General features: G+C 43.8%; 1 long non-coding RNA gene across 1 annotated transcript; it reads right to left on the bottom strand.

Moving 5' to 3' along the window:
- Positions 1 to 26,004: 26,004 nt before the first annotated feature.
- On the bottom strand, positions 26,005 to 71,368 carry LOC128830414 (uncharacterized). Its single transcript, XR_008443578.1, has 3 exons — positions 71,290 to 71,368; positions 31,801 to 32,008; positions 26,005 to 26,420 (listed from the first exon to the last, which is right to left on the bottom strand). It is a non-coding gene; the product is annotated as an uncharacterized LOC128830414 (long non-coding RNA).
- Between the last annotated feature and the right edge of the window lie 721 nt (positions 71,369 to 72,089).

The following is a 72,089-nucleotide window of genomic DNA, read 5'->3' as shown; positions in this document are numbered from 1 at the left end:
AAGTTGCATAACTTAGATCGATCCTCCCCACTCCCAGTGTAGACCAGGCCTTAGATGAAACATGTCTTTTGGCTAGATCATCTGGTTTTTGCTACATAATGCTTTTTATACATATCCATTCAATCCAGTTCACCTAGTTACTATGGCAAACATGAGACTCTACACTCTGCAAATGTCACATTACTCACCAGTTTTAAAATACACAGTCTTTTCTCAGAGTGGTTTTCAGTATATTTGAATGAAAATATTTATCAATGTTAGGAATGCACATTCAAAATTAATCTTTTTTTTTTACCAGCCCAGAAATGCGGGCTGGTAAAAAAAAAAAACAACAACCTATTTTCCACCAAAATTTTCAAAGACACAAAGGGTTTGTATTGCAAAGCACAGCCCAGAATGCACAACCCAGCAAACTATAGACTAGGGTGCCTAGAAGCTATCTTTGCATTCTTCCACTCTTAGGTTGCCCCTGGGACTAGAGCAGATCTCAGTGACGTATTGATAATTGAGGCAAAGGGGCAGAGCCGGCTCTACCATTTTTGCCGCCCCAAGCAAAAAAAAAAAAAAAAAGCCGCCCAGACTGTGCCGCCCCAAGAATGGGCGGAATGCCGCCCCTTAACATGTGCCACCCCAGGCACTTGTTTCCTCCGCTGGTGTCTGGAGCCAGCCCTGGAAAGGGGCTATCTAAGGGCATGTCTACACTAGAAACTTAAGTCTACCTGTGTTAGACTTCATGTCCACACTACCCACCTTCTGTTGGTGGTGCACATCTTCACCAGGAGTGCTGCCACCAATTTAAGAGGGACAATGTGAAGGGCTGAGTGACCCGTCTCTCAGCTCCGCACGCAGCTCCTCACTGGAAGCCTGGCTGCTGCCCCCTGGGCTCTTGGTTCCCCGCCACTGAAAGCCCAGCTCCCCTCCCCCTCGGGCTCTCGGCTCCTCACTGCCAGGAGCCTGGCTCACACCCCGCCCTCCGAGCTCTCTACTCTCTGCCACTGAGAGCCCCACCAGCCCTGGGCTCTTGGCTCCATGCACCCAGGTGCCCAACTGTCCACACCCAGAGTCCAGGAAGGCAGCCCAGGAGCTTCCGGGCAGCAGCCAGACTCCCGGTGGAGAGTTGGGAGCCTCTGTGCAGCAGCCAAGCTCCCTGAGGGGAGCCAGGAGCCCAGGCATCAGCCCAACTGGGAGTGGAGAGTAGGGTAAGCTCAGCCCAGTGGGGAGCTCAGGCAGTAACTGGGCTGGGAGTGTAGAGCCAGGACCTGGGGGCTGGGAGTGGGACAGGCACAGCCCAGCTGGGAGTGGGAAGCTGGACTCTAGCTGGAGCCCCCTACCACTCATCTTTCTTGTCAATTTTAGGCTCCAGCATGGGCAGGCCCACTGACAGCAATCCAGACCCCAGGGCAGAACAGTCAATGGACCCCCCTAGAAAGAGATGGCTGAGGTTTTTGGGCAGTGCTGGGCCTGCACTGGATGGTGCCCAGTGAGCTGCTGCCAGTTGTGCTGCTGGTGCCTAGCGAGCTGCCAGCTGCGCTGCTGGCTGCACTCTTCCAGCATGGCCAGGGTTTCCTCATGCCCGCCCATTTGCCTTCGTCGCCGCCGGTACCACCCCATGCACGCCTAGGAGTCCTGTGGCCTCCCCGGGCAATTTAAAAGGGCCCGGGGCCATGGGCAGTGGGTATCAAAGGCAGGGGGAGGCTGTGCCTCCCCAAACATCCTTGCCTGGCCTCGCCCACGCTCCACAACAAGGCCCCTTCCTGCTTCCCGGGCTGTGCTGCAGGGGGCTCTTCGCCCCCCTCCCGCACCCCCGGCTGGGGCGCCAGGTTGGGGCTGGGGAGCTAATGGGAGCTGGCCTGCACTCCAGGGCTGGGGGAGGGAGGCTATGCCGCACTGCCCATCCTGCTCACCCACCTGGCGCTCTGGGGCTGGCAGCACTTGGGCAGGCTGAGCGCTTGTGAGAGGTGGGGGGCTGGCAGCCGCGCTGGGAGAGGGGGACTCCAGTGAGAGAGGTGGGGCCTCGGGCAGAAGGGATGGTCCGGGCCAGGGGCTAGCCTCCCCAAACCCAGGGTTTACCTGCTGCCCATGCCCGGCCCCTGTACAATTGCCCCACTACTCACCCCACCTATCGGCGGGCCTGAGCATGGAGCCATGAAATTGACAAGAATGACATCCCATAGCTGAGGTAAGTAACCCACAGTGTCCACACACAGACACTGCGTTGCCCTAACTACACTGACATAAGCCCTATGCTTCTCGGGGAGGTGGAGTTATGATGTCGGTGTAGTAGGGCACTTACATGGGTGGATGCAAGGCTGTAGTGTGCACAGTGACATAATTAGAATGAGGTAATGTGCCTTATGTTACAACACCTTCTCTTGGGCAGACCTCTAAGCTGCAAAGCTGCCCAGCATCCCTGCAGAACAGCCCCACCACTCCTACCTCCAGCTCTGCTCCAGTATTTCCCTTACAACAGAGTTTTCCTTTCTTTAAAAATTTGTAATTAATTTTTTTGTTTCGCTAAACAAAAAAAAAAACATTTTGTTTCACTTAAAAATGAAATAAAACCTTCTTTAATTTCATTTTTGAGAAACTGAAAACATTAATGTTCCATTGAAAACTGAAAATTTTTGACCCCCAAAATGAAATCTGATCTGAACCTGGCCCGTGTCAGGAGACTCTGTTGTCAGGAAAGATGGAGTTTTGTTCCTTCACCTGCATGGATATTTTATTATATATTTACTTAATCACATTCTCATTGGTTTCTGGTAAATATTTTTATTATCCTTTGTTAAGGAACCCAGGGACTTTGAGAATAAGGTCTCCATATATGTATATATTATTAATAAATATTTTAATGACACAAACCAGATAGTGCAAAGGGACTGGTCATTTCACAATTATATTTTCTAAATCAGATCTACTACACTATTTTAGCTTTTGACACCTTAAAACAGTTTCTAAGAGGGAAATCCATTCTGATTTGGAAACACTAAAAGGTAAATCCATCTGTCCTTCAGTTTGCTTAATGCTGTAAAACTAAACAGCTCTGCTCACTCCTGCCTGGTTTTAAAATCATTAGGGAGTAAGTAAGAAAAAATGTAAGAACATTTAAGTAAAAATTGGCATTAATGAGGTTCTTGTGTTCCCCGGTGCCGCTCTGGCACAGAGCAAACAAAGACATAACAGAGCAGCAAAGAAAGACTGCAGAGAAGACAAGGAGGTTACATATAGCAGGATGTGTGTGTACTGGCTTCTGCTCAGAAACTTTATAGGTACTGTGCAAGTTCATAAGTAGAAGGAACAGTTGGGGCACTGTTGACTCATATTTAGCTTGTGGTCCACTATGATCCCCCAATCCCTTTCCATAGTACTCCTTCCTAGGAAGTCATTTCCTATTTTGTATGTGTGCACCTGATTGTTCCTTCCTAAATGGAGTACTTTGCATCTATCCTTATTGAATTTCATCCTATTGACTTCAGGCCATTTATTTAGTTTATCCAGATCATTTTGAATTTTAATTCTATCCTCCAGAGCACTTGCAACCCCTCCCGGCTTGGTATCATCCGTAAAGGTTATAAGTGTACTCTCTATGCCATTACCTAAATCACTGATGAAGATATTGAACAGAACCGGACCAGAACTGGACCGGCATGGACAAGTGGAAGAAACCTGATGAAAAACAGCATTAGAGAATGCATCCTCTACTGACATTAACAAATCAAACATGGTAGCGAGAAGGTTTGCCAGCCACACTTAGGTCCCACTGTCCCAAACACAGTGAATTCACGCTTGAGGCAGCGTGGCCATTGGAAATATTGTGAAAACCCATATATCTGATTTGTAGATTATGCAACAGAAGCGGAAGTTTACCCACTAATATGTTATGTTGGAGCATGTAGTGAATGAAAATGAGTTTTCCCCAAAAGATGAATTTATTGCAATCTTCTTTTGCATGCATGGCTATGATTGGATACTAAAATTGTACCAGCAGAACAGTACTAAGTTATTTAATGGTCACCAAGTTTTGATCTCCCAGATGTACAAATGCTATGTTCTAGATTTGCCAGCTGCATTTGTGTTGCTTTTGCCATGTATGTATTCTCAAATACCCTCGCTAGCTCCTCATCTCTTTCCACATCAAATGTAGACTTCTCATCCACACTTTCAGGATGTTGCACAACTTTGCCCCAGCTGCATCTCAGTCCTTGTTTCTACTAACTCCCCTCCACATCCCCCATGTGCTGCCCACTCTCCTATCCTTGATGCTTTTTGTCTCCTTCACCCTTTGCAGGGAGAAATTCACCTTGTGCAGAGACCCAGCACAGGGCCTATGCAACCACTTAAGTCCAATTTAAGCTCATAATTACATAGGGGCTGAAGTGAAATGGAAATGGTGCCTAGGTCTTCTCCTGGTGCTCTGCACATGAGAAGATTTCACCCCCAAACACTCACCAAAAGATCCTCTTCCCCATCCTCTTCAGATTGCTTCTTAAAGCCTACAACTCCAGCTAGCTTTCCACTGTTGATATTGGCTCCGCTGCTATGTATTCCCACTTATTCACCTTGCATGTTTGTTATTTTGGGGGCCTTTACACATCCGTATCATCATTTCTTGTGTCTTTCTTATTTAGATTGCAAGCTGGCTCTTCTGTACAGCGAACATGCATTTTTGTTTTGTGTGAAGCACCATAACAATGCATGATGTAACATATACTAATATTATAAATAATAACAATAGCCATGTACATGTGATGTTAAGTTCCAAGGAATAGCTATTTATGCATTTATTTGTACTGAACCCAGAGCTGTGCTATGTAGACATGGTCTCCTCTGTGATTTATCTGCTTCTACAGCCCAGAATCATACTGAGGACTTTTTGGGATAGCTGACATAATTTATGAATTCATATCTAATATACTACTGTCTTCCTTGGGTTTTTATCAGCATTACTGATTGCCATGTACCTTGTTCCTAATGAATAGCTGCATTTCGGGTTGCTTTTTCCTAGTTTACATTTTTTCCAGTATGAACCTTGTTTTCTTACCTGCCCACCTTGCTAACCTTTTTAGGTCCCTTTTTATTATTTTGCCATCCACACTAGGTTTTGCAACACCTGACAGTTTAGTATAATCTGTGAATTTAATTAATGTACTGTGTGCCAAAGAGCATACGTAGCTAAGTCAATTACACAGCAAAAAGGGAAGAGATGACCTTTACTTAGCTATCAAGGGTCAACTAAAAAAATTCTGTTTCACAAAGAAAAAGTACAGAACTCCCAGCCTTTGTAGATACAATAGCATAGTACAGGGCTACCTTGCTAATTTCACTTGAGTCATTTTCAGAAGTATATTATTTGCCAAACTAAATAACCCACAAATGAAAACCAAGCAACTTATGTCTTATCCAAGTAAATGAGAAGCATTGGAAAAAGATTAGATAAGCACACACAGTACTTTTTTGCTATGACATCTCTATTATATGTACCATGATGTTACTTAACTAGAATTGCCTCAGACATTAAAGGCAATTGCAGGCAGCCAGTTAACAACAGACTTTATTTAGAACGCATGCTTTTTTGATATTTTTATCATCTATTACATAAAAAGTGCAATTTTCTGAAGCTCAAGACCAGTCTAATAACATTTGAGCAAAAGCTAGAATTCTCTGACATTATCATCTCTGGGCTATTATTGTGGCAATAGGAATTAGAGCAGAAAAAACTCTACCATTCTATTAGGAATAATTGCAATTACTAGTTTGGTCTCCCACTGAGGTTAGAACCCAATGTATCAACATAGACAATAAGACAATATTCTTATTACTGTTTCTCAAGATCATCTTCGCTTGAAACTCCATTGGTACACAGAAGGATTGCTTTGGGGGGGCTATCCAGGGTAGCTGCTAATGGCTTAAACTGCAGAGAAATTATAAGGTTTACTCTCGCTTTAATTAGGCCATTTATTTTTAAGGAGGCCTATGCAGGTAGAGCAAAGATCACCAGTGATACTGTAATAGAGCTACACTTTTCCAAAGTGATTTGCAATTTTGAGAGTGTCAGTTTTTCCCTGTTCAATCTGAGACACTTTAAAAGAGCCTGATATTCAGGAAGAGCCGATCTCCCACGCGAAAAGAAAAGTTTTGCATCCTATATTGTTTGTATTTTCATTTCAGAGACAATTAAAAAAAACCAATTCTTACCAAAAAAAAAGCAGAACTCCATAAAGTTATCATCTTTATAAAAAAAAAAGACAATAAGATCTGATTTTTTGTTTGTTTGTTCATAAAAGTTCATAGAGGGATATGGCTATTAAGGCCCTGATTCAACAAAGCACTTAAGCATGTGCCTAAGTCATATTGACGTCATTGGGGCTTAGACATACCCTTGAAGTATGCTTTGTTGAATAAAAATGGACTTCAAGACATGCTTACAGTTAAGCACATCCTTAAGTGTTTTGTTGAATATGGGGCCTAACAGTTTTGCTTGGATCCCATTTAGGATAGCTTGAATGAGCTTGCTTACTTTGAGGAAGTCCCACCTGTCTACACTATTATTTACTATGTTTAAACTATAATTATGAGCTGGGTTAAACTTTCTTATGAGTTGAGTTAAAGCTCAATGAAACTGATATGTGAATGCATCATTCACTTCAGATTGTGCAAGAGAAGTTAAGGGGCCAAACCTAAAACAAGGCATAAAGGGTATGTCTACACTGCAAGGAAAAACCCCTGGCACCGAGTCTCAGAGCCTGGGTCAGCTGACAGAGTCATGAGGCTTGAGCGATGGGGCTAAATATACCAGTGTAGATGTTCCCACTCAGAGTGCAGCCCGAGTTTTGAGACCCTCTCCCCTTGCTGGATTTCAGAGCCCAGGCTCCAGCCCAAGCCCCATGTGTCACAACTGAGTTGTGGGTGGTCAGACCTAGTGATCAGAGTGGGAGTTGGGCCAACTCAGGTACCAGAGAGTCAGAGTGCAGGCCAGGCCAGAAGGCAAACCAGGAGCCAGGCGTCAGGAGGCAGGCAGGGTCCGGTTACTGGGAGGTCCGAGTCCAAGGTAGGCCAGAGGATAAACTATAAGGCATCAGGAGTCAGGCAGGGTCAGAAGCCAGAGTCTGGGATCTCTCATGCACAGGGTCTGAAGCAAGACAGGTGAGCAGTGTCGATTGTTGCTCAGACAACTCCCTGTCGTGGCTTCCTGTCTTAAATACTGGTGCCAGCCCATCAGTGGGCTGTGAGGAGTTGCCACTCAGGTCATGCTGGGTGATACTTCCCACAGGAGCCTAATTTAAGCCTCTGGTGGTGATATCAGCAGCCCATAGCCCCCAGGGTTCCAGCTTCAAACCCTGCAGGTTCTTCCACCATGAGTCTGAGTCAGTTGGCCCAGGCTCTGAGACTTGGCACAACAGAGGCTTTTTTTGCAGTCTAGACATACCCTTAGAGTATGCCCAGAAACGAACACCATGTGGGAAGAGTGTTCAATTGGGCATTTTCATGGCAAAGATACGAAACAGGGAGACTGAGAGCAGAGAAAGAAAACCAAGCAGCAGCCTGTAAGCATGATTTGACCTGGGAGAAGCTTAGAGAAAGGTCAGGGGTACTGGCTGAAAGGGGCCCGCAAGCTAAGACATTGCCCCTTTGCTTTTGGTTCCTCCTGTGTTCGCAGAAGCTGGACTTTGTTCATCCCTTGTAAATAAACAAGAATGCGGCAGATCAAATACCATACTCCATCATGCATTTCTACCCCCAACTGGAGCATGCCCAGGCCCTGAACTTTGACTAGCCAGTCAGCTATGTCAAGCTGATAAAAGTTTAATAAATTGTTCTTCTATTTTTTAGAGTATTTTTCCTAAACTTATTTTGATTGAAAATACATTCCAAATGTCATTACCCTACAAGTGGGGTATTGTGAATGTATGTGCTGTGGGTGAAATTCAGCTACGTGGTGTGGCCAGGACAGAGTCACTGCACACTTCAGTTCCAGGGTGCATAGACTTTGTCCTTCTGCCAAGTGGAGTATTTCAGGCTACAGTGTACAAATGGATGGTTGGAAGTAAAGGGAGTGTCACATGTCACATGAATAATTATGCCTCCTACATTTGTAGTAAGGTCTTAGATCTGCCCTATGCCTCTGATGTCACTATCACTGTAATGATTCAAAGCAGCCACATACACTAAGAAGTGTTTTAGTCTATTTTTTAGAGAGAAATGGCTGGACGCAATCATAGAATTAGTAAATTATCCCAGTCAACTTCTATTTAGAATTTTTATAGCTCCTGCTGTTGCAGTTTTAAACACCACTCAGTTAGCAAACACCATAAGGGTTTTCACGCATGTGGTTTCTCAAAAGAAACTTCTATGGTCTGTTCAGTTTCCAGCCCACCAAGTTTTCCTGTCCTCCTCACTGCATAATCTGCTAAAAGTGATTTGTGTGAGATGCTTCTCAAGAAAAACAGGCTTGATTCGGCCCTGATCCAATCTGTAATATAAAGAAATAAACTGGTATATACTGCCCTGTCAAGCTGGCTAATTTGGAATTACACTCCAAAACTATTCAGGGGGAATTATGTCAGATGCTAACTTATGGCAAAATGTAGATATATCATCCTATCACAGAAAGTGATGCAGATCTTGGGTTCTGGAGGAGGTGTGGTAATTGTATAAATAAGAGGGAGATCATCTGGAAAACACTGAAATCACATGCAACCCCAATAAACTACCTTGGAACAAGTAAAAAGTGTGTGTGTGAGAGAGAGAAAGAGAGAGAGCGCCTGTGCGAGAAGGAAAAACTTATGTGACTGACGCTAGTTTCATCACTTACTGTGCTACCAGAAGGTGCTCAGATACCAGGGTGGTAGGCATGGCATGAGAACTTGAATAGACACAGGGTGGCCACTCATGCATCCCCAGAATACTGGACTGCCTGCTACTTCTGGAAATGGTGTGGCCCCACCTCCAGCAGTGTGACCTTGCACGCACAGTACATGTGAAGTGATGCCACAGAGGGGACACCATTTTGAAGAACGCGCCACCCCGCCCCCACCAGTGTGACTTCTAATGCACTAGTGTCACACCAATGGCGGGGAAGCAGTGCACTCTTCAAAATGGCATCTCCCGTCCAATACCACATCTAGTTTTGTCTCAGCACTGGTTGGGGGACAAACCTGAGAAAACAACATTGTCCAGCTGAAAGGCCTGCCTAGACAAGAGACAGATGTAAGTTGTAAAACAGCTCTCCAGCAACTTTAATTTGCCTTATGAGGGCCTAGAGCCCAAGCAAACTGCTATACACTCTGATGCTGAAACAAGACTCAGGTGGATGGAGATGACCAGAGGCAAGTGATCAAGAGATGTCACAGCACGAACACAGAGGAGCACAAATTAATACACTGATTCTTTCAATAGACAGACACAAAGAAAGGTGAAGGACAACAGAAAAATGAATGAGTTAGTATAATCTTCTGATTAAGCATGCTAGTTATCTCTTGAATGCCTGGTCTGTGTTAGGAAAATTAACTGTTGCTGACAATGGGTTGAACAATGATTAGGGCCCTACCAAATTCATGGCCCATTTTGGTCAATTTCATTGTCAGAGGATTTTTAAAATACTAAATGTCATGATTTCAGCAATTTAAATCTGAAATTTCACAGTGTTATAATTGTAGGTGTCCTGACCCAAAAAGGAGTTTGGGGAAGTCACAAGGTTATTGGAGGGGGGCTTGCGATGCTGCTACCCTTACTTCTGCACTACGGCTGGCGGCGGCAATGCCTTCAGAGCTGGGCAGCTGGAGAGCAGTGGCTGTTGGTCGGGAGCCCAGCTCTGAAGACAGAGCCACCGCCAGCAGCAGCACAGAAGTAAGGATGGCATGGATGATATTGCCACACTTACTTCTGCGCTGCTGCTGCAGGGCACTCACTTCAGAGCTGGGCACCCAGCCAATAGCTGCTGCTCTCCGGCCACCCAACTCTGAAGGTAGAGTAGACGTAAGGGTGACAATACCGCGACCACCGCACAACTCCCTTTTGGGTCATAAGAACATAAGAATGGCCATACTGGGTCAGACCAAAGTTCCATCCAGCCCAGTATCCTGTCTGCTGACAGTGGCCAATACCAGGTGCCCCAGAGGGAGTGAACCTAACAGGTAATGATCAAGTGTTCATCTCCATCCTCTGACAAACAGAGGCTAGGGACATCATTCCTTACCCATCCTGTCTAATAGCCATTAATGAACTTAACCTCCATGAATTTATCCAGTTCTCTTTTAAACGCTGTAATAGTCCTAGCCTTCACAACCTCCTCAGGCAAGGAGTTCCACAGGTTGACTGTGCGCTGTGTGAAGAAGAACTTCCTTTTATTTGTTTTAAACCTGCTGCCCATTAATTTCATTTGGTGGCCCCTAGTTCTTATATTATGGGAACAAATAAATAACTTTTCCTTATTCACTTTCTCCACATCACTCGTGATTTTATATACCTCTGTCACAGTGGTTCCCAAACTTTTGGAATGGGTCCCATGTGAGGAGAGATTAAAGAAGCTAGGACTTTTCAGCTTGTGCAGGGAAAGCCCCTGGCGGCCCGGGCCAGTTTGTTTACCAGATGCGTCCCATATGAGGAGAGATTAAAGAAGCTAGGACTTTTCAGCTTGTGCAGGGAAAGCCCCTGGCGGCCCGGGCCAGTTTGTTTACCAGATGCATCCCATATGAGGAGAGATTAAAGAAGCTAGGACTTTTCAGCTTGGAAAAGAGGAGACTAATGGGGGATATAAAAGAGCAGTGGTTCCCAAACTTGTTCCGCCACTTGTACAGGGAAAGCATCTGCAGGTTCGGCTGATCGCGGCTCCCACTGGCTGCGGTTCGCTGCTCCAGGCCAATGTGAGCTGCTGGAAGCGGCGCGGGCTGAGGGACGTACTGGCCGCCGCTTCCAGCAGCTCTCATTGGCCTGAAGCAGCGAACCGCGGCCACTGGGAGCTGCAATCAGCTGAACCTGCGGACGCTTTCCCTGTACAAGCAGCGGAACAAGTTTGGGAACCACTGCTCTATCATATCCTCCCTTAGTCTCCTCTTTTCCAAGCTGAAAAGTCCTAGCTTCTTTAATCTCTCCTCATATGGGACCCATTCCAAACCCCTAATCATTTTAGTTGCCCTTCTCTGAACCTTTTCTAAAGTCAGTATATCTTTTTTGAGATGAGGAGACCACATCTGTACGCAGTATTCAAGATGTGGGCGTACCATCGATTTATATAAGGGCAATAAGATATTCTCCGTCTTATTCTCTATCCCTTTTTGAATGATTCCTAACATCCTGTTTGTTTTTTTGACTGCCGCTGCACACTGTGTGGACGTCTTCAGAGAACTATCCACGATGACTCCAAGATCTCTTTCCTTATTAGTTGTAGTTAAATTAGCCCCCATCATATTTTATGTATAGTTGGGGTTATTTTTTCCAATGTGCATTACTTTACATTTATCCACATTAAATGTCATTTGCCATTTTGTTGCCCAATCACTTAGTTTTGTGAGATCTTTTTGAAGTTCTTCACAGTCTACTTTGGTCTTAACTATCTTGAGCAGTTTAGTATCGTCTGCAAACTTTGCCACCTCACTGTTTACCTCTTTCTCCAGATCATTTATGAATAAGTTGAATAGGATTGGTCCTAGGACTAACCCTTGGGGAACACCACTTGTTACCCCATTTATTCCTACCCTTTGTTCCCTGTCTTTTAACCAGTTCTCAGTCCATGAAAGGATCTTCCCATTTATGCCATGACAACTTAATTTACATAAGAGCCTTTGAGAAGGACCTTGTCAAAGGCTTTCTGGAAATCTAAGTACACTATGTTCACTGGATCCCCCTTGTCCACGTTTGTTGACCCCTTCAAATAACTCTAATAGATTAGTAAGACATGATTTCCCTTTACAGAAACCATGTTGACTTTTGCCCAACAATTTATGTTCTTCTATGTGTCTGACAATTTTATTCTTTACTATTGTTTCAACTAATTTGCCCGGTACTGACGTTAGATTTACCAGTCTGTAATTGCCAGGATCACCTCTAGAGCCCTTTTTAAATACTGGCGTTACATTAGCTGTCTTCCAGTCACTGGGTACAGAAGCTGATTTAAAGGACAAGTTACAAACCATAGTTAATAGATCCACAATTTCACATTTGAATTCTTTCAGAACTCTTGGATGAATGCCATCTGGTCCCGGTGACTTGTTCCCTGTTAAATTTACCAATTAATTCCAAAACTTCCTCTAATTACACTTCAATCTGTGACAATTCCTCAGATTTGTCTCCTACAAAGGATGGCTCAGGTTTGGGAATCTCCCTAACATCCTCAGCCGTGAAGACTGAAGCAAAGAATTCATTTTGGTTCTCCACAATGACTTTTCGTCTTTAAGTGCTCCTTTTGTATCTCGATCGTCCAGGGGCCCCACTGGTTGTTTAGCAGGCTTCTTGCTTCTGATGTACTTAAAAAACATTTTGTTATTAACTTTTGAGTTTTTGGCTAGCTGTTCTTCAAGATCCTTTTTGGCTTTTCTTATTACATTTTTACACTTAATTTGGCAGTGTTTATGCTCCTTTCTATTTACCTCACTAGGATTTGACTTCCACTTCTTAAAAGATGCCTTTTTATAGCTCACTGCTTCTTTTACATGGTTGTTAAGCCACGATGGCTCTTTTTTAGTTCATTTACTGTGTTTTTTAATTTGGGGTATACATTTAATTTGGGCCTCTATTATGGTGTCTTTGAAAAGCGTCCATGCAGCTTGCAGGGATTTTACTCTAGCCACTGTACCTTTCAATTTCTGTTTAACTAACCCCCTCATTTTTGCATAGTTCCCCTTTCTGAAATTAAATGCCACAGTGTTGGGCTGTTGAGGTGCTCTTTCCACCACAGGAATGTTAAATGTTATTATATTGTGGTCACTATTTCCAAGTGGTCCCATTATAGTTACCTCTTGGACCAGATCCTGCGCTCCACTCAGGACTAAATCAAGAATTGCCTTTCCCCCTTGTCAGGACCCCCAATTTGAGAAATGCTGGTCTCCCCTTTGAAATCTGCATAGTATAGGATAAAAGCACACAAAAGACCAGATTTCATGGGGGGGAGAACAGATTTCATGGTCCGTGACACATTTTTCATGGCCATGAATTTGGTAGGGCCCTAACAATGATGCAGCTGAATCATTGCTAAACACAGTTTAACTGCCAGCATAGACAAGAACAAGCTGTTAAACTATGGTTTCAAAAACAGCACTTAATTTTATTAATTTAGGCAAGCCTTTTGAATGATACATGGTGCACAGAGTCAGCATAAGATCAAACAAGGCCTGAAAGTTAAGTGACTTGCCCCAGGTCAACCAGAGAATCAGATCCTGAGTCAGGAAAAGAATCCAGGAGCCAGAGCTTATGTACTCAACTAGAGTAAATCAATGCAGCTCCATTGAAGATAATGTATATCAATGAGAATCTGGTCTAAACTCTTAGTCCACTGCTCTTTCTAACCACTATGGTTTAGTCAACTTTCATCCAAATTCCTTGCCCGGCTGATGATAAAAGACTTACAACTATGTTAAAAAAAACTATGTTGCATGCCCTTTATATATTATATGAGTTGTTTTAGTTTTTGCGATTAGAAATAATTATTACTCAGTTGGGCCTGATCGCCAATGTACTTAACAAAACAAAACAAAGGATTTTTGTATTTTTTCCAGCTGATCTCCAAATAATTATTATTAAAATCTGTTACATAGTCCTTTTAAGATCAACTCATTTTTTAATTTTCTATCTTTATTCATGCTTCGCTACGGTGTTTACTCAGAGAGAAAGCGAGAGAGAGAAAGCAGGTACCTGTATAGTAGCTGCTTTTAATATTTCTTATTCCTCTTCTTTCTTTGCATAATAACTTTCCAGACTTGTAGTGAACATAACATGAAAAGGAGACACCGATAGCTGATAACAAAACATGAGCTTCATTCAAATGTGCAAATGATGTTTGTTTATTTCTAAATGAAAAACTACGCAAAAAATCTGCTGCATACTCACATGTTAAACTTTCCCAGAGGCTCGTCTAACTGGCATCAGCAGCAGGAAGCTGTTCCTAGAAGGCTTTGTAGGACGTTCCCTTACATAGCGAACAGCGTACCAATTTGCTAGGGGCTGTGCAAACACGGAAGAGGAGACAGTCCCTGCCCTGAAGAGCTTACAGTGCTATTCTTTTGTTAAAATGCTATTTGAATGTGGGTGTAGCTCTTTTGGTATAGACAAAGAGGGGAGGAAAATGGTAAGGCTTCTCTATTGTTATTTATTGGTAAGGCTTCTCTATTGTTAGTTTGTTAAAGGGAGTAGGACATGCACATCCAAATAAATGTGTTTTTTTTAATATACTGTGGACAAATAGATAAAACAATACATGGCATATGGGTCTCAATTAATTGTATGCACTTCAATGTGCATCATTCACTAGGAAATATCAAAGTAAGAGGGTGAAGACAATTGGAAAATATGTTGATTGGGAGTTTAAAGGCCAAGTTATGCCCCAGCCCTGCATGGATGTGCTAGAAAGTGGAGAGGGTGCTGAGAGACCCTGCCATGTCCTCTGCACATATGCATACAGGGCAGAAGCCATGTGGGAGAGACAATCCCCCACCCTTAATAGCACATCTGCAAACAGCTGCATGATAGCATGAGATTGAGCATCGGCTACACACCCTTTCTGAGAGGTGTAGCAGAAAGAACTGTACTCTGCACACACCAGCCACCCTGGAGGCACTCTGAGCCAGATTTGAAAAGTTATTTAGGTGTCTAAAAATACAGCTAAGCACCTGGTTCAATTTTAAAAAGCACTTTGGTGCCTAACTCCTATTGAAACCAGTGGGGGTTAGGAACCTGGGCACTTCTGAAAAATCCCACTAGGTGTCTATGTGCATCTTTAAGCACCGAAATACCTTTACAAATCTGGCCCTATGATAGCAGAAACCTCAATGCTTCCTTCTGCTCTGCTCTGGAGTGCAGGCAAGCCTCTCTTTCAGTGCTCTAAGCAGCCATCATTTAGCCCTAAATGTTTAAAAGAAGAGTTCCCGATACCTGAGCACATAGCTTATGTGAGTGGCAACTGTATCTGTTTGCATACAGGTGGGAGTCTTGCCTGGGTAACGATTTCATGACTGGGCCCCACATTAACACTATGTAACTTCACCTATATGCATAATGTTCATCTGGTTCCCTTACTTTTCCAGGAAACAGAAACTGAGATACTATTCTGATGGAGCCTTGTGAGAATGTTGTCTCCCCCAAAATGTCGTCCCGTGCATTGACACATCAAAAACAACGGTCTCATCTTTTTTATGAAAAGCAGCAGTCTACCTTTCGATGATGCTGTTGCTTTTCTCTATCTTTTGGGCCCACTTTTGCTGCCACTGAAATCAGTGGCATCACTTTTTATGGGGTACCCGCACAAGCAGTAATTAAATTACAGGAGCTGCTGCCACAATGGTTTACACCAGGGGTCGGCAACCTTTCAGAAGTGGTGTGCCGAGTCTTCATTTATTCACTCTAATTTAAGGTTTCGTGTGCCAGTAATACATTTTAATGTTTTTAGAAGGTCTCTTTCTATAAGTCTATAATATATAATTAAACTATTGTTGTGTGAAAAGTAAATAAGTTTTTTTCAATGTTTAAGAAGCTTCATTTAAAATTAGATTAAAATGTAGAGCCCCCCGGACCGGTGGCCAGGACTCAGGCAGTGTGAGTGTCACTGAAAATCAGCTCCTGTGCCACCTTTGGCACGCGTGCCATAGGCTGCCTACCTCTGGTTTACACCAATGTAACTCTTACTGATGTAATTGGACTTGCACTTGGTTTATACTAGCATAGGTGAGATCAGAATCAAGACCATAGTCTTCAAAATAAACTCTTGCTTATAAGGATACTTTTTAGAAAATGAGCAGGACCCTGAGTTTGCCAAGATCATACTGCAAGGCTGTTTTAGTTAGCCGGGTTTTTGGTTTATTATTATCTTGACTTTGGAGACAATTTTTTTGAGATAGTTGGTTGATGTCTTCCCCCCCACCCACCCCCTTTTTTTTTGTGGTCTGTTTAATTTGGCATTATAGGCAAGGAGAGACTCTATAAAGAGCAGAATATGTTCTAAGCTGCTTTGCATTCTGTGTTTTTTAGTATTGATTCTACACAGTACCTAGCCATTTATGATAGAAAGTAACCTTCACAACAGAGTTTAAAATATGGGCATTTAATGATCCCAAATGAATAATTTTATTAGAAATTCTCAAGTGTTCACTACTAGCACAACTCACTGAGGTAGCAGCCAAGAACTCACTACCTGAATGCTAATTTTCTTAATTAGGAAAAAAAATCCTCTACCTTTGTCATAACTATAAAGGGAAGGGTAACAGCTGTCCTGTGTACAGTACTATAAAATCCCTCCTGGCCAGAGACTCCAAAATCCTTTTCCCTGTAAAGGGTTAAGAAGCTCAGGTAACCTGGCTGGCATCTGACCTAAAGGACCAATAAGGGAACAAGATACTTTCAAATCTTGGGGGGGGGAAGGTTGTTGTTTGTGTTCTTTGTTTGGGAGTGTGTTCGTTCTCGGGACTGAGAGGGACCAGACATCAATCCAGGTTCTCCACATCTTTCTAAACAAGTCTCTCCTATTTCAAACTTGTAAGTAAATAGCCAGGCAAGGCGTATTAGTTTTCCTTTGTCTTCTCAACTTGTAAATGTACCTTTTACTAGAGTGTTTATCTTTGTTTGCTGTACTTTGAACCTGAGACTAGAGGGGAGTCCTCTGAGCTCTTTAAGTTTGATTACCCTGTAAGGTTAATTTCCATACTGATTTTACAGAGATGATTTTTATCTTTTTCTTTAATTAAAAGATTTATTTTTAGAACCTGATTGATTTTTCCTTGTTTTAAGATCCAACGGATTTGGATCTTGATTCACCAGGAGTTGGTGGGAGGAAGGAGGGGGGTGGTTAATTTCTCCCTGTTGTAGATCCCAGGGGGGTTGGAACTGTATTCACCAGGGAGGGAAAAATTGAATGGTGGCAGTGGAACCAGAGCTAAGCTGGTAGTTAAGCTTAGAAGTTTTCATGCAGGCCCCTACATTTGTACCCTAAAGTTCAAAGTGGGGATACAGCCTTGACATGGTGGTAGAGCGGTGGGATCATTTTAAACCCAAAAGCCAGTGAGATTTTTTTTTCCTTCTAGCTGCTTGGAAAGCCGAGCTGGAGGTAGATAGATGCATATCTTATCTCTCCTTGCCTGAAGGCAGAGGTGTTAAGTTTTTTTAACAAGTCCTTTGTTAAGAGAAGTGTTCAAATGGGCAAACAAAGGTAAAGGGAATTTACAAGCTGAATTGGTTTTTTTTTTCTTTTTACATCCTCGGGAGTAGCTAGTTAGAAAGTCTCTGTTAAAGTATCGGGTAAAGCTCTTGAGCTTAGCCCATGATCATCCCAGTGGCCATTCTGGGGTGAACAGAACCAAGGACCAGTTGGGGAAGTCCTTCCACTGGGAGGGAATGGGCAAGGACGTTGCTAATTATGTCCGGTCTTGTGAGGTGCGCCAACGAGTGGGAAAGCCCCAAGACCAGGTTAAAGCCCCTCTCCAGCCACTACCCATAATTGAGCTCCCATTTCAGCGCGTAGCTGTGGATATTCTGGGTCCTTTCCCAAAGAAGACACCCAGAGGAAAGCAGTACGTACTGACTTTCATGGATTTTGCTACCCGATGGCCGGAAGCAGTACCCTTAAGCAACACCAGGGCTAAAAGTGTGTGCCAGGCATTAACAGACATTTTTGCCAGGGTAGGTTGGCCCTCCGACATCCTTACAGATTCGGGAACTAATTTCCTGGCAGGGACCATGGAAAACCTGTGGGAAGCTCATGGGGTAAATCACTTGGTTGCCACCCCTTACCACCATGAAACCAATGGCCTGGTGGAGAGATTTAATGGAACTTTGGGGGCCATGATACGTAAATTTGTAAATGAACACTCCAATGATTGGGACCTAGTGTTGCAGCAGTTGCTTTTTGCCTACAGGGCTGTACCACATCCCAGTTTAGGGTTTTCACCATTTGAACTTGTGTATGGCCATGAGGTTAAGGGGCCATTACAGTTGGTGAAGCAGCAATGGGAGGGGTTTACGCCTTCTCCAGGAACTAACATTCTAGACTTTGTAAGCAACCTACAAAGCACCCTCCGACACTCTTTAGCCCTTGCTAAAGAAAACCTAAAGAATGCTCAGGAAGAGCAAAAGGCCTGGTATGATAAACATTCCAGAGAACGGTCCTTCAAAGTAGGAGACCAAGTCATGGTCTTAAAGGCGCTCCAGGCCCATAAAATGGAAGCGTTGTGGGAAGGACCATTCACGGTCCAGGAGCGCCTAGGAGCTGTTAACTATCTCATAGCCTCCCCCACCTCCAACATAAAGCCTAAGGTATACCATGTTACTTCTCTTAAGCCCTTTTATTCCAGAGAATTAAACGTTTGCCAGTTTACAGCCCAGGAAACAGATGACGCGGAGTGGCCTGAAGGTGTCTACTACGAAGGAAAAAAGCATGGTGGCGTGGAAGAGGTGAACCTCTCCACGATCCTTGGAAGTCTGCAGCGACAGCAGATCAAGGAGCTGTGCACAAGCTTTGCACCAATTTTCTCAGCCACTCCAGGATGGACCGAACGGGCATACCACTCCATTGACACAGGTAATGCTCACCCTATTAGAACCCCACCCTACCGGGAGTCACCTCCTGCCAAAACTGCTATACAAAGGGAGATCCAGGACATGCTACAGATGGGTATAATCTGCCCCTCTAAGAGTGCATGGGCATCTCCAGTGGTTCTAGTTCCCAAACCAGATGGGGAAATACGCTTTTGCGTGGACTACCGTAAGCTAAATGCTATAACTCGTCCTGACAACTATCCAATGCCACGCACAGATGAGCTATTGGAGAAATTGGGACATGCCCAATTCATCTCTACTTTGGACTTAACCAAGGGGTACTGGCAAGTACCACTAGATGAACACGCTAAGGAAAGGTCAGCCTTCGTCACCCAGGCAGGGGTGTATGAATTCAATGTACTCCCTTTCGGGTTGCGAAATGCACCCGCCACCTTCCAAAGACTTGTAGATGGTCTCCTAGCGGGATTGGGAGAATCTGCAGTTGCCTACCTCGATGATGTGGCCATTTTTTCTGATTCATGGGCAGAGCACATGGAGCACCTGGAAAAAGTTTTCGAGCGCATCCAGCAGGCAGGACTAACTGTTAAGGCTAAAAAGTGTCAAATAGGCCAAAACAGAGTGACTTACCTGGGGCACCAGGTGGGTCAAGGAACTATAAATCCCCTACAGGCCAAAGTGGATGCTATCCAAAAGTGGCCGGTTCCAAAGTCTAAGAAACAGGTCCAATCCTTCTTAGCCTTGGCTGGATATTATAGGCGATTTGTACCCTACTACAGCCAAATCGCCGCCCCGCTGACAGACCTAACCAGAAAGAAACAGCCAAATGCAGTTCAGTGGACTGATGAGTGCCAAAAGGCCTTTAACCAGCTTAAGGCAACACTCATGTCTGACCCTGTGCTAAGGGCCCCAGACTTTGACAAACCGTTCCTAGTAACCACAGATGCGTCCAGCGAGGCGTGGGAGCAGTTTTAATGCAGGAAGGACCGGATCAAGAATTCCATCCTGTCGTGTTTCTCAGTAAGAAACTGTCTGAGAGGGAAAGCCATTGGTCAATCAGCGAAAAGGAATGCTATGCCATTGTGTACGCGCTGGAAAAGCTACGCCCATATGTTTGGGGACGGCGTTTCCAACTACAAACAGACCATGCTGCGCTACAGTGGCTTCATACCGCCAAGGGAAATAACAAAAAACTTCTTCGGTGGAGTTTAGCTCTCCAAGATTTTGATTTTGAAATACAACACATTTCGGGAGCTTCTAACAAAGTGGCTGATGCACTCTCCCGGGAAAGTTTCCCAGAGTTAACTGGTTAACAATTGTTCTTGGAATGAAACATATTGTTAGTTTTTATATAATCAGTAGTATGTCTAAAGGTACATGTGTCTTATTAACTCTGTTTTCTCCTAGAACTCCAGGAAGAAATCACAGCCAGTGTGGAACCGAACATCCAACACTATCTGTGATTTGGGGGGCGTGTCATAACTATAAAGGGAAGGGTAACAGCTCTCTTGATTCACCAGGAGTTGGTGGGAGGAAGGAGGGGGGATGGTTAATTTCTCCCTGTTGTAGATCCCAAGGGGATTAGATCTGTGTTCACCAGGAGTTGGTGGGAGGAAGGAGGGGGGATGGTTAATTTCTCCTTGTTTTAAGATCCAAGGGGTTTGGATCTGTACTCTCCAGGGAATTGGTGAAGGTTTTTCAAGGCTTCCCAGGGAGGGAAAAATTGAATGGTGGCAGCGGAACCAGAGCTAAGCTGGTAGTTAAGCTTAGAAGTTTTCATGCAGGCCCCTACATTTGTACCCTAAAGTTCAAAGTGGGAATACAGCCTTGACAACCTTCAAATATTTTTCTCTTTCCTTATGGCATTTTTTAATTTTATTCCTTTAATTACATCCGTATTAGCATTATAGTTCCTCATAAAACAAACAATATCTTTTGATTATTTTATTTTACTTTAAATAATGTAATTTGTTCCAATACACTGGAAGATGACCAGGGAGAGCAACTGTCAATGTCAAGAATAGGGGAGCGCTGGGTGCAAGACACAGCTGGAGCGTACCTGGTTGTGGTCAGACAGTGCTTGTTTGTGCCTTCATTTTTTACCCCTTTGGGATCTGAGCAGAATCATGGCTGTTGTTGCTTTATGGAATGCAGATCTATAATTTCGACTCTAAACACAGCAGCAAATTAGGTCACCTTAACAGAAACTTGAGAAAGAGTCACCAGCAGGTTCAGTTCCAGGCGGTTCTAAGGCAGTGGTGGGCAACCCATGCTGCTTCCCACAGCTCCCATTGGCCGCGAACAGTGAACCGCAGCCACTGGAAGCTGCTACAACATTGCCATGCAAACGCCTGTTCTTACTTTCAGGTGACATTGTAAACAAGAAGCAGACAGCATTATCTCCTGCAAGTGTAAACAAACTTGTTTAAGAGATTGGCTGAACAAGAAGTACGACTGAGTGGACTTGTAGGCTCTAAAGTTTTACATTGTTTTATTTTTGAATGCAGTTATTTTTTGTACATAATTCTACTTTTGTAAGTTCAACTTTCATGATAAAGAGATTGTCGTGCAATCTCCCAGCCACTGGGAGCTGCGGGAGGCCATGCCTGCAGATGGTCAATGTAAACAAACTGTCTCATGGCCCACCAGTGGATTACCCTGAAGGGCTGCGTGTGGCCCACAGGTTGCCCACCACTGTTCTAAGGCCTAGAAAAAGAGAGGCATCTTAGAGTGCATTCTAAGGCCATGACCCTAAAGTATGGATCATCTGAGCTGACCCAACTGCCCACAGAGAGCTATCCTGACTTGTGTGAGTGAAGGGGACCCCTACACAGAGCAGCTTGCAGGATTGGGGACTAAGAGTGCTCAGGCTCTGATATATGTCTGACAGGAATTAATTAGAGGTCACAGCCTGTTACTGGGACTTAACTTTTACCTCAGGACAGACACCCAAAGCATTCCTGCCATAAACACATGACATGGCCTGGCATAGGTAAAGAGGCAGTCTTTGAGGTAACTAGGACCTTAACCAGCACCTTGAGAAGTGTATAGGCAGCCATTCAATGGTAAAGAGTACTGATGTATATGTTCTCAGCAGTCTGCCCTACTCAAAAGGTGGATAAACATTATTTTTTATTACAAATATTTGCACTGTAAAAAAAATAAACAAAAGAAATGGTACATTTTAATTCACCTCATACAAATACGGTAGTGCAATCTCTTTATCATGAAAGTGCAACCTACAGATGTAGAATTATTTATTTATTTATTTATGTACATAACTGCACTCAAAAACAAAACTAGTAAAACTTTAGAGTCTACAAGTTGATGCATGAAGGGGCATCTGAACATTTAGCATATCTGGCACATAAATACCTTGCAACACTGGATACAACAGTGCCATGCGAACACCTGTTCTCACTTTCAGGTGATATTGTAAATAAGAAGCGGGCAGTATTATCTCCCGTAAATGTAACAAACTTGTTTGTCTTAGCGATTAGCTGAACAAGAAGTATGACTGAATGGACTTTTATGAGGTGAATTGAAAAATACTATTTCTTTTGTTTTTCTTTTTTTACAGTGCAAATATTTTTAAACAAAAAGAATAATATAAAGTGAGCACTGTATACTTTGTATTCTGTGTTGTAATTGAAATCAATATATTTGAAAATGTAGAAAAGCATGCAAAAATGTATAATAAATTTAAATTGGTATTCTATTGTTGTTTAGTAGTGCGATTAAAACTGCGATTAATTGTGACTTTTTGAATCTAGTTAATTTGTTCTGAGTTAATCGCTTGAGTTAACTGTGATTAATTCACAGCCCTACTTCTAACTATCTTGGATGTGTTATAGCACCCATCATTATGGTATTTTTACCAGATGAAGATCTAAGGTTAGTTCTGGCCATTGGCACTAGCTGTGAGTTCAGGAGCAGAGAGGAGGATTGATACTTTTCATGTTAAAAGAAAACACAAGTGATATGGTCTCCTGGATACCAAACTGAGCGTATGTTGACACTGCAATTGAACACCTGTAACTGGCCCAAGTCAGCTGATTCAGGGTTGTGTGGCTCAGGCTACGAGGCTGTAAAATTGCAATGTGGAGCCTGAGCGGTGGGATCCTGCGTGGGCAGAGGGTCCAAGAACCCCAGCTCCACCCTGGGCCCACGTGTCTACAGTGCAATTTTACAGCTCTGCAGACCAAGCCCGAATCAGCTGACATGGGCCAGGCATGGGTATTTAATTGCAGCATAGAGATACCCTGTGAGATAGAACACCTGAGTTCTGCTCCTGCCTCTGCAAACCTCTACTTCTGTGACTTTAGCCAAACCACTTAACACATCTGTGCCTCAATTTCCATCTGCCTCTAAAATAGAATAGTAATGTTTACTTAAGATGACCATATTTTCAAAATCAAGAGTTGGGACACTTTTGTGGAGGCAATTCTTAGGGTGATGAAAAAGTCATATAAAAAGCACAATGTTTCTTACAAGGTGTGCAGGTGTCATGAGTGCCAGCATCTGACTCAGTAGTGACACACGGATATTTCTCATAATGGAGGATTTGTTTCCATTAACTTTGTGTTCTGAATAACTTGTCATGAAACCCTGAACAAGCGTTGTTAAAACTCATACTGAGCAAAAGAACACCTCGGATATTGTTTACGCTTATTCAACTTTTCACACCCACCCCGTTCATCAGAGTGAACATTCATTGTTTTTTTCAAGCTATTTTATTATGTTGGGTAGAATTTGTTCTGTGCTCACCACGAACATTCTGTAGTTATTAAAAAACCCTAAAGATGTTGATTAAATAAATAAATAAATAAATAAACAAACAAACAAACCATCTCAGGTGCCCTAAAAGAAGCTCCTGGGAATATCATACAAGACAGATCTATGGTCACTTTCTGCTTACTCATCTTTGTAAACCATGTTGCGATAGATCGCCCAGCTGAGAATCTGCCCCGTTTGACATTATGAATGAGACTGGCTAAGTATTCATCTCCTTATTTTTATTAGAGACTTGGGGGCTTGCATACAGTGTGCATGTCTGACCATGAGGAACTGCGATTTGAGTGCTTCTGGTTTTCATCAGAATAAGAGAAAATAAAAATGTTTTGACTTTGCAAGATACAGGAATAAAAGCAGCTGCGACGCTGCTGAAAGAAAAGTTCTAAATAAAACCTACTCAAAAATAAAGAGGAAGAGTCGTGACAAGCGATGACTTTTGTTTTCTAATATCAAATGTCAGCTGGATTAACATATCAGGTCTCCCGGGCCCGGGGCCCTCACTCAAGTCTTTCATTTCCTAAAGTTCAATGGGAAGCAAGTGCCTCCATCTCAATATCTTTGCTGTCTTGAGTGTTAATCCTTGTGGCATGCAGTAAAATAATCTTTTTGCAAATTAACTTCAGATTCTTTACCCACCAAAATATGCAAACTTCAGTTTTGATAGTCTACAAACCGTTGTCAGGGTAGGTTTGAGAATTGTGTGGCAAATTTATCTTCCAAAAACATCTGTGCTTAAATTGCCCACTAAGGTATCATATACTGCTTCTGATCTAACAACTTTGCAAATTGCTTTCCTGTTTAAAAAAAAAAAGACACTGATTATTCTAACTTCAAAAGGCAAGGTAAAAATACATTCTGCAAAATGACAGCAATTATGCAGGGGGGCGTTATTTATAGATGTGCAATAAACATCAGTTAATCATCACCATTGAGGCTGATTTCTAGTGTCAGTTTAGGTGAGATTTTAGATGCCTAACTCATTATCAGCTTCAAATGATGCCTGTTCCTCACCACTAGCGGTTTCACTTTCAACAGTCTTAGACAACATAGAATGCATACAATGTAGCTGTAATTAAGTCATTCTCCGGGGAAGAGATAATAATGAGTTAAAAGATACCTTGAGAGTGATAATTTCTCCACATGGGGTTCTTTTCTATTAGAGTTTAAATACTTTTAAGACTTAGTAAAAAAGTCTTAATTTGAAAGAACTGCAAAAGATCAAAGTAAACAAAGGAACAATGTCATTATGCAGCATTAGTCTTATAGGTCATACACATCTCTAACAGTATTTCAGCTCTTGTGCTTTAATCTTTTTTGGCTAAAACCAGAGATTTGCATCCAGAAACCACTATATTGTCCCCCCAAAACTGCAAGTAGTCACCTAATTATATTTAATTAATTATGGATGATTAGTTACTACTCACAGCAGAATCTTGGCCAGAGCCATGAACACTGCAAATTAAAGGAGAAAAGAATTCATTGTATATCTAAACTAGGGAATATATAGAACAGGGGTAGGCAACCTATGGCACACGTGCCAAAGGCAGCATGCGAGCTGATTTTCAGTGGCACTCACACTGCCCGGGCCCTAGCCACTGGTCCGGGGGGCTCTGCATTTTAATTTAATTTTAAACGAAGCTTCTTAAACATTTTAAAAACCTTATTTACTTTACATTCAACAATGGTTTAGTTATATATTATAGACTTATAGAAAGAGACATTCTAAAAATGTTAAAATGTATTGCTGACACGCGAAAACTTAAATTAGAGTGAATAAATGAAGACTGGGCACACCACTTCTGTAAGGTTGCCAACCCTGATATAGAATTTTAGTAACTGGAAGCAGAGACCAACACGATCATCTAGTTTGTCCTCTTGCCAGCCTATGATAGTTCCAGTACTATGAAGAGGTAGTAGATTTCCAAAAATTAAAGTTGCCACCAGCTTCCATTTTCAAGCCCTATTTTCACTCCCTTATAACTTAAGTTCAGACATTTCTATATTTACTCTGCAATAAAAGGAGACTGAGAAATTTTCTTCAACCTTTGCAGAACCAGTTTCTGAATCACATAAAATCACCCTAATATGAGAAGGCTGCTATGACTGTGGTCGCTGGAGGGGCCTCACTGAGAGTGCTCAGTCAGGGCAAACTACAAAGAATGGGGGCAGATAATCTTCAAAACTGGTGGTTTATTCTAATAATTAGATTCATCGAGCCAGCAACAAAACAGCTTCTGCAACACTTTTCTAGTTACCCAGAAACCAAAAAATACAGTTCCCTTAAAGCAGCCCAGCCCTGGGTTCCCACCCAGACAGCCAAGTCAAATATGATGAGGATTACTGAAAATCTTATTAATCATATATAAAGTTTTACCAACCCCAAGAGATCAGACACAGTACTCTCTGGGTTTCAGATTTTACTCAAATACACGCTTACAGCCAATTCTTATTAACTAATCTGTTTTATTAAAAAGAAAAGAAAGAGTTCTTATGGTTAAAAGGTCATTATACGCACAGATATGAAGAAAGTCCTTGGTCGGTTTCGTAGCACAGATGTTGAGCTGCTGTGTTGCAAAAAATCCTTTCAGAATCAATTCATTAAGTCATAGTGCAATAGGCAGGACATGTGTTTAAATTCTTCCATGAGAAATTGCAGGGCAATCCAAAATAGAGTTGGAGAGCTCAGTCTTGCAACTTAAACGTCTCCTGACAAAGCTTAAGCAGATCTGAGATGACAGGATCAGGCCCTAGAGTTCTCTGGCAGGCTACAATAGCCTCTTGACAGCAGATAATACCGCAGGCATTCCTTGGATGAAGAACAGGTAATATACATTGTTGCTTTGAAGTAAACCTTCTATTTCCTATTTATACACAGGTAGTTAATTGCATTGATTAGCATAAGGCAACTCACCATTCAAAGGGTCACAGGTAGTTTACTACAAATTTAAAAGAGAAATAAAGACAATGATATTACACCACATGTTTCATTTAATTGAAAATATTCCATTTTGATCTGTAAATCAACAGAATATAATGAAGAAATATTACAGACAGGAACCGAAATTTTGCATCTACAGGCTAATTAGACCACATTGTTAATCTCCTAATAGATATAGGTAAACACAGACAAACACAATTAGTATTTACTTCTAATTCTGTCACAATATAGGTTTACATTTCAAAGGTTTTATTCCATCTAAGATGGCTTTGATAGCTATCTACAAAAAAATGGCCCTGTTTACCATTTCAATACTTCCCTAATATGTTCTTAAAGGTTGATCTTTAGGTCACTTAGCCTGCTGGTTGTTTAACCCTTGCTGGCTCAGTGTCACAGCTTCTCTAAGGTTACTAATTCCATGCTACATCTGACACAATTAAGCAAAGTTCTCAATTATGTTTGTTATGGATAGTTTGGGGCCAAATACTCTGGTTTCAGTGGGAATTATGGGCCCAGTCCTGTGTCAGTTGTTAACTGATTGATTGATTGATTGATTTGGCATTTACTTTAGTGGGAGCAGGACTGGGCACTATGGCCAGAGCTCACTGAAGTCAATAGGAGTCTTTTCTTTGGACTTTGGATTAGTCTCTATATGTGTAAGTGAATGTGTGTTGCTCTGTTAGCTGCATGTCGTTCAGAAAGAATATTAGGGGTATTTCTACAGCTAATTGGTATCTACAGCAAGATTGGTTACCTACCTCAAATGGACTAAAGGCCAGCGTTTCTAGAGCTGAAAGAATAGGGTTCAATTCTCAGCTTTGCAGGTGTGTGTAGCTGATTATTATGGAGGGGAAGGTAGCTCATTAAGATCATGGTTCCATTTTTAAGCTGATCCTATCCTCCCTAGTAAACTCAAGAGGAAGAAGAGAATCCTCATGCTTTCAAATGTTTACAGTTACCTCTCATTAGAATATTTGCTATTTTATTTTATTTGTTTTGAAAAATGTCTGTTTCTTTGTGACTCTTTACCTGTCCAAGAAAGTTACATTACCCCACAACACATGAATCCTAGACTGATTTTGACATATAGTCATGCAAGAAGCAGTTTTCAAGGAAAGGAATATAGTAAACTATTTAACAAATTGCCATTATGTGAAAACTAGATCAGATACTAACAATGTTATTTATATAGCACCCAAAAATGTGCTAGGTTCATAAACTTAAGCAACACCAACATAAGTTATTTAATACAAAGTATATAACATGACAAAGAGTGAGAGACAGAGAATACGTATGGATGTGGTGTGTCATAAATTTTCTATCAGCTCGAGTTTGGAGTGTTCACATTACTCATGAGTGATGAGACTACCTGTGAGTTCTACAGGTCATCCCAAATGAGTGTAAATCAAATCTTTATACCACACCAGCATGTGTTCTATTTACCACATTGCACACATGTAGTGCTGAGAGATACCATGGTGATAAACACTAATAAGATGTATAGTGAAAAATAACGGATCCAGTTGAGAAATCTCTATATTTATCTAAAATTGATTTTCTCTACATAATGTCATAATTTTAAGGCCCTCTCAGAACCTACTAGGGTCAAGAGCAAGTGTTGGGTCCCATTGGAAATCTGGAATGGTATGTCCAACGGTATGTAGCACCAATTCTTAGCAATAAAATGGTGTGAGATATCTGCTCTTAAGACTGTCATTTGTATAGGACAGAATACTGCCTGTCTTGCACCTCAGACCAGTGAACTGGGAGATGAGGCTGAAGGGAGGAAGGAAAAAAAATGTATTCGATAGGGGTTTTTCATTGGAAACTGCTTGCATTAGCTCGGAGATCTGGGGTAAAATCCTGGCCCTGATGAAATCTAAGGGAGTGTTACCATTGACTGCAATGGGGCCAGGATTTCATCCTTAGAAATTTTGAAATACTCCAGCAGAGGTAGATTTAGATGACAGAGTGCAAGTGAAATGGTCAAAGACAAATGATAAAAGCTGTTTAGCACGTGGATATCCCCACCACAGATATGGTGTATGTATGCACATTGTTCAATTAAACAGGCATGAACAGGAAGCATATTTCAGATTACTCATTTTCCAGCCTTTTGAATTAATATATTTCAGTGAGATTTCTTTGCACATAATTTAAATTAGTAGGGTTCCATAAAAAACTTTCAAGCAACTCAGAACTATGCCATTTCATTGTGGAAAACTAACCGCCTAATGCATTTTCATAATAGATACCAGTGAAGAGGGATTTATAATGAAAGTGAATATACCATAGACCAAACAAAGAAGAAAATGGGGAACTCAAGTAATATAAATTCATTCCAGGCTGCCTTGAAAATCTGAAAGAAATACAGAGCACCTTCTTCTGAGGCTCTTCTTGGGAGACAAGCATTTTGTAAATTAACTGCTCTGATGATACAAAAGTACCGGTATTTCATGTAGCAGTAACTAGCAGCAGTGGTAGAGCTGGCTTATTAATACTGCATGGTGAAAAGATAAACTAAGAGACAAGTGCATTGTTGTCTGGGTTTAATTCCATGTCATTTACTAGTGTCTGTGACTTTTGAAATGCTAGCATTGCAACATGTGATGATACCCTTACAGTTGCCATATACTGTGCACTAAACTAGTTATGCATTTGAGGAATGGCTATTGGGAACTTGATTCTATCTTCAGATCAACATGTTAAAGTAATAATAAAAGTATAGTTTTTGCATTTGTGGGAACCTCAGAGTTACCAACACCTCGGGAATGGAGGTTGTTTGTAACTCTGAAATGTTTGTAACTCTAAACCAGGGATCGGCAACTTTTGGCACGCGGCTCGCCAGGGTAAGCACCCTGGCGGGCCGGGCCAGTTTGTTTACCTGCCGCATCTGCGGGTTCGGCCAATCGCAGCTCCGGCTGGCCGCGGTTTGCCGCTCCAGACCAATGGGGGTGGCGGGAAGCGGCGGCCAGCACATCCCTTGTCCCATGTCGCTTCCCGCAGCCCCCATTGGCCTGGAGCAGCAAACCGCGGCCAGGGGGAGCCACAATCGGCCAAACCTGTAGACGCGGCAGGTAAACAAACCGGCCCGGCTCGCCAGGGTGCTTACCCTGGTGAGGCGCGTGCCGAAGGTTGCCGATCCCTGCTCTAAACAAAACGTTATGGTTGTTCTTTCAACAATATTGACTTAATACAGTGTTGAAACTTTACTATGCACAAAAAAATGCTGCTTGCCCTTTATTTTTTTTTTAGTAATTTTCATTTAACACACTGTACTGTATTTGTTGCTTTTTTTTTGGTCTCTGCTGCTGCCTGTACTTCCGATTCCAAATGATGTGTGTGGCTGACTGGTCAGTTTGTAACTCTGGTGTTCATAACTCTACAGTGGAACCTCAGTTATTCAAATGCTCTTATCTATGTCCCATATGAGACAACCTTCATGAACATTGGCTGTTTTGAAACCTGGATGGAATATGCAACCCACATGAGTCTCCTCATAGACAGTTGTCTGCATACATGCAATTTTACATTGAACAAAAGCATAGCTACTCAGGGATTCACGTGGAATTGAGATATTTCCTGAGCGACTTTTGAGCCAAAACTCAAAGAATACACTCTTCCATATTCAACAGTAGTTTACTAATTTGTGCCTGATATAATAGAGATCACTATTTAATCCATACAAAAATAATTAAATAATGAATGTTCTGCATTAAATTTCAGTTTCAGCACACAGTCAATGAGAGAACACAAGTAAAGGGAAATTGCTCATAAAAATGTTAGAAGGGATTGCAGATATTTTACCATGTCATAGTATCATATGACTGGAAGGGACCTCAAGAGGTCATCTAGTCCAGTCCCCTACACTCATGGCAGGACTAAGTGTTATCTAGACCATCCCTGACAGCTATTTGTCTAACCTGCTCTTAAAAATCTCCAATGATGGAGAATCCACAACCTCCCTAGGCAATTTATTCCAGTGCTTTACTACCTGACAGGAAGTTTTTACTAATGTCCAACCTAAACCACCCTTGCTACAACCTAAACCTGCCCATTGCTTCTTGTCCTATCCTCAGAGATTAAGGAGAACATTTTTTCTCCCTTCTCTTTGTAACAACCTGTTATATACTTGAAAACTGTTATCACGTCCCCTCTCAGTTGTCTCTTCTCCAAACTAAACAAATGCAATTTTTCAGTCTTCCCTCATAGGTCATGTTTTCTAAGCCTTTAATCATATTTGTTTCTCTTCTCTGGATTTTCTCTAATTTGTCCATATCTTTCCTGAAATGTAGTGCTCTGAACTGGACACAATATTCCAGTTGAGGCCTAATCAGAGAGGAGGAGAGCAGAAGAATTATTTCTCATGTCTGGTTTACAACACTCCTGCTAAAACATCCTAGAAGGATGTTTGTTTGTTTTTTGCAATAGTGTTACACTGTTCTCTCATATTTAGCTTGTGATCCACTATAACTCCCAGATCCTTTTCTGCAGTACACCATCCTGGGCAGTCATTTCAATGTTTTGTGTGAACAACTATCATCACTCTTTTCATTCCACTAATATCGCTGGAGGACGTTAAACAGAAGCTACACAAGTCACACATTTTTAAATCAGCAGGTCCAGATAACTTGCATCAAAGAGTTTTAAAAGAGCTGGCTGAGGAGCTCGCTGGACTCTTAAGGTTGACTTTCAATAAATCTTGGAGCATTGCAGAAGTTCCAGAAGACTGGAAGACAGCCAATGTTGTGCCAATTTTTTAAATGGGATAACCCGATAATCCTTGGCAAGATAATGGACGACTGATACGGGGCTCGATGAATAAAGAATTAAAGGAGAGTAATGAAATGTATGCAAATCAACATGGGTTTATAGAAAATAGATCTTGTCAAACTAACCTGATCTCTTTTTTTTCCATGAGATTGCAAGTTTGGTTCATAAAGCTAATAATGTTAATGTAATATATGAAGACTTCTGTAAGGTGTTTGACTTAGTACTGCACAGGATTTTGATTTAAAAAAATTAACATGGCCACAATAAATGGATTAAAAACTGGTTAACCAATAGGTTTCAAAATGCAATAGTAAATGGGCAATTGTCATTGAGTGGTTGTGTTTCCAAAGGGGTCCTGCAGGGATTGGTTCTTGGCCCTACACTATTTAACATTTTTATTAATGACATGGAAGAAAACATCAAATCACTACTGATAGTTTCCAAATGATACAAATATTGAGGGAGTGGCAAACAATGAAGAGGAGCTCACTGATTCAGAGCAATCGGAATCTCTTGGCAAACTGGTGCAAGTATACAATATTCATTTTAATACCGCTAAATGTAAATGTATACATCTAAGAACAAAAAATGTAGATCATACTTACAGGATGTGGGACTCTATTCTGGGAAGCAATGACTGAAAAAGATCTGGGGCTTGTGGTGAATAATCAGCTGAACATGAACACCCAATGTGACTCTGGACAAAACAGCTAACATGATGCTGGGATGGCACTGGTGCAACCGCTGCTGGAATACAGTGTCCAGTTCTGGTGCCCACAATTCAAGAAGGATGTTGATTCACTGGAGACGGTTCTGAGATGAGCCAAAAGAATGGTTAAAGGATTAGAAAATATGCTTTATATTGACAGATTCAAGGAGATCAATCTATTTAGTTTAACAAAGAAAAGGTTAAGGGGTGACTTTATTACAGTATATAGGTTTCTACATGAACTAATATTTGATAACGGGCTCTTCAATAGAGAAAGGTATAACATGATCCAATGGCTGGAAGTTGAAGCTAGACAAATTCAGACTGAAACTAAAAAAAAAAAAAAAGTATGCCTTTAACAGTGAGGGTAATTAACCATTAGAACAAGTTCCCAAAGGTCCTGGTGGATTCTCCATCGCTGACAATTTTTAAATCAGGATTGGATTTTTTTTTTCCTAAAAAAGATATTATCTAGGAATTATTCTGGGGAAGTTCCATGGCCTGTGTTATACAGGAGCTCAGACCAGATGATCACAATGGTCCCTTCAAGCCTTGGAATCTATAAATATTTTATTGTTTTCCCTCTATTTCTCTAAAATGCTAAAGAAAATGTATTTATATTAAGGCAACTTGAACTTGGTATCTGAACTGTTAACAGAAAACAGTTGTTGGTTGTCCCAAGCAGAGAAAGTACTTTAACCTCTGAGGAAACCCAGCCAAATATACTATGCTTGGAAATGAGATGTTGGGCATAGGGTAGACGGCCATCTCCCTCCTCAAACAATGCCAGGGAAGAGCTGCTAAGGACAATTATAGATACGGTCAAAGCTAAGTGACCCAGGAGATACAAAAATGTACAAGCTTTCAGAGGATTCACTACTGGCATTTCAAAAATCTCTGTATTTCCTGGCCATGTAGGGTGACCAGATGTCCCGATTTTTTAATCTTTTTCTTATATAGGCTCCTATTGACCCCCACCCCCTGTCCCAATTTGTCACATTTGCTGTCTGGTCATCCTATGGCCATGTCCAGAGGCACAAGTATCAAAATGCAGAGATTAAAAAAAGGATACTATGGAATTATTTCTGACACATGAAACATCAGAAGAAAACAAGATCAAAAACATACATGTAAGTATCTGAAATTTTACCTTATCTTTTTATATCATCATGTGATATCTTAATGCCACTACTGGGACTCATACTAAGTAAAATAACTTCCTAACTGTTAGTGTGGTTAAACACTGGAATAAATTGCCTAGGGAGGTTGTGAAATCTCCAACATTGGAGGTTTTTAAGAGCAGGTTAGACAATCACCCGTCAGGGATGGTCTAGATAATACCTAGTCCTGCCTTGAGTGCAGGGGACTGGACTAGACGACCTCTTGAGGTCCCTTTCAGCCCTGCGATTCTATATCTTCCTGTTCTCAAATATTATTTTTTCCCTTAATATTCATTCCTGTTAAATATGTATTTTTATCGTCTTGTCAAGTTGTATTACAGTAACTCCTCTTAACTTAAAGTCGTCCTGGTTAACATTGTTTCACTGTTACATTGCTGATCAATTAGGGGAACATGCTCATTTAAAATTGTGCAATGCTCCCTTATAACGTTGCTTGGCAGCGCCTGCTTTGTCCACTGCTTGCAGGAAGAGCAGCCAGTTGGAGCTAGCTGGTGGGGGCTTGGAACCAGGGTGAACCGGCAGCCCCCCATCAGCTCCCTGCTCCCCTAAGTTCCCTATGCAGCAGCTGCCCAGCAGGCTATCAATTGCCAACAGTTCAGCTGTCCCTCCCCCCATTGCCATGTGCTGCTCCTGCCCTCTGCCTTGGAGCTGCCCCTGGGAGCCTCCTGCTTGCTGTGCAGGGGAGGGGGAAGACGGGACTAATGTCAGGGCATCCCCCTCCTCTCTACTCCTGCCCCCCACTTACTCCTTCTCCATATAGATCAGGGTGGGGACAAGACAGGGCTTAGGATGGAGAGAGCTTGCTGGCCACAGCTGCTGTCTCAACTTCCTGAATTTTTTTAAGGCAATGTACTTAGAGTGGTGTCAGCATACTTAAAGGGGCAATGCACATCTCAATCTCTCTCCCACACACAAGGTATGTGTCTCTGTCTGCCATGCTGTCTCCCCTCCCCCCTCCATTTGTGCTGCCTTGTGGAGTATGAGGCTACATTAACAACAATGTGTTAATCCTTGAGGGCTCAGCCAAATGCTAGTTCATTATTTAGCAGTAAGGCATTCCCTGATAAATAGCCCACCCTCTTCTACCCTTTGACTCCACCACCTCAACCAAGCTTCACAATCATCATTGCTGTGTACAGTATTAAATTGTTTGTTTAAAACTTATACTGTGTGTGTATTATATATATAAAAAATAGTTTTTTGTCTGGTGAAAAAAATTTCCCTGGAACCTAACCCCCCCTCCCCCCATTTACATTAATTCTTATGGGGAAATTACATTTGCTTAACATCGTTTCATTTAAAGTCACATTTTTCAGGAATATAACTACAACATTAAGCAAGGAGTTACTGTAGTTGGTTTTACAGGTTCACTACTCTCTACTGAGGATTCCACAGTGCCAGCACTGGAACTGAAATCTGCTATAGAACAGATACAATGGGCCCTCAGCAGAACATGTTTTCCCATCATGCTAGTGTGCTGCTGTCTTGAACACCCGAGGAGATGAGTTGATTGTTAATTAATTCAGTCAATGGCCTCTCATCTGGGACTGTCAACGAGGGTTGCAATTTTGATGGCAGTTTTTGTGAGGGGACACCTATCAGCTGAGAGCACCAGCACATTTCACATATGCCACCAAGGAAACATCATGGTAATGCCAACGTGAATGGCTCCATGTTCCATTATCAATGCTCTGTCACTCGCTGCTGCTGACTCTTGTTTTTCTCACTTTTAATTCTCTGTCCACTTCACTTCTAAATCAATACCATCCCTGGAAACTTGATTTGTTTGCATGCAAAAATGGCACCACTCCGTCTTACTAAAACTAGTTGTCTGTTTGACTTCCACTGTTTACAGTCCTTCCATTTCTTATTACTTCTCTAATAGCTAGCAAGGTTTGGTTTGCTTCTCTTCGTTAGATCCAGAAAATGCTGCCACTGATTTTCTAGGCACTCATTCAGTACCTTTCCAAGACCTTTATTACTATAGCTGATGTGAAACTGTCTGGTACCTCCTTAGCTGAAGTTTCCTGCTGAGATGCAGGGACTTCAGCACTAGCTCTTATATCTGATTGCTCCACCTGTAGCTGAGCTCTCTTCTCCTTCTTAGCGCTAAGTGTTCCAGTGTCATTGGCAGTAAACATCTTTAAAACTACCTGCATTTGCCTGAAGAGTCCTGGTAATGTGCATTTTTATTTCTTTCTCCTCAGTGTCTGCGAACAGGCATTGTCACCTATGTCAGATAAGTTTAAGGGGTTCTGATTTTTTTTTTCCAGGAAAGTATTTAACGTCAGTTCCAAGGCTAGTATAATTGGGCTGCCACTCACCATTAGTGCGCCTCCTTGCATCTAGATCTGGAAATGTAGCTCTCGTGGTATTGGGGGCTCCCTTGATGCTTGTTGCTCATTCTGCAATAGTCCCTTCTGGTCAACTTGGCCTCTGGCCAATTTGCCATTTAATCCACCCCTTCTGGAGTTATAAAGTCCAACAGAACAATGGTCCAAATGCTGTCTCCAGATGGTGTTCAGCCCCAGCTCAGGACTCTGTGTCACTATGCCAGTGGCTGGCAGGGGAACCTGGGCCCGCTCTCTACACAGGGTTCCAGCCCAAGGATCCTATAACCCCGTTCCTGTTACTATTTCTCTGGATTCCTTCCTACTTAGACTCTCTATTTTCTCTTGCCTGTTTCTGGGTTTACCTCTGGAGTTTACTCTACTCCCCATGGCTACTTCACTCCTCCCAGCTTCCTGCCAGACTCTTACTCCAGGGCAGGATCTCAGGGCTTATTCTCCCCTGGACTTCCTCCTTGATCATGACAACCACCTTCATCCTATGATGCAGGCAGGGCCCCTGAGCACAGGCTCCAGGCCCAGCCTGAACATCTACACTGCAAGTTTACAGCCCTGCAGCCGAGCCAGTGGACACAGGCCAGCAGCAGGTGTTTCATTGCAATGTAGATATACCTTCAGGCCTCGCCAACCCTATCTAGGCTGCTGTGGGATGCACACCTCATCACAGCTAGTCATAGGTATTAAAGTCTCTAGTGTGCAGCTGCTTTGCCCTTCTCTGCTAAGCCCTGGTCTACACTATAGGGTTAGGTCGAATTTAGCCGCGTTAGGTTGATTTTATAATGACTGCGTCTACACAAGCAACCCTGTTCCGTCGACCTAAAGGGCTCTTAAAATCGACTTCTGTACTCCTCCCTGATGAGGGGAGTAGCACTAAAATCAACCTAGCTGGGTCAAATTTGGGGTAGTGCAGATGCAAATCGACATTATTGGCCTCCGGGAGCTATCCCAGAGTGCTCCAATGTGACCGATCTGGACAGCACTTTCAACTCCGATGCACTAGCCAGGTACACAGGAAAAGCCCCGGGAACTTTTGAATTTCAATTCCTGTTTGGTCAGCATGGCGAGCTCAGCAGCACAGGTGACCATGCAGTCCCCCCAGAATTGCAAACGAGCTCCCGCATGGAGCGAACTGGAGACACTGGATCTGATTGCTGTATGGGGAGAAGAATCTGTGCAGGCAGAACTCCAGTCAAAAAGAAGAAATGCTAATATATATGCCAAAATTGCCCAGGGCATGATGGTCAGAGGCTACAACAGGGACACACAGCAGTGCCGCGTGAAAGTCAAGGAGCTCAGGCAAGCCTACCAAAAGACAAAGGAGGCAAACGGTCACTCCGGGTCAGAGCCCCATACATGCTGCTTCTATGATCAGCTGCATGGCATTCTAGGGTGGGACCCTACCACTACCCCACCACTGTCCGTGGACACCTGCAAGGGGAGAGTTTCACGCAACACGGAGGAGGATTTTGTGGGTGAGGAAGAGGAGGAGGAGGAGGAGGAGAATGCGCAGCAGGCAAGTGGTGAATCCGTTCTCCCCAGCAGCCAGGACCTTTTCATCACCCTGGAGCCAATACACTCCCAAGGCGGAATCCCTGACCCTGAAGGCAGAGAAGTACCTCTGGTGAGTGCACATTTGTAACTACAGTACAGGGTTTAAAAGCAATAGTGTTTAATTTGCCCTGAAGACTTGGGATGCATTTGTGACCAGTACAGCTACTGGAAAAGTCTGTTAACATGTCTGGGGATGGAGCGCGACTCCTCCAGGGACATCTCCATGAAGCTCTCCTGGAGGTACTCTGAAAGCCTTTGCAGAAAGTTTCTGGGGAGGGCTGCCTTATTTCATCTTCCACAGTAGGACACTTTACCACGCCAAGCCAGTAGCAAGTAGTCTGGAATCATTGCAGCACAAAGCATGGCAGCGAATGGTCCTGGGTTTTGGTCGCATTCAAGCAACATTCGGTCTTTATCTTTCTGTGTTAGCCTCAGGAGAGTGATATCATTCATGGTCACCTGTTTGAAATAGGGGAATTTTTGTAAGGGAACAGTAAAAGAGCCCCATTCATGCTGGGCTCTTTGCGCTTGGCTAAAAGGAATCATCCCTGAGAATAGCCATGCAGCGGGGGGGAGGGTGAAGGGATCATCCCAAATAGCCACGTAAAGGGAGAGGGGGAGGGGTGTGCTGCACATCCACCCGAAAACCGCAGCCCCTCCTTTTAAATGGCAAACCCAACCGGCATTGCTTGCTATAGGAAAGGAGAGTGCTACAGTTTGAAAACATTCCCACATGTTATGAAGGCATTAGAAGCCAAACCCGCATACCCTTTGGCTTACCATGGCTGCCTGGAAACCGAATTCTGTTGCCCAGCCGTGTGTGATGTGTCACCATACTGGCAGGTGCTCAATATAAAAGGCAAAATGCGAACTTGTACGTAAAGCACATGTGCTGTCTGCTGTGAATTGATTGATTTACTGTGAAAGAGTCTCCCTTTTGTTCTCAGAAATATATCTTTAATTTTACTCTCCCTTTTTATCCCCCCGCAGGTGCAAATGTTTCTATGCTCCCCCTATCATCTCCATCCCTGAGGTTATCTCAGATTAGAAGGCGAAAAAAACCACACTCGCAATGACATGTTTTCCACACTCATGCAGTCCTCTCACACTGATAGGGCACAGCTGAATGTATGGAGGCATTCAGTGGCATAGTCCAGTAAAGCATTAAGTGAGTGCAATGAGAAGAGGCAGGATGCAATGCTGAGGCTAATGGGGGAGCAAACAGAAATGCTCAGGCGTCTGGTGGAGCTGCAGGAAAGCCAACAAGAGCACAGACCACCGCTGCATCCACTGTACAACCGCCTGCCCTCTTCCCCAAATTCCTCCTCACCCACACGCCCAAGAACTCAGGGGAGGCTCCGGGCACCCAGCCACTCCACTCCAGAGGATGGCCCAAGCAACAGAATGCTGTAATTCAAAGAGTTTTGATTTCTGGTGTGGCTACAATAAGCAATGTGGTCTTGTCCTTCCCTCCTCCCTTCCTCCCCCACCCCACCCCACCCCACCCGGGCTACCTTATCAGTTATCTCCCTTTTTTTTTAATTAATAAAGAATACATGGTTTCAAAATAATAGTGACTTTATTTCCTTTGCCAGCAGTGATCGAAAGGGGAGGGTGGTTGGCTTACAGGGAATTAAAATCAACAACGGGGGTGAGTTTGCACCAAGGAGAAACACACACAACTGTCACACCATCGCCTGGCCAGTCATGAAACTGGTTTTCAAAGCCTCAGTGATGCGCAGCGCGCCTACCTGTGCTCTTCTAATCACCCTGGTGTCTGGCTGTTCAAAATTGGCAGCCAGGCAATTTGCCTCAACCTCCCACCCCACCATAAATGTCTCCCCCTTACTCTAACAGATATTATGGAGCACACAGCAAGCAGTAATAACAATGGGAATATTGGTTGCGCTGAGGTCTAACCTAGTCAGCAAACAGCGCCAGCGAGCTTTTAAACATCCAAAGGCACATTCTACCACCATTCTACACTTGCTCAGCCTATAGTTGAACTGCTCCTTACAACTGTCCAGGCTGCCTGTGTCTGGCTTCATGAGCCATGGGAGCAAGGGGTAGGCTGGGTCTCCAAGGATAACTATTGGCATTTCAACATCCCCAACAGTAATGTTCTGGTCTGGGAAGTAAGTCCCTTCTTGCAGCTGCTCAAACAGCCCAGAGTTCCTAAAGATGTGAGCATCATGCACATTTCCCGGCCATCCCACGTTGATGTCAGTGAAATGTCCCTTGTGATCCACCAGTGCTTGCAGCACCATTGAGAAGTACCCCTTGAGGTTCACATTCTGGTTGGCAAGGTGGTCCAGTGCCAAGATAGGGATGTGTGCTCCATCTATCGCCCCACTACAATTAGGGAAACCCATTGCAGCAAAGCCATCCACTATGACCTGCACATTTCCCAGAGTCAGTACCCTTGATAGCAGAACGTCAGTGATTGCACTGGCTACTTGAATCACAGCAGTCCCAACAGTAGATTTGCCCACTCCAAATTGATTCCCGACTGACCAGTAGCAGTCAGGCGTTGCAAGTTTCCACAGGGCTATCGCCACTCGCTTCTCAACTGTCAGGGCAGCTCTCATCTTGGTATTCCTGCACTTCAGGGTAGGGGAAAGCAACTCACAGAGTTCCAGGAAAGTGGCCTTATGCATGCAAAAGTTTTGCAGCCACTGGGAATCATTTCATACCTGCTACACTATGCAGTCCCACCAGTCTGTGCTTGGCCCAGAATCGGTGATCCACTGTATCAACCAGCCCCACTGCTGCCATGATGTCCCAATTGCCACAACCCATGCTTTCAGAAATGTCTGTGTCCATGTCCTCCTCACACTCGTCCTTGCGCTGCCGTCTCTTAGCCAGGTTCTGCACATACTGCAGTATAATGTGCAAGGTGTTTACAATGCTCGCAACGGAAGCAGTGAGCTGAGCGGGCTCCATGCTTGCCATGCTATGGCGTCTGCACAGGTATCCCAGGAAAAAGGGTGTGAAATGATTGTCTGCAGTTGCTTTCATGGAGGGAAGAAGGGAGAGAGGGGAGAAGGAGAGGGAGAGTGATGACATGTACCCAAAACCACCCGCGACAATGTTTTTGCCCCATCAAGCATTGGGAGCTTAACCCAGAATTCCAATGGGCAGCAGAGACTGTGGGAACTGTGACCCAGGGCCGCCCAGAAGATTCAGGGGGCCTGGGGCAAAGCAATTTTGGGGGCCCCTTCCATTAAAAAAAGTTGCAATACTATAGAATACTATATTCTCGTGGGGGCCCTGTGGGGCCCGGGGAAAATTGCCCCACTTGCCCACCCCCCCCCAGCCCCCCGGGCGGCCCTGGGAAAAATAAACATTTAAAAACCAAGAAACAATAAACAAATTCTGTTTAAAAAAAAAATCCAAAACTTTTGAATTTTAATGGAGTTAGATGGCTTGCCCTCTTGATCTTCTCCAGCAAAAGCACACACAGACAAAGACTTTCCTCCCTCCCAGATTTGAAAATATCTTGTCTCCTTATTGGTCCTGTCGGTCAGGTGTCAGCTAGGTTATGTGAGCTTCTTAACCCTTTACAGGTAAAAGAGGAATTAACCCTTAACTGTATGTTTATGACACACTCTAAAAGCTTATCAGATGTCACCGCTCAATCTGATGGGGGCCCTAGTAAACCAAAGTCCTTCCAGCCCTTCTGGAAGGGTTGCCTCTTTGGTCAGAAGGACTTGTCTGCTTGCTGAATCAAAAGGCGGCCCTGAGTCAGTTTAAATGCAGACTTTTTATGCCAAACGTCCTTTCTTAGTCCGTTGGTGTCTGGAAAACCTAGTTTGAACCAGTTTATGCAAGCGTCCCCAGGCATGGTACCTCTCTGGAGGTCTTTACAACCTGAGTGATTCACCTTAAATCACCATCCACTGCTTTTAGTTCCTGGAGGAGCTGTGGTATCATTCCCCCTCACTCTCCTCCACTGCCCCAAGTTGCATACAGTCCCTGGCCCACAGTGATACATAAACCATTCATAAGCTTAATACAGTATGTATCCCCAGAGATACTGCACCAGGTTGCAACATATGTCATAACAACCTAGTATGATATTAGTCTCTTTTGTAGTTGCATCATATTGTTGACGCATTCACTTTGTGATTCACTATAATCCCCAGTTCCTTTCCAGCAGTACTATTGCCTAGCTAGTTATTCCCCATTTTGTAGTTATGCATTTGATTTTTCATTCCTAAGTGTAGTACTTCGCACTTGTTTTTACTGAATTTCATCTGCTGATTTCAGACCAATCCTCCAATTTATCCAGGGCATTTCAAATTCTAATCCTGTCCTCCAAAGTGCTTTCAACCCCTCCCAGCCTGGTGTCATCTGCAAATTGCATAAGTGAACTTTCGACTCCATTATTCAATTGATTTATGAAAATATTGGATAGTACTGGACCCCTGTGGGACCTGCTGGACACATTTCCCCAGTTTGAAAGTGTATCATTGATAACCATTCCTTGATTACTGTCCTTCAACCAGTTTTTCACCCACTATTTCACCTACCTGCACATGACTGAGCCATAGAAGGCAGGCCAAGCACATACTTGGCTAAAATAATGTAGAAATATCTTGTGGTTAATCTGAAGAGCAGAAATACACTGTTTTTCTTCTTTGCCCAAGGAGTGACTCAGTTATAGGTCAGAAGGAGGAATGTGCTCATGCCATCCAGCAGAAGTAACAGTTTCAGCCAGATATCTAGGCACTGGGACAGAGGCTGGGTGAGAAGCTGAGAGTTAAGGTAAGCAAGCTATATTTAGCAGGTGTCCCCTATGAGACTGAACTCAGGCCAGTGGGCCATTCAGGCGAGGCATAAGGAGCATACAGATGCCTGCGCGGTTACAACTAAAGCTGGGTGATTTTTTTGTTCAATCAAAACAACATTTAAGAAAAAATGTGTAGAAAAATGTTGTTTCATTCAACTTTTGTTTTCCACTTAAATTAAAGCCTTTAAAAATGGTTTTCATTGAGCTTTTCCTCTCTTGGGCTTTCCTTCTCCTTGCCTCCTTTTCCCTCTCGGGGCGGGGAGAGAAAAAGGTAAAGAGGGAGAGAAAGGAGGTGGGGTAGAGGATTAACAACAAATTGAAAACCGTTGGAGGCTTTTTTGGTTCTTGTTTCACCAAGAAGCAGAAAAGCAAAAACAAACAAACAAATAAAAACCCTGCTAAACATTTCAAATGAAATGAGAATATTTTGAATCCCTGACCCATCCTGCTCCTTGTCCCCTGACCACCACCACCACCCCGAGACCCCCCCCAATCCAATCCTCCCTTCCCTGTCCCCTGACTACCCCCCCAGAACCTCTGCCCCATCCAACCCCCCATCCCTGTCCCCTGACTGTCCCTGGGACTCCCTGCCCCTTATCCAACCCCCCCGGCACCGGATGCTTACCCCCGCCTCCCGGCGCCTCAGTGCGCGCATCCGGGAGCGGCCCTGGACAGCGCTGCAGCCGCGTGGCTCTGGGGAGGAGGGGCCTGAGCTCCTCCCTGCTCAGAGCCGCATGGTAAGGGGAGGAACCACTTGGCCCCGAGCTCGCAGCCCTGCCGCCTTACCACACGACTCTGAGCGGGGAGGAGCTCAGGCCCGCCGGCGCCACGCAGCTGCAGGGCTGTCCAGGACGCGCTGAGGCGCCGGGAGGATGGCGGGGGCGAGCCTCAGCCATTCTCATGGGGACCCCTGCGGGGCCCGGGGCAAATTGCCCCACTTGCCCTCCCCCGGGCGGCCCTGATGTGACCCTAAAATGGCTTAACCTTTCTGTGCTTGTCCGCCCTGCTACCAACATAGCACAGCCAGAGGAGTGGGGTTTGGATGACCCTTTATCATACTGATCATCAGCTGTGCTTTTGGACCACTGTGGCCAATTGCCACCTACCATCTGGTCGAACAGGAGGGAGGGATAGCTCAGTGGTTTGAGCATTGGCCTGCTAAACCCAGGGTTGTGAGCTCCATCCTTAAGGGGGCCATTTAGGGATCTGGGGCAAAAATCTGTCAGGGATGGTACTTGGTCCTGCTGTGAAGGCAGGGGACTGGACTCAACTTGACTCAATGACCTTTCAAGGTCCCCTCTAGTTCTATGAGATAGGTATATTTCCATATAATAAAAACCAATCTAATGGGAAGCAGCCTGGGACAGAGCAGTGCCAGGATCAGGAGACTGCAAATGTAAGCTTTAAACCACATTTCCGTCCTCCTTCAACACCCTCATGCACTTTGGCCATAACGGTGATTCTATGCCCAGGCATTTCCTGTTTCATGGAGGTTCCCTAGGAATTTCTGCTTCAGCTAAACTGAATACTTGCAAACATCATGTATGTGCTTTCCTTTGAGTGTTGCTGGAGAGCTGCTGGGGAATCTCAACAAGTTCAATATATGGGAAAGTTCAAATCCTATCTAGTGTATGTCTGTCTCACGGTCAATCCTTGCTTTTCACTCCCCCCTCATGGGTCTATGTACATGCCATCTCCTCCACCTCCTCTCTACAGCAAGGTGCCAAAACGTGTCTCTTTAAATCACTGAATCTTCCAATCACTTGCCAAGGTTTATCAAAAACCATCCACATCTGAACTGCTGTCCTGTTAATCCACCTGCACAGGCCAAGGAGGGCATGTTGACATCTGGCCAATCTATCACCTACCATTGGTTTTTCTTAGAACTGCTGCTATGGTATATTTCTCTAGTAGGATTCTCACTGAAAGGCAGCTGTCCTGAGACCCTCAGAAACAGCCTTTCTTTCTAATCATTTAAGAATTTTAACTAAAGGCTTGTTCCAAGGATTCTGAATGGGATTAAAAATTTCTGCTTTGCAGTTTTCTGCCTGTACCTCTGCTCCCACATGAGGTAGCAGCACTGACATTTCTGGGAAGGTGTTCTAGTTGTAATGACCATGCTGGCTGACTCTAATGGTGTCAATAAAGAAGGGGTGTTAGCCAATGGCTGGAGGCTGAACCCTATAGGCTTTTTAAATATTTTTTAGGACAAAAGACCATCTCTCCTCTCATATTACAAAGCCATATATATGCCTGGGCTGTTTTTGTGCTGCTGTCTATGGCTAAGTCTACCTTACAGCTACAGCTTCTGATTTTAAAAATGTTTGTTAAATTAGGCTGTGGTCTAGCTACGTTATAACACGGTTAGGAGCAATCTGTGTGGACAAGGCTAACCTAGTTATACAACTGTTCTTTCACCCACGTAGAGAGCGAATGCATGTTTTTAAAGTCTAGCCATAATGTAGCATAGCCCCATCCACCTAGGCTAGCTAAACCATCTCATAATTAACTTCTGCCTCAATTGGTTTTAACAACCAAGGCTAACAACAGTTGTTTCAGCTGTAGCAAGAAGTTTGAAATTCCAGCCAACACTAGGAACAGAAGCATATTAGCTATTGGGTTGCTCCTAGCATGGTTCTGGACCAGTATGGGACAGGCTTCACCATTTCCCTCCTCCCCACCAAGCATCAGATAGAGTTTTACCCTTGGGTAGTTTATAATGTGGTTTTGTAATGCAGTTCCCAGACAAAAATTGCATGTTCACAGAGCCCAGGGAAATGACAATTGAACACTGCCGACAAAACTGTGTGTAAATCAGAGATGAGTGTAGACTATAAATCTGAGTCTGAATACTTCATCTCCAAACGTCCTCCAAAATTCATTTCCAGATTTAAATGTTGTGGCTTCAGCTCTTCTCTTAAAATTAGATTGCAATCTCTTCAGGCCAGGGACATTGTCTTTTATGTGAATTGTAAAGTGACCAGTATGCTTTGGGATGCTGCAAAAATAATTATATTAACCTCTAGTTCAAAAACAGATGTAACTAGCACCACTGTATTGCCCATGTGGAGAAGGCAACATGGCCCAGTAGATCGGGTGCTGTGAAAGTCCAGAGATTTAGGTGCTAATCCTTGCTCTGCCACTTATCTGCTGTGTGATCTTGGCAAGTCTCACTTCATCTCTCTGGGCTTCAGTTTTCCCATCCGTAAGATGGGGATAATGACATTTACCTTCCTTTAGAAGGTCCTTTGATATGTATGGATGAATAGAGCTATGCATTATTATTAGCTGTCTTGTTCACTTAATGAAGGGGGACCTTATTTGCTACATAAATATCTGTTCCTCTTTCATAGAATCATAGATTCTTTATCCTCCCTGGATGCACAAAAACATTTATGCATCCGAAGAAGTGGGCTGTAGTCCACGAAAGCTTATGCTCTAATAAATTTGTTAGTCTCTAAGGTGCCACAAGTACTCCTGTTCTTCTTTATCCTCCCTGGCTCCAAACCACAATGAACAGTCTCCCTGGCTGCAAAGATTTTCAAAATTAACTTTTTTTAAAAAACCAGCAGATTTTTGAAGAGATGGAGTGTTTGCATGCTGTTACAGTCGTTTCCCTCCCACTGGGTGGGTTGTTTTACTAGCCTTCAACAACTTGTTTAAATTGGGTAATACTGACTGAGTACATTTCTTCAAAATGCTACTGTTGCAATGAGGCAATATATCAAATGAGCAGGATTCAAAACTGCAAGACCCTGATTTTCATAGTCATTTGCAGAGTCAGAAGCTGCTAATGGCCCATAAAATTTAGCAACTTCTCCATAAGCTGTTGGTCAATGAAAAATTGGTTACATTGTTCACAGATCAGTTGACACAATGCCCTCTGATTCATTCTAAGCATTGCCTGGCAAAAGTTACATTAACTGGATGAAAGAAGCAAAGAGTACTGTACACTCCGATTGTTTTGCCAGAGAGTCTGGCTTTTCCAAATAGACACAGATATACACACACACACACCCCACAACATACAAACATGACCGGGGCGGGCTGCCAGTATGTTTAATAGTGAACTACTAAATAAATAGATACAATGCTTTCAAGCATCCCCGAGACACAGCCATACAAAACTGTTTGCATCACTATTGCTAGCCAGTTGTGATGTTCCAGCAATGGAAGTTAAAATCCTCCGCTAGCCAGACAGTCATAGATATAGGGTATCAACAAACTGCTCCATTTGCAACATCTTTGGCTGGGAAGGCTGCAAACCCTGCTCGCTTGAAACACTCTGAGCTTCCTCGGGCAGTGCTCAAATGCTGGTTTCAAGTGGCTGATACCACTGGTAAGATTAAAGTTGGGTTACAAGGTAGCAGCTGAGTTCAATATGGAGAGGCAATTTTATTTGTTGACAAGCATATAAAGACAAGTAGTGAATCCACATCATGATTTTTAATTGAAAACATGCAGCCGTGCTGACTTTTTTCTCTGGTATGGCTGCACACTGAAAATAGAATCTGAAAGTTCCCATTGTTTTGGTAACTTGGGGGTAGAGGAGCAGCATTTATATTGATTAAAGAGGAGCAAATGCTTTACTGCCACTCCCAACTCTCCTCTTCCTCCGGCACTGACTGCTGGTTTTATATCTGATAATTGTGCACAAGTGCACCCCTCCCCTGCCTTGGGTATCTACGCTGGCTACAGTATACGGTGAGCAGGGCTTTCGGCAGCAGTTGAGATGAGGAAGCAGTCTGAAGTCAGCGCAAATTAACACCGCTCAACACCATGACATTTTGAGACGCCCTGAGCACCAGTGCTGCCATTTACGATGCAGTGAGTTTTAACATGCCAAGCACCAGTAGCCTATGCGATATGATCCGTCCATCTTAGATTACTGGATGTTCTTGCACTGGCATATGTTACTCTAGTGAGAGCCTATGTGGATAATGATTTTGCCACTGCCTGTTTTCAGCTACCTCTACACAGCCACAGAAAATACACACAAACAGCAGAAATCACTGGCATGGAAACGCCCTGGGCAGGTTACTGCATCTGCAGTGAAATCCCATACCATCCTTAGCACTGACCTCCCTAAGGTCACTGATGAATAGTATCCATTCCTAAAAGGGAGGCTGTGCAGCTCTGATAAAATTCTCTCTACTGCAGGCACTATAACAGCTGAGATTTCCAGGTTACATCCCTTAAATACACAGCACTGATTCTACTCTGAATCCTTCCTACCTTTCAAGTTTTGCTGCTGATGAGCAGTTGCTCCCCACACCCCCTTTTCCACACACCAACCTGCAAGTTAAAAATGCCTTCCTTGGTCTGACTGAGAGCACACAATGCCAGGGCCTGACTAACTTTCAGCTTCGGCAGCTGGGAGGAGAAGCCACAGCCCAGCAGCAACAAAGAAAAGAATTCCCTCCTTCATGTTCAAAAGCACCATCCGGTCCTCAAGAGATTTACCAGCTGTTCTGATTAAGGCAGTTCAGTAGCAATGTTTAAGGGCCTCTTCCACCTGCTCCCTGCAATCCCCCTGTTCTGAGTGAGAGCAGCTCTAATTAAAAATTCTCTCCTGCTGTGGCACATCCTCCCCCACCTTTCTGGCAGTCAGTGTTTTGCAGACAGCTCCCTGGGGATTGTTCTTCAGGAGACAGCCTCCATGCAGTGGAAAATCTAGTCAGGCTGAATTTCTGGGACTGAAAACCCAACAGCTCTCTTGTGGAGAAAAGCCTTCCAAGAGAAGCCCCCTCTCTTTCCAATACTAACCAGTGTTCAAGAGTTTCTCTTCTCCATCCCAGTTACCTAGATATTTGCGGTTGCTGGCAACCCAAGAAGAAGCACCTACACACAAACTGTCGAATGACGCTTGAACCGCCATAACCTTTTAACGTGAATTTACAGCCTGTTAAGTTTTTAAGATGATAATATTTGAAGTGAGACTATTTCAAGGCAGTTGGTGTGTTAGAGCAAAGCTCCATTCCTAGTCAGTTGTTCAGCACTGTTCTTCAGAGAGGAGAATGTTCCCCTGGCTCTCTCCTCCCTAAGGCTGACTTTAGGGGTCTACGGCATCAATATGAAGGATGGAAATCAGACAGAGGAACAGAATTTCTTTTGCTAATACAAAATGATGTTACTCTGTCCTTCTTGGTAACCTTCCCCCTCCTGCACCTAAGGAAACTGCCAAACATCCATAGTCCAGAGACCATGGGCCAGGGACTCAACTGTAAATAAAATAGAGCAGATGCCATCAATACTCCTACACCTCACAAACACGTTGCCACTGTAGAGTCCTTGCCTCCACTGAACCCAGTGGATACTGACCCCTCTCATGTGACACAAGTTTTTACCTATGTACCCTGACCCTGGTGACCGGGACGAGGAAATAAACTCTCCGACCCTGAGCTCACATTTTTATTATGCCCTCTGCCGAGTGAAAATAAGCCCCTTTGCTCTATGAAGACTCCATCTGCTTAGGATGAAATTTATCCCAGTTCTGTCCTCAGGCTTTCAATTTTTGACAAGACACAATCATGCAGAGCACTAGTCTGCAGTCTCCACCATGGCAACTGAAAACTAGCTCATTACAGAGTTGTTCATTTTAGACAGTCTATTTGTCCTGGGCAGTGGGCCTAATGTAGACATTTCATCTGCACACATACCCCAAACCTGCACTCAGAAAAAAAGCTATGCATCAACATGTCAGAAAGAGCCTTCATTACACCACCATTAATGTACTCCCCTTCTTTAACTGAGCATCAATTTTCATTTTGCTTTACTAATAACATTCTTAGAACTGCACACAGACAGCCCAGTGCAGCTTCACCCGGCTTTGAAAAAGGCCAGAGTAGAAAATTACCTTAAGTGAATCTCTGCTGCTAAGTACTACACAGCCTGTTAACTAACTACTCTCTGTATTGAGTTACTCATACATGCAGATGGGCACACACACATATATCACTTTTCTCGGGCAATATCCCCTCAATGCTGTTTTCCCCAAGAGGTTTTTGTCCTTGTCCAATTTTACAGTTTAACCCTCACAAACACTCTGGCATTGTGAATCTTATTTTATTGGCATTCGTATCTCCATAACCTCAATCTCCATAATATCTAGGCACCATTACATGAAGTTAAAGCTATATCAAGTCCCTCACTAAAAGGAAGCAAAGTTCTCAGCCACCGACTCCCCTGTCCCTAAAAAATAAAAAAGGGGTAAAGATACAAAGGCAGATAGGGTGTTTTCCCTTCTGAGAGTCAATGTGTTCTTTACTCCCATTTTCGAAGTATGCATGCCCTTTTGCTCCTTGAGCTCTGTGGCACTCAGTGCATGTATGCATCAGTATGCAGGTACATCGGTAGGAGCACAAGAAAATCCCTGACTTGTGCTTGTGCAGTGGATTTTGCACAAATTATGCAAGTACTTGGAAAAATCTGGACCTTAATGTACTGCTAGTACATGTAGAATGGGCATTAATAATACTAGTAACTGGTTAGAAAAACAGGGGCTGATTTTTCCTGTCTTTACAGTCTAAGGGACTGTCCATTCAAACATGCCTGCTGCATGCTTAAAATAACCTGGGGGTGGTTTCCCATGTTTTGCAGTTCAAACAGTTTATATTCAAATATTATCATCTTAAAAATTAACCCTTTAAAACGGGATCCACTGTATACCTAATTTCAATTTCCATTGAAGGGCTACAAACCTGGGAAGCTAGCACCACTCACTGGTAAAGCCAGGGACAAAGAAATTTAACAACTCATTTTACAAGCTTCACACACAGTACACTGCACACAAATCTCTGCACTAACATTTTTATTTAATAAAAATGAAACTGCAGAACATCATTCCCCCTCCCTGGCTTAAAAAAAAATCTCTATATATCAGCATCTGAATGGTTTCCACTGACAAGCGCTTCTTGCAGCAAATGTTTTGGATTTCTGCAGCAATAAGGTTAGGCTTGGTCTGTTATATTCCTGTGTACCACTAGCACTATTTTCAATTCTCCTTCAGTTCAAAAACACACTACTCAAGGCCCTGATCCTGAAATCAATGGGAGGTTTGGGGGCGTGCAGGATTGGGTTCTAACGTCACAGACACATGCACTGAGGTCATTGGCAGAAGACCATGTGCATCCAGGTTCATCATTTTTAAATGGTGAAAATACACCTCACTCTGGAAGTTTCTCCTCCTCCAGAATACTCCTTTACACCGGATAAAATGACGACTGGCTCCTTGGGTCCCATTTATGGTGGGTTTGCCTTCCAAGACATTCATGTTCCTTTAATGATGGCCAGTGGGTGACATACAACAGTTCTTGCTTCTTAAGTTAGAGTTGGTTTTGTTTTGTTTTTTAACAGACATAAAAGCAGGAGGCAGGTTAGAAAATCAGTGATTTGTACAGGAAATTACAAGTATCACTCAAAGGCAATTTGATTTATTCAATTTACAGGGCACCTCAGCCGCACTTTATTACATTTCTGTGTTTGCCTTACAAAGACATTCTACCTAGCATTGTGTTGTTTAGACTATTCCTTTTTTTTTTTTTTTTTAAATGCCAGGAATATAGACAGGGAAAAGCCAAAGGAGCTAAGCCTTTTCACAGCTCCTGCTTAGGACGGAAACCACAATAGCGTTGTAAGCCTTTAGGAAGCAGATGTCCATCATATTACTGGACCAACCTTCATAGAGACAATTATTTACCATTCAAGGCCATGACTCTTCAAAAAGCCTTGTTCCTGCTAGCCATTCAAGGTTTCTTTTCGCCACATGAGTTCTATTTATTTCATTCCCCAAATGGAGAGAGCTTCCAGGTGTATGATCTCCACTGAATAGGAATAACTCACATTTTATAGCCCTGCCTATTGAAAGGATCATCTTGAAAAGGAAGATGCATAAATTAGATACACTGGCAGTCTCCTCACATTTTTAATTAGGCTTTGCTGAGTACCTTCAGTCTTTGTGATCTTTAGCGTTCCTAGCTTGTTGTACTTTATTTACATATTTTTTGGACATGAATGTAATTGCTAATTAACACTGTGGATTCTGCTCCAGCTATTTCGAGATGGCACATACTGAAAATCTTCAGACGTGTTTGCCAGATGTCTGCTGAATTTAAATTATGCATCTAATCAGATCGCAGAACCCGAGGCCCTTTTTGGGGTGCAAGAACACACCTCAGAGGCATCGGTGGGGTGCTAATTCAGCTTTCAGGAGGTTTGAGAGTGGGAGCAAATGAAACATGCTTACTGAACGAAAGCTTTCAGAAAACGGTTCTCTCAGGAATTTTAAAAAGAGAGTGTGCCTGTAGGGAAACACTTTTGACAGCACGCTGTCAAAGGCACATCCCCACCAGGGTGGTCTGCTGGCTGGAGCTGAATTGAATGATTCATGTTGGGATTTCAAGAGGCTCAGGCAAATGCATGCCTTCTTAAAAGGAAAGAGAAGGGAAGCTTCTTTAACCAAATAGAAGAATAGACATTCATAGATCAAACATGAGCCCCAGGGCTTGAATGGTGAACATTTAATAAGGAGAAACCCTATTAAATAAGAGGAACTCCTCTAGCTTTGTGTCATTTCCGTACATTAAACTCACTGATTATTTTAAGAAGGGAACCAGTGTCCTCTCACCATCTCCCACCTCTATCCTAATAGGTTTGACCAGTAAGTAGAACCTTACCACCCACAAACTCATGTTTGTTAGCATTTCCACTCTGAAAACCAGTTGCTGCCTACGCATACACAGCAAAAGAAAAATCAAGTGCTGTATTTTTTCCTATATTTTCTATGTAAGCAGAGTCTGAATGAGCTCTCTCCTGACATCTTGTGATGCACTGGGGAAAAGACTTCAGGAGCAGATTGTGTTTGCTTAGACATGCTGCCTAGGTGTGCAGTATGATGGAGCTGCTTTGCCAAAATGATCAATTCTGGCTGGTTTTGGGTTACAGATCACTCTAGTATTTGAATGCAGGGGTAATGAAATATTGTTATCCTTCTTGTACAAGTAAAGGGCAGCAGAACTGTGCTTAGCATGGCCTGATTGGGAGGGGGGAGAGGGATCATCCTAAACTTAACCTCTCTTGCTAAGCAGTGAGTAGGGATGCCAAATCCTAGTGAAGATGAAAGTGGGGGAGGGGCAGGTGTTTTTACATGAGAGTACAGACTCTCCCTCAAGAGTCCTAGCCAACATTTGGACTGCCCTTTTCCAGTGTTTAAAGATGGAGCTGATTAGACTTAATTTCAAGTCCTTTGTGCTGGTGGGTGGTTCCTGGTGCAGATCATAGAATCATAGAATCATAGAATATCAGAGTTGGAAGGGACCTCAAGAGGTCATCTAGTCCAACCCCCTGCTCAAAGCAGGACCAATTCCCAGCTAAATCATCCCAGCCAGGGCTTTGTCAAGCCGGGCCTTAAAAACCTCCAAGGAAGGAGACTCCACCACCTCCCTAGGTAACGCATTCCAGTGTTTCACCACCCTCCTAGTGAAATAGTTTTTCCTGATATCCAACCTGGACCTCCCCCACTGCAACTTGAGACCATTGCTCCTTGTTCTGTCATCTGCCACCACTGAGAACAGCCGAGCTCCATCCTCTTTGGAACCCCCCTTCAGGTAGTTGAAGGCTGCTATCAAATCCCCCCTCATTCTTCTCTTCTGGAGACTAAACAATCCCAGTTCTCTCAGCCTCTCCTCATAAGTCATGTGCTCCAGACCCCTAATCATTTTTGTTGCCCTCCGCTGGACTCTTTCCAATTTTTCCACAGATATCACAGCTAAGCAGGACTAGGGACTCAGCCTTAGACCTTGTTGTGGGAAAAGTGTTGCAGTGACAGACAACACAGCAACTGCACTGGCAGTGAGGTTCCCTGCTACCTGCTGAAATCACTGAGACCTGGGTTAAGTGGTGGAACCTCAGAATGTGATGTGCAGAGAGCAGTGGCAGAGAGACAGCAGTGGCAACAGCTAACCGTGGTCAGCAGTGGCAAAGAGACAGCAGCAGCTGTGAGCTAGTTGCAGAGGCATTGCCCAATGGCCCTCCCCCCCAACTGTGGGAGGTGAACCACTGTGAATGCTTCTCTGAACTCTGGGTCTTCCATAACCAAAGAGCACCAACAGTGAATGGGGTGCAGCGGAGGGAGAAGGATGTGATGTGTTAAAGGGGCATTTGTTTGTCGGACTTTCCCACTGCAAGGCGGGAAACTGAGGCAAATGACACTGCCCCACATACTGTGGGGTCTGGTCTGCTTATGGCCACATGGTTTTGAATGTGTTTCTGGTGTTTTCTCAAATTAATCTTGGGCTCCCAAAAGTTCTCTTTTGTTATACACAGACTCAGTGCTTGCGAGAAGGGAAATATTGCCGCTTAGAGGCGCCCAGGGCAGTGTTAAGTTTTCTCAGATTACTCTGTGGGGGCTTGAGTCAGTTCTGTTTTGTATTAAGAGGAACCTCTAGATACTGTTGCTGACTCCACCTGGCAGACAGGTTGCACCTATTTCAGAAGTTGTAACGGGGATGCTTGGCAGGGAATGTTCCTACATAGGCAGGGGGCATAGAAGGCACAGAGTATTAGGTCTTTTCCCTCTCTAGTTTTTGTGCTCCCATATCTCATCCAAGCTCTGTTTTATCTTAACTATCTTATTCTGATCCTTTTGATCTAATGGTATCTATCAAAGTATTTTTCAGTGCATTCACCACTATAGCAGCTATGCTCCAGATACACAAATTAAAAGTAGCATCTGTTCTCTCTAAAATGACCATGTCTTCTGTTTATTTAGCCTCATTATCACTGCTTTCTTGAGTGGGGTGAACTTGCTTTGTCACTTCTAGCTCTTCTACAGCTGCTGACTCAGGGAAGGCCTGAGCATAGAGAAGCATCTTATATTGCATTGGAAACTGTCCTGAAATTTACAGATTACTAAATGAACAAAATGAATGAATAATTCCCCCTACACCTCCATACCCCATAAACATCCCTGTTATATATGAATTGATAGAGAGTGATCAACAGCGCCAACCACAATCACCCTTGAACATTATGGTACCCAGGAAAAAGGGAGAAGATGAATAATGGATCACAGATGAAGAATCCTGCTCAAACTACCTATCCAACTTTGCTCCTGAAACATGGGTTTGTCAACCGGAGGTGTCCCAAATAGATCAGGGGCTCACAATCAACCTGCCTTTCCTATTGGTAAGTGAGAGGAGGGTCCTGGCTAGAATGGAGAGGGGAACTAGAGCCATGGAAAAATGGATTGTTTATGTTTTGAAAATTGTAAAGAATAATGGAATAAATATTCCTCCCTGTAGGACATGAAGCTCAGGAAAAATGTTAGTCTGAAAAGAAGGCTCTTTGTTGCAGTAAATAGAAGTCTTAGAGTGGTGTGGAAAAATATCTTTTCTCTCTTTCTCTCTTTCTCTCTCTCACTCTCTCTCACACACACACACACACACACACACACGAGAGAGAGAGAGAGAGAGAGAGAGAGAGCGCTGTGGCTAATAGTCATCTGATAAGAAACAAAATTACCTACCCCTAATATCTGTATATACAGTCATTTGAAAATATCAGTTAACCCTTTAATACCTTTAAGACCCAGAACCTTTTAATACCCTTTAATACCCAGAACAAAAAATTAGGCCTGTAAAACCCATATTTGGGATGGATGAAACCAGAGTCCTGTTTTATCTCAATGTTCAACATTTGGGATGGGATGGACAGAAAAGGATCTAGTGTGGGGCCAGTTCTAAACCATTATTTCCTATGATCTCTCTGGGAGAGAGCTGAGCAACAGACTGTGATATTAGGTCTTCACTAAGGTAGCACTTAATACAGGATAGAGGCCTTTGGAGGAAGGTGGCAGAAACGTACTGTTTCCTCCAAATTGTAGATTTGTAAGTAGAGAGAACTCCCCTGTCATGAGGGCATCATTTCTATTTGGTTTCCCATGGACCAGATAATGATGGGGGGAGGAAGACAAGAAGAGTCCTCCCACTCCCAAAGCATCCTCTAAATCAGTGGTTCTTAACCAGAGGTCTGGGGTCCCTGAGGGGGCTACAAGCAGGTTTCAGGGGGTCCACCAAGCATGCCTGGCTTTAGACTCGCTACATCCTAGGGCAGAAAGCCAAAGCCCCACAGCGCAGGACTGCAGCCTGTGGCCCTGAGCCTTACCATCTGGGGCTGAAATAAAGCCTGAGCAATTTTGCTTTGTTGTGCCTGCTGTGGCATGGGACCCCAGGCAATTGCCCGGCTTTCTACCCCCTAACACCAGCCCTGACTTTTGTATGCAGAAAAACACTTGTTGTGGCACAGCTGGGCCGTGGAGCTTTTATAGCATGTTGGGGGGTCCTCAGAAAGAAAAAGGTTGAGAACTCCTTCTCTAAGGCCTGATCTACACTACGAGTTTAGGTCGACTTTAGCAGCGTTAAATCGAATTAAGCCTGGACACGTTCACACGACGAAGCCCTTTGTATCAACTAAACCGGTTTCTTTACTCCACCTCCGACGAGGGGATTAGCGATAAAATCGGCCTTTGCGGGTCAGAATTGGGGTAGTGTGGACGGAATTCGACGTTATTGGCCGCCAGGAGCTATCCCACAGTGCTTCATTGTGACCGCTCTGGACAGCACTCTCAACTCAGATGCACTGACCAGGTAGACAAGAAAACCCCGCGAACGTTTGAATTTCATTTCCTGTTTGCCCAGCGTGGAGAACACAGGTGACCACGCAGAGCTCATCAGCACAGGTAACCGTGATGGAGTCCCAGGATCGCAAAAGAGCTCCAGCATGGACCGAACGGGAGGTACGGGATCTGCTCGCCATATGGGGAGATGAATCAGTGCTAGCTGAACTCCGTAGCAGTAAAAGAAATGGCAAAATATTAGAAAAGGTCTCCAAGGCCATGAAGGACAGAGGCCATAACAGGACACACAGCAGTGCAGCGTGAAAATTAAGGAGCTAAGGCAAGCCTCCCACAAAGCCAGAGAGTCAAACAGAAGGTCCGGGGCACAGCCGCAAACATGCCGCTTCTACGCGGAGCTGCATGCCATGTTAGGGGGTGCAGCCACCACTACCCCAACCGTGTGCTATGACTCCTTCACTGGAGAAACACACAGGGAAGAGGGTTCGGGGTACGAGGAAGAGGAGGATGAAGATAATGTGGATAGCTCACAGCAGCAAGGAAGTGGAGAAATCGGTTTCCCCAACAGCCAGGATATGTTTATCACCCTGGACCTGGAGCCAGTAACCCCCGAACTCACCCAAGGCATGCTCCCAGACCCTGAGGGCACACCGGGGACCTCTGGTGAGTGTACCTTTGTAAATATCACACATGGTTTAGAAGCAAGAGTGTTTAATGATTAATGATTAATTTGCCCTGGCAATCGCGGCCAGTACAGCTACTGGAAAAGTCTGTTAACGTGTATGGGAATGGAGTGGAAATCCTCCAGGGACATCTCCAGAAAGCTCTCCTTCATGTACTCCCAAAGCCTTTGCAAAAGGTTTCTAGGGAGGGCTGCCTTATCCCATCCGCCATGGTAGGACACTTTACGACGCCAGGCCAGTAGCACGTACTCTGGAATCATTGCATAGCAAAGCATGGCAGTGTATGGTCCCGGTGTTTGCTGGCATGCAGACAACATCCATTCCTTATCTCTCTTTGTTATCCTCAGGAGAGTGATATCATTCACGGTCACCTGGTTGAAATGGGGTGATTTTATTAAGGGGACATTCAGAGGTGCCTGTTCCTGCTCGGCTGAACAGAAATGTTCCCCGCTGTTAGCCACGCGGTGGGGGGGAGGGGTGAAGTGATCATCCCAGAGAATTGGGTGTGTGGGGGGGAGGGGGGTTAGTTGGGTTGGTGCTGCATGTTAACCTGGGAACCGCAGCCCCTCCTTTTACATTGCAAACCCATTTTAAATGGCCAAACCAACGGGTGCTTGATATGGGAAATGAGGGCTCTACTGTTTGAAACCATTCCCACATGTTAAGAAGGTGAAAAAAGCCAAAAGACTGTGGTTTACCATGGCTGCCTGCAAGCCGAAATCTGTTGCCTGGCACTGCGTGAGTGATCTCTCACACCAAACCGGCAGGCCCTCAATATAAGAGGAAAAATGCGACCTTGTAACGAAAGCACATGTGCTGTGTAATGTGAACAGCAAAATTTAACGTGAAAGAGTGTACCCATTGTACTCTAAAATGTGTCTTTTTTAACCATCTCTCCTTTCTCCTCCACCAGCTGCAAATGTTTCTCCTTCACAGAGGCTAGTGAAGATTAAAAGGAGAAAACAGCGGACTCGGGATGACATGTTCACGGAGCTCCAGATGTACTCCCACGCTGAAAGAGCACAGCAGAATGCGTGGAGGCAGTCAATGTCAGACTACAGAAAAGCACAGTATGAACGAGAGGAGAGGTGACGGGCTGAATCGCGGGATGAACAGAGCAAGTGGTGGGCTGAAGATGATAGATGGCGTCAGCTTGCAGACAGAAGGCAAGAGTCGATGCTCTGGCTGCTGGAGCATCAAACTGATATACTCCAGCGTATGGTTGAGCTGCAGGAAAGGCAGCAGGAGCAGAGAACGCTGCTACAGCCCCTATGTAACCAACAGCCCTCCTCCCCAAGTTCCATAGCCTCCTCACCCAGACACCCAAGAACACGGTGGGGAGGCCTCCGGCCACCCAGTCACTCCACCCCAGATGATTGCCCGAGCATCAGAAGGCTGGCCTTCAATAATTGTTAAAGTTTTAAAGTTTTAAACTGCAGTGTGTCCTTTTCCTTCCCTCCTCCCCCACTCATCCCGGGCTACCTTGGCAATTATCCCCCTAGTTGTGTGATGAATTAATAAAGAATGTATGAATGTGAAGTAACAATGACTTTATTGCCTCTGCAAGCGGTGCTTGAAGGGGGAGGGGAGGGTTGGGTTTTTGGTTTACAGGGAAGTAGAGTGAACCGGGTGGAGGGAGGGCGGAGGGTTCATCAAGGAGAAACAAACAGAAGTCTCACACCGTAGCCTGGCCAGTCACAAAACTTGTTTTCAAAGCTTCTCTGATGCGCACTGCGCCCTGCTGTGCTCTTCTAACTGCCCTGGTGTCTGGCTGCGTGTAATCAGCGGCCAGGCGATGTGCCTGAACCTCCCACCCCACCATAAATGTCTCCCCCCTTACTCTCACAGATATTGTGGAGCGCACAGCAAGCAGCAATAACAATGGGGATATTCTTTTCACTGAGGTCTAAGCGAGTCAGTAAGCTGCGCCAGCGTGCTTTTAAACGTCCAAATGCACATTCCACCACCATTCGGCACTTGCTCAGCCTGTAGTTGAACATGTCCTGACTACTGTCCAGGCTGCCTGTGTACGGCTTCATGAGCCATGGCATTAAGGGGTAGGCTGGGTCCCCAAGGATAACTATAGGCATTTCAACATCCCCAACGGTTATTTTCTGGTCTGGAAAGAAAGTCCGTTCCTCCAGCTTTCGAAACAGACCAGAGTTCCTGAAGACGCGAGCATCATATACCTTTCCTGGCCATCCCACGTTGATGTTGGTGAAACGTCCCTTGTGATCCACCAGGGCTTGCAGCAGCATTGAAAAGTACCCCTTGCGGTTTATGTACTCAGTGACTTGGTGCTCCAGTGCCAAGATAGGGATATGGGTTCCGTCTATCGCCCCACCACAGTTTGGGAATCCCATTGCAGCAAAACCATCCACTATGGCCTGCACGTTTCCCAGAGTCACTACCCTTGATATCACCAGGTTTTTCATTGCCCTGGCAACTTGGATCACAGCAGCTCCCACAGTAGGTTTGCCCACTCCAAATTGATTCCCGACTGACCGGTAGCTGTCTGGCGTTGCAAGCTTCCACAGGGCTATCACCACTCGCTTCTCAACTGTGAGGGCTGCTCTCATCCTGGTATTCTGGCGCTTCAGGGCAGGGGAAAGCAAGTCACAAAGTTCCATGAAAGTGCCCTTACGCATGCGAAAGTTTCGCAGCCACTGGGAATCGTCCCACACCTGCAGCACGATGCGGTCCCACCTGTCTGTGCTTGTTTCCTGGGCCCAGAATCGGTATTCCACGGCATGAACCTGCCCCAATAACACCATGATTTGCACATTGCTGGGGCCTGTACTTTGTGAGAGGTCTATGTCCATATCAATTTCCTCATCACTCTCGTCGCCACGCTGCAATCGCCTCCTCGGCTGGTCCTGGTTTTGCTTTGGCATGTCCTGGCTCTGCATATGCTCCAGGACAATACGCGTGGTGTTCATAGTGCTCATAATTGCCACAGTGATCTGAGCGGGCTCCATGATCCCAGTGCTATGGCGTCTGGTCTGAAAAAAGGCGCGAAACTAGTATCTGACGGAGGGAGTGAGGGAGGGGCGAGTGACGACATGGTGTACAGGTACAGGGAATTAAAATCAATAAAGGTGGCTGTGCATCAGGGAAACAAACAACTATCACACAGAATGGCCCCCCCCAAAGATTGAACTCAAAACCCTGGGTTTAGCAGGCCGTTGATTTCATGGAGGGAGGGGGAAGCAAATGAATACAGAACAAATCTATTTTTTACGTCTTAAGCTGGCAGACGACGGTGCACATGACTGATAGCCCTCGGCATCTTCTGGGTGCTTGGCAGAAAATACTGGGCGCTTGGCAGAAAATAGTATACTACGACTGATACCCATCATCGTCGAGACTGCCCAGGTGCCCATGATTGACAGCCACTGCAGTACGACGACGACGGATATCAATCGTAATATACCATCTTCTACCAAAAGGCAAGGGGCTGCTGCTGTGTGCAATGCAGCCCCACGTCTGCCAGCCCCACGTCTGTCAGCACCCAGATCGCCGATGAAGGCTACCAGTCATACTGCACCGTCTACTGCCATAAGGCAATTAGCTGCTGCTGTGCAGCAATGCAGTCCCACGTCTGCCGGCACCCAGAGGACATATGGTGATGGTGAGCTGAGCTGAGCGGGCTCCATGCTTGGCGTGGTGTGTTGTCTGCACAGGTAACCCAGGTAAAAAGGTGCGAATCGATTGTCTGCCATTGCTCTGACATGGGGGGAGGTGCCTGACAACATGTACCCAGAACCCCCCGCGACACTGTTTTGCATCATTCAGGCATTGGGATCTCAACCCAGAATTCCAATGGGCGGGAACTGTGGGATAGCTACCCATAGTGCAACACTCCGGAAGTCGACGCTAGCCTCGGTATTGTGGACGCGGTTCGCCGACTTCATGCACTTAGAGCATTTTATGTGGGGACACAATTGGCTGTATACAACCGATTTCTATAAAACCGGCTTCTATAAATTTGACCTAATTTTGTAGTGTAGACATACCCTAAGTAATAGTGGTTGAATCGAAAAATGGTGGAGAGTAAGGTCCTTTCATGGATCTACTGAAATTCTTATTTTTTGTCTGGTGCTTAGATACTATGTGACCGGCCTATTAATACCTAATACCTTAATACCGGCCTATCAGTACCTAAAACTGGATTAGATTCCCAAAAAAATGTAACTGCTAGAGAGAGTTATCTACCACTGGGAATGGAGTTTTTCTGTTGCAAGGCTTTCAAATGGTTCCAAATAATTCACTCTACCTCATTATAAACTATCATTTTAACTCCTGCTCTAACATCATCTGCAGGAACTTGAAGTCTTTAAATTGTTATTTGAGGACTTCAGTAACTCAGCCAGAAGTTAGGGGTCTATTACAGGAGTGGATGGGTGAGGTTCCATGGCCTGCAATGTGCAGGAGGTCAGACTAGACGGGTCATGATGGTCCCCTCTGATCTCAAAGTCTATGAGTCTATAATGCATAGTTATAGTTTTGCTATAACTTTCTTCGCTGTAAGTGCCACCACACACTGAAACCTTGTGAAAGTGATACATGGCGAATTTGAAAATACATGACACTTACTATTACAAGTTATATCTGAATCAGACCATAACCCTTTAGTTAATGCAATAAACAAACACAAGGAAGTGCCCATGCGCAGCCAAATCATTAACATAGAGTCATAGAAGATTAGGGTTGGAAGAGACCTCAGGAGGTCATCTAGTTCAACCCCCTGCTCAAAGCAGGACCAACCCCAACTAAATCATCCCAGCCAGGGCTTTGTCAAGCCGGGCCTTAAAAACCTCTAAGGATGGAGATTCCACCACCTTCCTAGGTAACCCATTCCAGTGCTTCACCGCCCTCCTAGAGAAATAATTTTTCCTAATATCCAACCTAGACCTTCCCCACTGCAACTTCAGACCATTGCTCCTTGTTCTGTCATCTGCCACCACTGAGAACAACCTAGCTCCCTCCTCTTTGGAATCCCCTTTCAGGTAATTGAAGCCTGCTATCAAATCCGCCCCCCATTCTTCTCTTCTGCAGACTAAATAAGCCCAGTTCCCTCAGCCTCTCTTCATAAATCATGTGCCCCAGCCCCCTAATCATTTTCATTGCCCTCTGCTGGACTCTCTCCAATTTGTCCACATCCTTTCTGAATTGGGGAGCTCAAAACTGGACGCAATACTCCAGATGTGGCCTCACCAGTGCCGAATAGAGGGGAATACTCATTTCCCTTGATCTGCTGGCAATGCTCCTACTAATGCAGCCCATTATGCCATTAGCCTTCCTGGCAACAAGAGCATACTGTTGATTCATATCCAGCTTCTCATCCACTGTAATCCCCAGGTCCTTTTCTGCAAAACTGCCGCTTAGCCAGTCAGTCCCCAGCTTGTAGCACTACATGGGATTCTTCCATCCTAAGTGCAGGACTCTGCACTTGTCCTTGTTGATCCTCATCAAATTTCTTTTGGCCCAATCCTCCAATTTGTCTAGGTCACTCTGGACCCTATTCCTACCCTCCAGCATATCTACCTACCCCCACCCCCCATCTTAGTGTCATCAGCAAACTTGCACATCTCATCTTGGGAAGCTCCCACTGTAGGGCATACAAAATTTGAACAATTAATGAATATTTTTCGTATTATATTACAGTTATCATAATTAACAGGGGAGGAAAGATTGCTAGAGACCATCAAATAAAATGTGACCTGAACTGTTATTCTCAAAGGAACAATGAGTTGCATGTTTTTGGGCTTATCCTAGTTAACAGGCTGTAGCTAAAAGAGCAGGTTCTTCTGCCATCAGCACTGTGACAGTCAGAAATCCCACTCATCAGGGACAGTCAAAATCTGCACAAGCAGTTTCCTTTAGAGATGCTGGCCTGTCTCTTTCTTTTACTTAAAAAAAAAGCAGACAAAGTCAGTGGTACAGGGTCAAACTGCTTCCAGCGCAGATATGGCTGAACAGCAAATGTATAGTTTTTAGTAGTCTTGTTTCTCTAGCATTTATTTGCGTAAGAGGGTTTCACATTATTACTGAATGATGTTTCCAAATAGACAAGATAAGGAGGTGTTCTCCCCACCAATAGTGGAAATGAGCAGACCTTCGGCGCTCAACAGGAACCTGTTTAAGGTCTGCTTTACAGCAGAAAGAAATACTATCAGTCATCCTCTAAGGGTGAGAGGTTTGACCAGTTCCCAGGGAGATTTGTTTAAAGTTTGCTTTAAATGGATTAATTTAAACCTTTGGTGGCCAATATGTACTGACAAAAAATAGATTTCTGTTGTGTAACAACTGCTAAGTATGGAGGATTTATGGGCTATGAAAATACTGTCCATAGCAGCAAACAGAATGTGTTCCTTAATTGCTTTTATTCTCCACTCAATATTATTCATATCCGAGGCTGATTTCTGTAATTGGCATTAAGCCTGCCCTGTCCGCAATTCTTTTGCTGCAGCACTTGTTCCCTACTGAAGGCTCATTTCCACTGTACAGCATCTCCTTGAGCACTGGTTGTAACTTAAGTACACTTTTAAAATAAGTATGTAGGTGTCAGGGGAGTTATTTCTGTGACTGAAACAACAAATCCTCACACAAATGAATACATATTTCTCCCCAAGAGATGTGCAAATCTTCAGGGATCTCTTTTGTTAGTGGCACGGGGGGGGGGGGGGGGGGGGAGTGCAGTTTTTGCTATAGGGGCTCAGTGATGGATTCATATACTACTATAAAAGTCTTTAGCGCCTGGGGCAGCTCAGCTAGGTGGTTCCAAGAGAGGGAATGCATTTACTGTCTCAAATGTAATATGAAGCAATATGGTCAGATAAGTCAGTGCCCTAATCACATAACTGTGTGACAGAGCTGCTGGAGAGTTATTTAAAATGACTTCAGATTTCAGTGGAGAAAAGAATATCTGGAGAAGTAGCCCACAGGAAGAGAATCTGTGTCACCTCTGTCAACCTAGTCCTCAACTACAGGGGGAAAAAATAAAAAAGAACCCCCAAAATAAACAGAGCAGCCAGGAGTTTCTGTCTCTTGGACTAATCTGACACTCATTTTACTTACTATATTGTGACCAATCAATGCCACCACCCATAGGCTCCTCTGGAGGTTCTCTGAAATATGAAGTCATGCAGCAACTGATTCAGAATCCCAGTCATAAATTCCCAGGTTGCTCCAGGGGCCACCAACATACCCTTCTTTAAGGGTCTGAACTCTAGGAAATAAGCCACAAAGTTGTTACTTTAAACAACATAGTTAGCGAACAGTCAATGCCTTGCTCCAACCTCTTTGTCTTTGTCATACCATGAGAAAGGGGGAAATTCTCTAGCTATCCATCACTTTTCTTGGAGCTTGTCAGCATAGAGAGTTTTGTACAGTAACGCCACTAAATATGATACTGAGTGATAGGAACTTAACACACACTGCCTTGTCTGTTTAGAAAGGAAGGTTGATCTCGTGGTTAAACCACAGGATAGAAAGTCAAACTGCTTGGATTATATTCTCAGATTTCTTACAAAGTTCATGTGTGACCAGGGATAAATTTTAGTCGTCTCTTTGTGCCTCATTTTTGTCATCTGTAAAATGAGGGTGATTGTATTTACGTCACTGGGGTTCTGAGCTGCTTAAATCATTCATGTGTAAATGGCTTTGAGATCTTCAGGTTCTAGAGAAGTGGAAGATTTTTTTATTAATTATTATTATTTTAATGGGATTTCAGCAGCAGTGCAGAAGCAACCAGCACACCATAAGAATATCACTAAGAATATTTCCTCTGCAGATGGTACCCCGTGGAAAAACGTTGCCACCCCAATTAAGTGATCCCATAACAGCAGCTCCTCTTCAGGGGCAACAGATTTGGAATATTGTAATGAGCGTGGCTGCTCCCGGTCTTTAGCATGATGCATGACCCAATCTTTTTCCTCTAGGACATTATGGGACGGGTAGGTCAGCAGCAAGAATGGTTGACTATATGTTTAACTGATACCGATGTTTTCATAGTAATTCAAAGGCTAATGAAGAGATAAGACAGGCTTGAAATGAGTCAAATTGCTTCAGTGCTTTTAGTTTAAACATCTCTATTAGCCGAATAGTGATGGGGCATGTCCTGGGCCCACATACAAATGTGTTACAATCAGGGCCGGCTCCAGGCACCAGACGAGAAAGCACGTGCCTGGGGCGGCACATTGTAAGGGGCGGCATACCGGCCAATCTTGGGGCGGCCAGCCCAGCCCTGAAGGGGCACGGACCCCGACCCGGGGGGCAGGAACTAGTGATCCCCGTTGCTCATCATGCAGCCAGGCTCCCCAGGACGCGCCACTCCTCGCCGCCTGCACCAGCCTCCACCTCCCGTGCCGCTCTGAGCTTGGCCCGGCCGAGCCACCTTTAAAGGAGTGGCTGAGCCAGCACCTCCTGCAGCCCCCGGGCACTGGAAGGAGGGAGAGTTCTGCGGCGGCCCGGCGGGCAGCGGAGGCAGGGAGGGAGGGTTCTGTGGCGGCCCTGCAGGCAGCGGTGGCAGGGACAGTTCTGTGGCGGCCCGGCAGGCACCGGAGGGAGGGAGGATTCTGTGGCGGCCCGGAGGGCAGCGGAGGGGTGGGCCCCACTGATCCTGGCACCGTTTGCACGGTGCCGAACCCCACTGCAAGCCGGCCCCACGCAGAGGTCGCAGACCCCAGCCAACGCTGCCTGTGTTGGCCCCCTTGGAGCCTGCCTGGCTGGGAGAGGCACCCCAAGGCTGGAGGGGGGAGACCCTCTCGCCCGGCTGCAAGCGGACTGCAGCGCCTGGCTGCCCACGGGCAGAGGGAGCGGGCGGGTGCCACCCTTCACCCCCTTGCAAGCCACCTTGACCGCCCTCCACGTGCTCCCTGCGGCTGCCGTTTGTTTTTTGGGTTTTTTTTGCTTTGGCAGTCCGGCTGCCTTTTTTTTTTTTTTTTTTTTTTTTTTTTGCCTGGGGTGGCAAAAAAGCTAGAGCCGGCCCTGGTTACAATCCCAACTCCTAAGTCCATCACCCTGGCTTTCATGGGTGTTTTGGCTGAGTAAGGGCTGTAGGATTTGGGCCATGCTGTGCACCTACAGTGCATTTCATGTCAATACATTTTGACATTTTTTATACATTAAAAAATTCTCTGTGTGTGTGCCCAGCACTTGATCACACTTTACAAAGCTCTGATACTTGTGAACACCAAGAAGAGAAAGGAATTATTTAGAATGGTACATGGAGATCTTATTAGGAATGAAATGAAAGGAAACAATTATTAGGAAGTGAAAATTCAGACAGACACAGGAAGAACTTCCTCATAGTGAAATCTATTAGATTGTGGAATAGTCTCCTAAAGGGAAAAGTTTAAAACTACATGAAACAGCACAAAATGCTAAAAATCCATTCTACAGAATAATTCAGCATTGGCAAGGGAATGACATAGGTGACGTGCTACCTCTTTACATTTTATAATGTCTATGTTTCTGCTGTACGCTCCTGACCACACAGACATTTGTATATTTGCATAAAGCCTAGCATACATACATGCAGCCAGGGAACTGAATGTATAAGTGCTCTTTTCTGAGTGGAAGACAGGTAATTGCAAGGGCCAGTGCCTGTTTACACACCCAATTACTGTTTTTCCCCCCTCACAGATGTTGTGATTTCCACTCAAAAAGCAGTATACTTGCAAATTTTAGATGGGTAATTTAAGAAATACATTTCAGAATCTGGCCCTCTAGTGCATATATCCATCTACTTACCATATGATGTACTTATAACTTTTTTATTTGCCGTTTTAGGCAGCTTTAAAGATATAAAAATATTCACCCTTTAAGATCATGGAATGAGAACAGGTTACAAGGGCCAAGATGCTGTGAGGGAACATAATAATGATTAACAAGCTTGCAAAATCCTCAGTAAAACTATTAGGAAGTGTAGGGGGCATATGAATGGATTGGCAGTCCTTTTTATCCTTGCTAATGCCTTCTCTTCTAAAGAAATAAAAAGCTGCATCCAAAACGTCTGCTTAGAAAAGTCCTAAAAAACATGGCTAGCACAAGAGTGTACAGAACAAAAGGAGACTCCAGCTACTAGACTGAATGCCTTTCAAAGTTCGCTAGCCATATAGAAGTTTGTACGAAAAAGCTGTGGTGCTGAACCATTTTGGCACAACTCAGATCCTATGTTGTGTATAAATAAACTGTAAGTGTCATCAATTTAGAAATGAAGATGTGTCTCATTATCACCAGTCAGGTTCAAAACCAGTAATCATCTTGGTGTAGATGAAACTCCAACCCTACCTTGGGAAAATGTACATGAAACTTATGGGCTCTGTTCATCTGGAACATAGTTTACTGATGTTATTTCTACACAGCAGGAAACGGTACAGTCTTTCTAAACGCAGTTTGGTCTTTGCTCAACAACCAACACTAATGTAATAAAGACACATGGCAAATAAGTAGAAATATGTATCAGAGCAGTGGAAAAGAAATGGCTCAATTCCCTCCCTCAGATTTTATTTCCAACATTTATAGCTAACTGAATAATAAAGTAAGTAAAGCCCTACACTTCAGACTCAGTATAAATGCAGCACTAATCTAATTGTGGAAATAATTCTTCTCTGGTGGAATGTAATATGCTGACTGAGATATAAAAACAGAACATACTGGGGAAACAGAAATGTAGCCCATCAAGACTTACAGCTGTGATACAGATTAACTGTATTTAAGGTACATAATGCCTAAAACTGTGCAGAATATGTGAGTAAGCACTGCAGCCTGTTTGTTTAGGAAATATCACACCGTGAGTCCTAGGCAAAGTGCTTGACTCTGCACTAGAATTAATAACTACGAAGGGTTAACTACAATGGCTGTCCCTACAGGATTATTATATACTCTGGCATTCTGATGTCTTACAAACAGTTCAAATAAAAGCAACACCACTGGAGAAAAATTACTCATTGAGGCTTCTGTTGTGATAGACTACAGCTGTGCAAAACTCAGCAGGCTTTGTTTGCAGAGTTCATTTGAACCTTTCATTTGATTTTGTTTTTGTGTGATTCACTTTTTCTGACTGCTGCTTTGAGCAAATCCCATAATTCAATCCAAACTTCCCAAATTAACCTGGTTTGGATCAAAACCATTTGAAACTGTGAACTATACCAGTGTAAACCTGGAGTAACTCACTGATGTCAATGCAACCATTTTTTCATTTATTTAGAATCGGTCCCAATGACTTTGCACCTTAACTGAGAACCCAGAAGTCCTTCACTCAAAACTGTTTCTAAGATATTTGGGTAATTTATTTGACTCTTAACTCCAATACTGGGATGTTATGCCAGTATTTATCAGTGCTTTTTAAAAAAAAACATACTTTGCACTTAATTTCTGTATCTATGGAGATCAGGAAAAGAGACCACCTGGCTATAGGCTATATTTTATAATAATGTGGTATATATTAACCAAAGTTTAGATATAGTTATTAACACCTAGTAGTCTATAAGCTTACATGCTAAACTGCTTTTTGGGGAATCTGAAAACCACTGTATTATCAGTTACTCAGAACAGAGCCAGTCTTCATTCAGGATTGCACATTTTCATATTTATGAGCTTTTTTCTTGGTTTCAGATTCTGTTTTGTTCACCATAAAAAGCCACATTCATTGTCTCATCTTAATATGTCATGGCTGACTTTCCATATCAAATGCCTGGAAGTTTCTGGGCCTGATTCTGTATCATTTACACTAGTTTGGAAGTGCTCACGTGTTCTATGGTAATGGGTACTATAGAAAATCAATTCATAGATAGATAGAACTGTATGACCAACATTTTTCTCAAGAACTGGTTACAAGCAATGACCAAGAAAGTGAGTTAACTCTTCTGGTGCTCGCACTGCTCCCACTATGGCAACATGTTCAGTCCCAAGACTGAACATTTGGTCACATGTCCCCCCCCCAAAAAAGAAAAAAGAAATTAGAAGACTCTGTATAACAGCACCACCTTGTGAAACCTGCATTAACAGTTTATCCAAAATTCAGATGATTTATGAACTAATTATTTTCCTGAATTCTGAGTAAATGAATAATGAGTAAGCAGCTATAGTCTTTATTAACTGGGGTAGAAGTTGTGTGACACGTTGTAAGCTTAGCTAATTAACACAGAGAATTTCTAATTTAGCTGATTCAATAAATACAGGATCACTTACCCTGTCCTACTCCGGTCCATTGGTGCTAAACATAAGATGTAAAGTTGTACAATTTTGCTATTACTGTTACTCCTGAGGGAATTCTGCACCACTGCGCATGTGCAGAATCCATGTCCCGCACAGATAATACATTCTGCTGGAGAAGTGCTGCAATTACACCTTACGCCCACCAGGGGCTGCTGTGATGCCAGAAGAGAGGGCAGCTGGCTCAGAGGCAGGAGCACCCAGCCACAGTTTGGGGAGAAAGACGGGGGGTCAGAGGCTGCATTCCTCACAGTGAAATGCCTGTGGGGCCAGGTGAGGAGGCATGGGATGTGGGGGGGACAGAGTGAGGCACACGGGGCTGCTGGGGGGATCACAGACTGGGGTTCAAAGGGCTAGTGGGGATGGACTGGGGCGGGGGCACAGGAGTTACAGGGGCTGAATTGGAGGTGATACAAGATCACATGAAGATGGGGAGCTGAGGGCAGTGCAGGGACATATGGGGATGGGAGTGGGGGAGTGAAGGGACACATGGAGACAAGGGCAGATGTGCCTGACTGAATGGGAGAGGCTAGGGGTCTGAATGGGGGAGAGTCCCCAACTCCTTAACAATCCCTTCCCCACCCCTTAAAAATAAAGAACTGTTAAGTAGTTCTCCCACCCATACCCAACAACCCTCCACGTTCACTTCCAGGCTTCTTCCCAGCAATTACTTCCCCGTCCCTCAGCTCCTCCATAACCCCTGACTCCCCCAAGCCTTTGCACTACTTCTGAGGGTTGCAGGAAATATGTTTCTGTATTGTAATTTTGATGAATTATTACTCAAAGTTCTGTATTAATATACTAGAAAGGAATCTATTTGTCAAAAAATAATTTCCTGAATCTTTTTTGTTGTCTGTACTGTTACGGACATACTTGCTGACAGGTATTTGGAAATAGATTACCAAAATAATTGAAACTGGCATGATTATATTGTGTTATTTTGACAAATAAAATATGCAGAATTTTGCAGAATTTTAAAATATTGTGCACAGAATTTAATTTTTGTGCAGGCTGTTACTATTACGATTGGGATTGAACTATGCCTCAACTATGCAAGGATTTATACTGCCACACAAATAAGGCTTTACTGTACAAAAACTTTAAACCCAGCTTGGAGCATATTAATGTCTGTCTAAGACACCTATATTTCTCCAAATCCCCTAACTCTTCAGAGCCAGAAAGCAGACTGAAAGGGAATATCTGAAGCATCTTTATCCTGTAAAAAGGGCTAGCATATGGGCAATATCCTTCACAGGGTTTCTGGAGTTACAAGAGACTTGATGGGCTTGCAAAGCAGCAGCTGTAAGGTTTTCTGTTTTGTAAGGTTACATAAAATTTTGATTGAAAAATCAATACAAATAAAGTTTATCAAACCATCATATAAGGCTAAATTCTCCAACCCATTAGGCTAGCATTGTGCTGACTTTCCAGAGCAAAGCTGCCTTAAACCTAGCAAATTCAGACAGTGGAGGATCCTTCCTTGCTCAAGGAAATCTTTGGGTAACATAGAGCCATTGTATCAGTCTCTACTTCTGCCCCTGGTTCCCAACTCTCAGTGTAGTAGCCAATGTGTGTAGGAAAAGGGGTCCTCCCTGGAGCATCTCTGGAGTCCAGCAATCCCCAGCTGCTAGAATGAACCCTCTGTGCCATTTGCAGCTGGTGCAGTTTAGTGCAGTCTTCAGGGTGAGCAGGTCAAGGAAAGATGGCCCTGTCCCCTGGTCTCATGTGAAACATGTTCAGCCTGACCAAAGAATATTGCCCATATTATATAGAGGAAGGAAAAATACACTCTTCCCTCACCCTCCAGAAGCTCCAGGTTCTCAGAGGACAGTTGATTATTGGCACCACCAACAAAACCTTCACAAGGGAACACTGAGACGAAGTCCAACACCAGCCTTTTTCCTAAGTGGGATGATTATTCTGTCTCCAAATGTCAGTCTCTTTCTCTATCAAAAAATGGATTGAGTTAACACCCAAGGCACAATGATGTTGCAAATCAGGCTTTAAATGTTTTGTGAGAAAAGTCCAGTCACTTGGCACTAACCATTGCTATTTGTCAAGTCAGTCATTTTCATTGGTCCCAAAATCATCTGAAAACAAAAGAATGATCTGGTGGCCCAGTGGAATCCTCACTTTTGCTTTGTGAAAGTATTTGAAACTCTTTCCAAAGCATGGTACGCACAGCTGGTTTTTAACCGGCCACATCACTTGTTCTCATCTTGCACATCTAATCATTTGCTAACTCACAAACCTTGTTCATGAGTGGTAAGAATGAGTTAGCTTGAGATGCTGTATGATTGCTTACATTGCTCCTAGAACACAATCACTGCAGCTCAGAAGAGGGACTATCCTGGTTTACTAAAAGAATCCCTTGCCAACAAGTATGCTACATGAGCCATTGTGTTGCATTTATACAGTCTGCAGGTCACCCCACTTCAACATTACACAGACAACAGATTACAAACATTAAATATACTTGCTCTGTAATAAATGACCCATACATTTCATTAAATAGAAAACAGTTTGGATAGCCTAACGTACACACACACACAAGGTTAAGTTGCTGGTAGTCACAGAACACTAAAGGAGCACTATAGAATTTTTTTTTAATCATCTAAAGAAGAACAACAGAGCAACAAAGCACTCCAGATAAAAAGCAGGCCATCATTTCATTGCCCTGAATGAGAAGTGTTTTTCAGACCTGTTTGTTCTCATACGTGGAGAGGGAAGAGGAGATCAAGGATATCACTCTCTACAGAAACCTAAAGGCACAGATCAAAGTTTAGCAACCTTGCTGAAATGAATACTAAGCTTTAGCAAGACTGCAGGTCAAATCCTTCCAATTTTCTTCATATTTGCATGAAACTTTCCCACATATTTCTTTCTGTAGGTATGGTAGAAAACAGCAGAAGGGCAAACTAGAATGGTAGAACCTTGTGGCACCACTGAGTCATCAAGATAACCTCTAGCAGCCTCACCTTCTGCAGCTTGATTTCCAATGCACTGTCCAAAATGGCAGCATTGATATTCATCTCACGGATGTCTTTTAGAACTTTCACCTGCAAATGGGATTACAAATGCAATCATTAGTACAGATTCCCTGAGAAGCTTTCACAGTATTACAATTAGATTTCCCATTCTAGCAGCATCTAAATCAATATGATATGATTAGTTACTCCCGTGGATTACATGCTGCTGTAACAAACCTTCACACACAGAAATCTGGGTAATTTAATCAGGCAGTAATGGATTCTGGGAATGCTCCCACTGTCTAGAAACTTTAAATGATTCTCTCCCTATAATAACTTGCCATTATGCACCTGAAGCTAAATTGCCTGACAGGCTTGACAGTGGACAGTGGTGATTAAAACAGGTCACATCTCATCATCAAAAGTGGCAACTCCTGCTGAATTCATTTAGAAAACTGAATCCAAGAAAGGAAAAAAAATTACACTAATTATCTTTCACAAGAATAACATAAGTGTGCATCAGAGAGTCCTGTGGCACCTTTAAGACTAACAGATATATTGGAGCATAAGCTTTCGTGGGTGAATACCCACTTCGTCAGACGCATCTGATGAAGTGGGTATTCACCCACGAAAGCTTATGCTCCAATACCTCTGTTAGTCTTAAAGGTGCCACAAGACTCTCTGATGCTTTTTACAGATCCAGACTAACATGGCTACCCCTCTGATACATAAGTGTGCATCTCTCTCTTTAATATATATATATATATATATTATTAAAAATTGCAACCCATTCCTCCTCATCCTAGTAA

This window comes from Malaclemys terrapin, chromosome 1 (assembly GCF_027887155.1).
Source record: "Malaclemys terrapin pileata isolate rMalTer1 chromosome 1, rMalTer1.hap1, whole genome shotgun sequence".
In the NCBI taxonomy this organism is placed as follows: Eukaryota; Metazoa; Chordata; order Testudines; family Emydidae; genus Malaclemys; species Malaclemys terrapin.
This window is presented reverse-complemented; position numbering and strand designations above follow the sequence as displayed.